The sequence below is a fragment of the Capricornis sumatraensis genome, chromosome 8, assembly GCF_032405125.1.
Source record: "Capricornis sumatraensis isolate serow.1 chromosome 8, serow.2, whole genome shotgun sequence".
NCBI lineage: Eukaryota > Metazoa > Chordata > Mammalia > Artiodactyla > Bovidae > Capricornis > Capricornis sumatraensis.
The window spans coordinates 78,184,768-78,255,497 of NC_091076.1; the positions used below are offsets into that span (position 1 = coordinate 78,184,768).

Below are 70,730 nucleotides of genomic sequence, written 5' to 3' on the forward strand. Positions count from 1 at the left end.
AGGACTTCTGAGAAAAGAGGGGGAAGGCTTTGGAGAAAGATGGCAGGAGAACAAGGGATGTCTTCTGGGGTGGGAGGAGTTAGGGGGCACAACTGACCTAGAGAATCTTTTGAGGTACAGTTTGGGTCTTCCTGCTTACCAGCTGGATGGCCTTAGGCAAGTTACTTAACATCTCAGAGCTTTCTTTGTAAAATGGGAATGATAATTATGTATTGCGTAAGCCTGAGTGAAAGTGTTTTATTTTCTCTAGGTGCTCAATTGGTCTCCTTGTGCCCTTGCCTATCCTGTTCCCACGGCACCCTTATCCTGGTAACCTCCAAATCACTCTTCAACTTGAGCTTCATCTCTCCTGATCCTTGAAGCTTTTTAGCCACTTCCATCCTGCTTTGTTCCTCAAGTAAATGAGAAACCTTTGTTTCTGATTTGATTTGGCTTAGAGGGTAAAGCGTCCGCCTGCAATGCGGGAGACCCGGGTTCAATCCCTGAGTAGGGAAGATCCCCTGGAGAAGGCTCCAGTACTCTTGCCTGGAAAATCCCATGGACAGAGGAGCCTGGGAGGCTGAAGTCCATGGGGTCACAAAGAGTCAGACACGACTGAGCGACTTCACTTTCACTTTATTTCAGCAATTGTTTACTCTGACTCCTCCACTACAATGGGAGTTCTTGAACACTCCCAGGGCTGGGGAGCTGAATCTGAGTCTTTTCTCACCAGTTTACTGCTAACTCACAGATTTTGAGACCTGGGTTCGATCCCTGGGTCGGGAATATCCCCTGGAGAAGGAAATGGCAACCCACTCCAGTATTCTTGCCCGGAGAATCCCATGGACGGAGGAGCCTGGTGGGCTACAGTCCACGGGGTCGCAAAGAGTCGGACACGACTGAGCGACTTCACTTTCACCTTCAGGAGGTGTGGAGCAGATAATGGGGCTTCTCGATAGAGGCTCTGAAATGGTCCCCTGAAAATGTCCAAGGAATGCTCCACAAATGCCTCCACCTGCTGGCTAGGGTTATCACCTGAAAAACTGGATTCGTCTCAGTGAGTGTCGAGTCAAAAGACACGACCAAGCCAAAGAGTGAGAGAAGGAAGACTTTAAGTAAGGAGAACACTGGCAATTTTCCCCAAAGCTGTGTTTCCCGAACAGCAAAATTAGGAAAGTTTTAAGCTAAAGGTATGTGCATATTCATGAAGCGGTTTGGCTGGGGTTTGCTTATACATGACAGGGCTTGAGCAGAAGAGAATCCAGCACAGAATAGGGGCAAAAGTCCAAGCTTTCATTGATTGAAATCACAAACGACAGAAGAAAGTTAACATCTTCATTCCTTAGGTTCCCACCCATCTGCAGGTTTTAGCTAGAAGTTACCATTCCCCACCTGTGTGTGGGACCTTTGTTTCCCTAGAGCAACTCAAAGATAGGATTGTTATGTATATCCCTTGAGGAGGACCTCAGTTTAGTTCAGTTCAGTAGCTCAGCTCAGTCGTGTCCAACTCTTTTCGACCCCATGGACTGCAGCACACCAGGCTTCCCTGTCCATCACCAACTCCCAGAGATAGCTTAAACTCATGTCCATCGAGTCAGTGATGCCATCCAACCATCTCATCCTCTGTTGTCCCCTTTTCCTCCTGCCTTCCATCTTTCCCAGCATCAGGGTCTTTTCCAATGAGTCAGTTCTTTGCATCAGGTGGCCAAAGTATTGGAGCTTCAGCTTCAGCATCAGTCCTTCCAATGAATATTCAGGACTGATTTCCTTTGGAATTGACTTGTTTGACCTCCTTGTGGTCCAAGGGGCTCTCAAAAGTCTTTTCCAACACCACAGTTCAATCGAGGATGACCCAGGACTCTTGTTTTGTCATTTGTTCTTGCATTCTTTTGTTCCTCTAAGATTTTAATTACTGAGATCTGTTCTAGGGTAAACATTGTAGCCAGGCTTGGATCACAAAATGGCTTCTCTTGTCAAGAAAGCCATGTGGGGTTCTCTCTCTCCAGGACCCCTACCCTATCTGCTGGTAGGATGAGAGCTCATCATTGTTTTAATTTTTGAGTTTATGCCAGTGGTTCTCAAAGTACAGTCCTTGGAACAACAGCAGCAGCACCTGGGGGCTTCATGTGTGTGTGTGATGTCGTGTCCAACTCTTTGTGACCCCATGGACTATATGTAGCCCACCAGGCTCCTCTGTCCATGGGATTCTCCAGGCAAGAATACTGGAGTGGGTTGCCATTTCCTCCTCTAGGGAATCTTTCTGGCCCTGGAATGGAACCCACATGTCCTGTGTTTCCTTCATGTGGATTCTTTACCCCTGAGCCACAAGGGAAACCCCAGGGGACTTCATAGCAATGCAGATTCTCTAGTCCCACACTAGATCTCTGGTGCTGAAGATGGGGCCTGATGAGACGCTTAACAAACCCACTAAGATATTTTGATATGTGCTAAAGTTTTAGAACTACTGGCTGAAGCCTTTCATTTGTAATATCCAGACATCCTACAGATAGAAAACTTTTAAAGTATTATTATGTTTAAAACAATCTTAATTTTTAGAACAGTTTTAGATTTATAGAAAAATTATAAAGACACTATGAGAGTTCCCACATCCAATTTCCTTTTCAGTTCAGTTCAGTCACTCAGTCACATCCGACTTTTTGTGACCCCATGGACTGCAGCACATCAGGCCCCCCCCACACCCACCCCCATCCATCACCAACTCCCTGAATTTACTCAAACTCATGTCCATCGAGTCGGTGGTGCCAACCAACCATCTCATCCACTGTTGTCCCCTTCTCCTCCTGCCTTCAATCTTTCCCAGCATCAGGCTCTTTTCAAATGAGTCAGTTCTTCACATCAGGTAGCCAAAGTATTGGAGTTTCAACTTTAGCATCAGTCCTTCCCATGAATATTCAGGACTGATTTCCTTTAGGATGGATTGGTTGGATCTCCTTGCTGTCCAAGGGACTCTCAAGAGTCTTCTCCAGCACCCCAGTTCAAAAGCATCAGCTCTTTGGCGCTCAGCTTTCTTCACAGTCCAACTCTCACATCCATACATGACTACTGGAAAAACCATTTCCTTCATTATTAATATCTTACATTAATATTGATGGGGATAGAATAAGATAGTTACACAGGTAGTTGTAGACGTCCCAGTAGGAAACTATAGATAGAGAAGGGAACATAGAAAACTTTGGGAGACCACGGTAGGTTGATGATCACTCAAGAAAGTTATTGGAACATTGTTCAGTGAAGCAGGCTTATGGTTTATAAAACCATAAACAAAACCACAAGGCCATTAGATGGGAGAAAAATGTCACTACCCTTTTGGTAAATGCAGTAATCCTAGTTTGACCTCAGAGGGTCAGACACTTTCCTGCCTAATATGAAGGAGGAGCTAGTGATGCATATCTGCACCTATGTCTTCTTGAAGAAGGTGGTCTTTTCCTCTCCCCCTTTTTCATTATAAAATTGTAGCCCATTCAGTCCCTGGGGCAGAGTTTCCCAGCTGCCCAGAAGCATCTCTTACAATAAATCTACTTGCCTATCACTTTGCTTCTCCCTGAATTTCCTCTGCACTGAGACACAAAGAACCTGAACCTCAGTGAGTCCAGACATCAGGTGAGTGATTCTAATTAAAAGATTGTGGGTTCAAGTCCCAGACTTGGTTTTGGCTGGGTCTGAGTCCCAATCTGAGGTAAACGGTTTCAATATGATATATTGATATTGTTACAATTAATGAACAAATACTAATGCATTATTGACATCCATACTTTTCCAGATTTCTTTCATTTTTCTATGAAGTTTTTTTTTGCTCTTTCAGGATCCCATCCAGCATTTGCATTCACTTGTGGTTTCTCCTCAGGCTCCTCTTGGCTATCATGGTTTCTCCAACTCTCCTTGTTTTTGATGACCTGGGCAGTTTTGAGAAGTACCGGCTAGGTATTTTGTGGAATGTCCTTCTATTGTTTTTCTTCTTTTTTTTTTTTTCTTTTATCATGACTGGAGTGAGGTTGTGGGTTTTGGGGAGGCAGACCACACAGGCAACTGTCATTCATCACATTATGTCAAAGGTGCTACCACATACATACTGTCTGTCAAAATGACATTACTGTTGATATTGACCTTGATCACCAGTCTGTCAGGTTTCTCTGTAGAAAATTTATTTGAATTTTTTCCTCCTTTCCACAGTGCATTCTTTGGAAGGAAATCCCTACGTACAGCCTACATTTAAGGAATGGAGAGTTAGACTCCACTTCCTTGAGGGAGAAAAATCTATATAAGTTATTTGGAATTCCACATGGGAGATTTGTTTGCCCCATTTATTTATTTATTCAACCATTTATTTCTATCTATGGAAACATGGATATTTATTTTATACTTTGAGTTATAATCCAATATACTTTATTTTGTTGTTTATAATGTTCTAACTCTGGCCTTTGAGAACTCTTTTACTAGATTTCTATGTTTTCTTTATTTGTTTGGCCACACTGCCCAGCTTGTGGGATGTTAGTTTCCTGACGAGGGATTGGCCTGAGCCCTCAGCAGTGGGAGTGATAGAGTCCTATCCATTGGATTGCCAGGGCGTTCCCGATTTCTATGTTTTCTTGACATATCCTCATCAAATCTTTTTTTAATCAAATTATTTGTTTTGTGAGCTGGATTCGACTTTTGAGATCTTTCCCAGACCAGGGATCAAACCCTGGCCACAGCAGTGGAGGCACAGAGTCCTAACCACTGGACGGTCAGGGAAGTCCCTAACCGTCCAGTGGTTAAGACTTCACCTTCCAATGCAGAGGGTGCTGCATTGATTCCTGGTTGGAGAACTAAGATCCCAGATGCCTAACAGCCAAAAACATACAACAGAAACAATACTGTAACAAATTCAAACAAGGCTTTAAAAAATTCTTTTAAAAATTTTGTTTCTTTACTTTTTGCCAATATAAGAAGCTCCAGGCTCATTTTGTGTATTTTCTGCCCTAGTCCTAGTGTCAGCTATTTCTCCAAGGAGCCCTAGTTTGTTTTATTGAAGAATAGTATTAGAAACTGAAATCTGAGTACTGGCTGTGCCTGATGCCATTACAGTGCCATTACTTCTAGACTCTCTCAGCAGGAGTGCATGTATTAACTTGTTCTGTAAGTTTTAAGGGTTTTGACAAATGCATTATATCAATAGCATTATACAAAATATTCTCATCACCACCCCCCTCAACCCCCGCCAAAGAAAATCCTCTGTATTTCACCTGTTCAACCATCCCTGGCAACTACTGGTCTGCCTATTGTCTCTGTATTTCTGCCTTTTCCAGAATATTATATAGTTGGAATCATAAAGGAATGTAGCCTCTTCAGACTGGCTTCTTTGACTTAACAATATTCATTTAAGTTTCATCAATATCTTTTTAATCCTTGATAACATTTGATTATTGAATAATATTCCATTTTATGAATGTACCACAGTTTGTTGTTTATCCTTTCATGTGTTGAAGGACATCTTGGTTGCTTCCAGTTTTTGGTGATGATGAATAAAGTTGCTATAATTGTTTGTGTGCATTTTTTTTAAAATATATAGACATTTGTTTTCAAATCAGTTAATACCTAGGACTACGATTGCTGAATTGATTGGTAAGACTGTTTAGCTTTGTAAGAAATTGCCAAGCTCTTTTTTCCCCATGTAGGTTATTGCAGAATATTGACTAGAGTTCCCTGTGTTATACAGTCACTCTTGTTGATAACCTATGTTATATACAGTATTGTTAATTATAGTTGACATTTTGTATATTTGATCCCCAAAACTTATTCATCTTATAGTTGGCAATTTAAACCCTTGTATATATTATATTCTTTAGTGAGGTGTCTATTCAGATCTTTTCCCCATTTTTAATTGGATTGGTTAGCTTTCCGGTTGTTGAGTTTAAGTTATTTGTATATTTTGGATAACAGTCATTTATCAGATATGTTTTTTGACTATTTACTCCCAGTCTATGACTTGTCTTTTCATTCTCTTAATAGTATCTTTTAAAAATTAAAAAAAATAAAATAAAAAAGAATTGTTAACTAATAAAAAAAATAGTATCTTTTATAGAGCAGAAGGTTTTAATTATAATAAAGTCTAACATTAATTTTTTTCTTTCATGGATCATGTTTTTGGTGTTGTAACTAAAAATTTATTGCCAAACCTAAGGTTGCCTAGAGTATCTCCTACATTTTTTTTCAGAAATTCTGTAGTTTAGGTCTATGATTTACACTCAGGTCTATGATCTCTTTTGAGTGTGAATGATGTAAGGTCTGTGTCATTTTTACATATGGATATCAGTTGTTTCAACAACTTTTGTTAAAAACAGTAGCCTATCTCCATTGAATTAACTGTCTTTGCTTCTGTTGTCAAAAATCAGTTGAGGGCTTCTCTGGTGGCTCAGTGGTAAAGAATTCTCCTGCTGATGCAGGAGACATGAGTTCAATTCCAGATCCAGGAAGATCCCACATGCTGCAGAGCAACTGAGCCCATGCAGCACCACTATTGCACCTGAGCTCTAGAGCCTGGAAACCACAACTACTGAGCCCATATGCCGCCACAACTACTAAAATCTGCACACCCGAGTTCCGCAACTCAAGAAGCCACTGCAATGAGAAGTCCACACATGGCAACTAGACAGTAGCCCCTGCTCCCTGCAACTAGAGAAAAGCCCAAGTAGCAAAGAAGGCTCAGCACAGCCAAAAATAAAAAGTAAATTATTTAAAAAATCAGTTAACTCAGGGAAAAAGCCAATATTTTATAACTATAAATGAAATATAACCTATAAAAATTTTTGAATCACTATGTTGTATACCCAAAACTAATATGGTAAATCAACTATACCTCAATTTTTCAGTTCAGTTCAGTCTCACAGTGTCTGACTCTTTTCGACCTCATGGACTACTGCACGCCTGGCTTCCCTGTCCATCACCAACTTCTGGAGCTTGCTCAGACTCATGTCCATTGAGTTGGTGATGCCATCCCACCAACTCATCCTCTGTTGTCCCCTTCTCTTCCTGCCTTCAATCCTTCCTAGCATCAGGGTCTTTTCCAATGAATCAGTTCAAAACACCTCAATTTTTAAAAAGTTTAAAAAAAAATCAGTCAATATTTGTGTGAGCCCATTCCCGCTGATCTGTGTGTGTTTTTTCACCAGTACCACACTGTGTTGATTATCGTAGACTTTTTTTTTTTTTTTTCCTGAGTGTGAATGTCCTGAGACAAATGTGAGAGGAGTGGAGGAGGGGAAGCACAAAGATGGCCCCAGGTCTGAGAGAAAGGGTGAAACCACAGCGAGAGGAGGGTAGACGGTACAGAGGCCTGGAGGAGACCGGGTTGTGCCTTTTCTGCACCTCTGCCTGGGGGTGGCCTAGATATCAACGGATTCATACCGGCTGCCAGGCCCCACACCTGAAGTGCTCAGACTCCACCTGGTGGCAGGTAAACAGAATCCTCCATCCTCGCCTAGAAGAGAACATGTAAGGATTTCTGGAGCAGGCCAATGGCCCACCACAGGCAGGCTACCTACCCCTACTGGCCTTCTAGACAGAAAAGAAGGCCCAGGTGTTTTGTACTCCATGAAGGATTCCACTGGAGTTCAAGGTCCTGGCCCTACCAGGAGCTAGTGGAACTCAACACTTCTTTAATCATGAAAGCTCCTCTCCCACTGGAAGGGATTTTTTTTTAAAGCCACACTGTATGGTATGCAGAATGTCTCCAACCAGGGATCAAACATGGTCCCCTGCATTGAAAGTAGGAACCTTAACCACTGGACAACCAGGAAAGTCCTGGAAAGGACTTTTTTACATAAAGTAAGCTTCGGCCCTGCTTGTGTCACGTGCTCATGCCTGAACAAGTCTCGGTAGCCAGGGGAGAGGAAACGTGCCAACTGGCTGCTTCTGGTTCATGCACTTCCCCAGAATGTACCGTGTGAACCTAGAATGATGGACGGGTGGGTCCCTAAAAGGAAACTTGGTGCTAGTGCCAGAAGAGGGGGGAATGGGTGGGGAACTGGTTAAAACTCTTGCTGTCCACTCCTCCACCTGATCAGAAGCCTCAGTGCCTGTTCAGCCCTGTCTGGTTGCCTGCAGTGTGGCCTCTATGTGTTCCTCCTGCCCCACACCCCTTTTTCCATATCAGCTAAGATTCCCTTTCATAGTTCTCCAAATAGGCCTACTTCCCTCTTCACTGTGCCTGTACTTCCGCCATCTCCCCAAATGGTCACTCATGCCTTGCAAGATCCCCTGCAGGAGGGTGTGGCAACCCACTACAGTATTCTTGCCTAGAGAATCCCTATGGACAGAGGAGCTTAGCGGGCTACAGTCCATAGCGTTGCAAAGAGTCAGACACAACTGTAGCGATTTAGCATACATATGCCTTGCCTCTTAGCCTGGCCAAATTCTACCTGATTTTTAAGGAATAGTCTAAGTGCCTCTCCTCCATGAACCCTTTCCTAACAGCCAGGTGAGTGACATAAGGAGGACTGAAGGAGGGTCAAGGCCATCTGATGTGGAGCTTTAATAAAGGAGTGAAAGAGAAAGATCTAAGGATTCCTCTAGCCTTCCAGAAAAGGATCTTTGGGCAAAATCAACACCAATCACATTGAAGTTTCTTATTTTTTAATTTCCATTTATTTTTTGGTCTCGCTGCATGGCTTGCACAACCCGGGGATTGAACCCCGGCCACGGCAGTGAAAGCCTGGAATGCCAACCACTAGGCCACCTGGGGACATTCCTTAATCATTTTTAGATTGAAAGTATTTTTGTTTTTCACAAAGATGTTTACTGCAGCATTCATTGTAATGGCAAAAACTGGAAGCTGTCCAAACGCCCTGCACTCAAGAATAAATTGAAGCATTTAAGATTCTTTCAGCAGTAAGTGACAGAAACCCAGCTCAAACTAGCTTAAGCACAAAAGAGAATTCAGTGGTTCCGGAAACTGGGCAGTGCAAGGGGCTTAAGCGATGTTGGCAGGCCCTCTCCATCTCTTGCTTCTGTCTGCTTCTCTCCTGTGTGAGGTTCATTTTCTTCCACTATTGACCAGGAGAAGGGAGGCCAAGATACAGATGGCTCCTGACTTATTTTATTCCTGCTTTGTGACCTTGAAAGAAAGAGAAAGCTGTTCTTTCCCAGAGACCCAAGGCAGGAGGCTGTCCCAGCATGGGTGAGGAGATCATTCCTGGGCCAGTCTCTGTGGTCCGAGGAATGGCATCCTGTAATTGATTGAATCCGACTCCAGTGGCCAGGAGGAGGTTGCTGGTGTTGGCTGTCCCACTGGAACCACATGGAGTGGGGTGGGGGAATGAAGATTTTCCCAGGAGACTTTACTGTCGTTACCAGGATGGCAAAATCTAGTTGGTGCAACATTACATTCCAGGAAAAAGTACAGTTACACAGACTGTGTAATAACATGGCAAATAGTTATGAAGCAATGCTAGAAGAAGGCAGAAAACAGTATTGAAACTATGCTGGCACCTTTGGAAGATGGAAAAATAGAACATTTTTGCTTGTTGTGGAAGAATGTATCATCATATTTAAAACCTTCGGTGCCTTTGCAAAAACATTTGTACAATACATAAAATGTATTTGGGCAAAAATAATGTGGCACACATGACAAGGTATGATTTTTCAGAACTCAATTTCTTTTTGGAATGAGATGGGGGCATAACGAGGGTTTCCCTGGTGGCTCAGAAGGTAAAGAATCTACCTGCAATGCAGGAAACCCAGGTTTGATTCCTGGGTCAGGAAGATCCCCTAGAGAAGGGAATGGCTACCCACTCCAGGATTCTTGTCTAGAGAATTCCATGGACACAGGAGCCTGGAAAGAGTCAGACATGACTAAGCGACTAACACTTTAACTTTTGGGGCATAAGTCATATTTTTCATCTTTGTGGTTGCTTTGAGCAGGGGACCCAATGGAACCTGTTTGTCATGAGTGCTACATCCTCACTGTAGGTCCAGGGAACTTGAGTTTCCCAAAACACACTGGCTTGCCTTCAGGAGTAGGGGAACTCTCTCCTCAACAGGCGGGCAGGTGAAAAGCCTCCAGGTAGGTCTCTGATAAGGATAGAGAGAGGACAAGGAAATAAGCTCAGGCAAGCCAGGAAGACCAGGTAAAAGTCCACAGATAACCCAGCCCACCTAATTCCTCTTTTCCTGCTTACATCCCCACACAGACCTGTGGCAATTCAGGTAACCAAGTCCCAACACGTTTGTAGCTAACAAGCAGCGCTTTGGGGTTAGTTGTCTATTTTTCTTTTGCCCTCTCTATGTGGCTTCAGTTCAGTTCAGTCGCTCAGTCATGTCCAACTCTTTGCGACCCCATGAATCGCAGCACGCCAGGCCTCCCTGTCCATCATCAACTCCCGGAGTTTACCCAAATTCATGTCCATCGAGTCGGTGATGCCATCTAGCCATCTCCTCCTCTGTCATCCCCTTCTCCTCCTGCCCACAATTCCTCCCAGCATCAGGGTCTTTTCCAATGAGTTAACTCTCTGCATGAGGTGGCCAAAATATTGGAGTTTCAGCTTTAGCATCAGTCCTTTCAATGAACACCCAGGACTGATCTCCTTTAGGAAGGACTGGTTGGATCTCCTTGCAGTCCAAGGGACTCTCGAGAATCTTCTCTAACACCACAGTTCAAAAGCATCAATTCTTCGGCGCTCAGCTTTCTTCACTGTCCAACTCTCACATCCATACATGACCACTGGAAAAACCATAGCCTTGACTAGACGGACCTTTGTTGGCAAAGTAATGTCTCTACTTTTTAATATGCTATCTAGGTTGGTCATAACTTTCCATCTAAGGAGTAAGCGTCTTTTAATTTCATGGCTGCAATCACCATCTGCAGTGATTTTGGAGCCCCCCAAAATAAAGTCTGACACTGTTTCTACTGTTTCCCCATCTATTTCCCATGAAGTGATGGGACCGGATGCCATGATCTTCATTTTCTGAATGTTGAGCTTTAAGCCAGCGTTTTCATTCTCCTCTTTCACTTTCATCAAGAGGCTTTTGAGTTCCTCTTCACTTTCTGCCATAAGGGTGGTGTCATCTGCATATCTGAGGTTATTGATATTTCTCCCGGCAATCTTGATTCCAGCTTGTGCTTCCTCCAGCCCAGCATTTCTCATGATGTACTCTGCATATAAGTTAAATAAGCAGGGTGACAATATATAGCCTTGACGTACTCCTTTTCCTATTTGGAACCAGTTTGTTGCTCCATGTCCAGTTCTAACTGTTGCTTCCTGACCTGCATACAGGTTTCTCAAGAGGCAGGTCAGGTGGTCTGGTAGTCCCATCTCTTTCAGAATTTTCCACAGCTTATTGTGATCCGCACAGTCAAAGGCTTTGGCATAGTCAATAAAGCAGAAATAGATGTTTTTCTGGAACTCTATTGCTTTTTTGATGATCCAGCAGATGTTGGCAATTTGATCTCTGGTTCCTCTGCCTTTTCTAAAACCTGCTTGAATATCAGGAATTTCACGGTTCACATATTGCTGAAGCCTGGCTTGGAGAATTTTGAGCATTACTTTACTAGCATGTGAGATGAGTGCAATTGTGCAGTAGTTTGAGCATTCTTTGGTATTGCCTTTCTTTGGAATTGGAATGAAAACTGACCTTTTCCAGTCCTGTGGCCACTGCTGAGTTTTCCAAATTTGCTGGCATATTGAGTGCAGCACTTTCACAGCATCATCTTTCAGTATTTGAAATAGCTCAACTGGAATCACCTCCACTAGCTTTGTTCATAATGATGCTTTCTAAGGCCCACTTGACTTCACATTCCAGGATGTCTGGCTCTAGATGAGTGACCTCACCATCATGATTATCTGGGTTGTGAAGATCTTTTTTTGTACAGTTCTTCTGTGTATTCTTGCCACCTCTTCTTAATATCTTCTGTTTCTGTTAGGGGCCTACCATTTCTGTCCTTTATCGAGCCCATCTTTGCATGAAATGTTCCCTTGGTGTCTCTGATTTTCTTGAAGAGATCTCTAGTCTTTCCCATTCTGTTCTTTTCCTCTATTTCTTTGCATTGATCACTGAAGAAGACTTTCTTATCTCTTCTTGCTATTCTTTGGAACTCTGCATTCAGACACTTATATCTTTCTTTTTCTCCTTTGTTTTTCACTTCTCTTCTTTTCACAGCTATTTGTAAGTCCTCCTCAGACAGCCATTTTGCTTTTTTGCATTTCTTTTCCATGGGGATGGTCTTGATTCCTGTCTCCTGTACAATGTCAAGAACCTCCATCCATAGTTCATCAGGCATTCTGTCTATCAGATCTAGTCCCTTAAATCTATTTCTCACTTCCACTGTAAAGGATTTGATTTAGGTCATACCTGAATGGTCTAGTGGTTTTCCCTACTTTCTTCAATTTAAGTCTGAAGTTGGCAATAAGGAGCTCATGATCTGAGCCACAGTCAGCTCCTGGTCTTGTTTTTGCTGACTCTGTAGAGCTTCTCCATCTTTGGCTGCAAAGAATATAATCAATCTGATTTTGGTTTTGACCATCTGGTGATGTCCATGTGTAGAGTCTTCTCTTGTGTTGTTGGAAGAGGGTGTTTGCTATGACCAGTGCGTTCTCTTGGCAAAACTCTATTAGCCTGTGCCCTGCTTCATTCCGTATTCCAAGGCCAAATTTGCTTGTTACTCCAGGTGATGGAATTCCAGTTGAGCTGTTTCAAATCCTGAAAGATGATGCTGTGAAAGTGCTGCACTCAATATGCCAACAAGTTTGGAAAGCTCAGCAGTGGCCACAGGACTGGAAAAGGTCAGTTTTCATTCCAATTCCAAAGAAAGGCAATGCCAAAGAATGCTCAAACTATCGCACGATTGCACTCATCTCACGTGCTAGTAAAGTAATGCTCAAAATTCTCCAAGCCAGGCTTCAGCAATACATGAACTGTGAACTCCCTGATATTCAAGCTGGTTTTAGAAAAGGCAGAGGAACCAGAGATCAAATTGCCAACATCCACTGGATCATCGAAAAAGCAAGAGAGTTCCAGAAAAACATCTATTTCTGCTTTATTGACTATGCCAAAGCCTTTGACTGTGTGGATCACAATCAACTGTGGAAAATTCTGAAAGAGACCACCTACCTGCCTCTTGAGAAATCTGTATGCAGGTCAGGAAGCAACAGTTAGAACTGGACATGGAACAACAAACTGGTTCCAAATAGGAAAAGGAGTACGTCAAGGCTATATATTGTCACCCTGCTTATTTAACTTATATGCAGAGAACATCATGAGAAACACTGGGCTGGAAGAAACACAAGCTGGAATCAAGATTGCCAGGAGAAATATCAATAACCTCAGATATGCAGATGACACCACCCTTATGGCAGAAAGTGAAGAGGAGCTAAAAAGCCTCTTGATGAAAGTGAAAGAGGAGAGTGAAAAAGTTGGCTTAAAGCTCAACATTCAGAAAATGAAGATCATGGCATCCGGTCCCATCACTTCATGGGAAATAGATGGGGAAACAGTAGAAACAGTGTCAGACTTTATTTTGGGGGGCTCCAAAATCACTGCAGATGGTGATTGCAGCCATGAAATTAAAAGACGCTTACTCCTTGAAAGAAAAGTTATGACCAACCTAGATAGTATATTCAAAAGCAGAGACATTACTTTGCCGACTAAGGTCCGCCTGGTCAAGGCTATGGTTTTTCCTGTGGTCATGTATGGATGTGAGAGTTGGACTGTGAAGAAGGCTGAGCGTCGAAGAATTGATGCAGTTTTAACTGTGGTGTTGGAGAGTCCCTTGGACTGCAAGGAGATCCAACCAGTCCATTCTGAAGGAGATCAACCCTGGGATTTCTTTGGAAGGAATGATGCTAAAGCTGAAACTCCAGTACTTTGGCCACCTCATTCGAAGAGTTGACTCATTGGAAAAGACTCTGATGCTGGGAGGGATTGGGGGCAGGAGGAGAAGGGGATGACCCAGGATGAGATGGCTGGATGGCATCACGGACTCGATGGACATGAGTCTGAGTGAACTCCGGGAGTTGGTGATGTACAGGGAGGCCTGGTGTGCTGTGATTCATGGGGTCGCAAAGAGTTGGACACAACTGAGTGACTGAACTGAACTGAACCAGGTGTTTCTTGACTTCCTACTTTTGCATTCCAGTCTCCTATAATGAAAAGGACATCTTTTTTGGGTGTTAGTTCTAAAAGGTCTTGTAGGTCTTCATAGAACCGTTCAACTTCAGCTTCTTCAGCATTACTGGTTGGGGCATAGGCTCGGATTACCATGATATTGAATGGTTCACCTTGGAAATGAACAGAGATCATTTTGTCGTTTTTGAGATTGCATCCAAGTACTGCATTTTGGACTCTTTTGTTGACCATGATGGCTACTCCATTTCTTCTAAGGGATTCCTGCCCACAGGTGGCTTATGGGAACTTAATTCCCCAACCGGGGATTGAAACTGCATCTTCGACAGTGAAAGCACAGAGCCCCAACCACTGGACCACTGTTAGGCACTGGACAGCCAGGGATTTCTCACTTGTTATTATTTTTTGGCCATGCCATACACCTTGCAGTCTCTTAGTTCCCCAACCAGGGATTGAACCCAGGCCCCAGCACTGAAAGCACAGAGTGCTAACCAGTGGACTACCAAGGAATCCACACCTCCGCTGCCATTCAGTTATCTTTAAATTTTGAAGTTGCAAACCTAATAACGACATTCCTATTTTAGTGAAAACCAAAAGCAGGATTTGTTTGGCTGCACATGTGCATTTAGCTTTCTCGATAGGGTCTCTGAGGCACTCTTATAGAGGTTTCCTCTTCCTGGAACCCGGCAAGCATCTAGAGGTGAGGGCTGGGAGACTGGATGTCTGGTGCATGTGTGTGTGTGTGTGTGTGTGTATGTGTTGGGAGGTTGAATGTCTGGCCCTGGGTTTGTGTGTGTGTGTGTGGCAAAAGCAGGCACCTGGGTGTGGGCAAAGACTGCCAGAGTTCCTCACTGCCCCCCCTGCCTCTTCCTCCCACTCCCCGTCTTCCCAGGATGGGATGTGGCTCATTCCACCCTCTCTGCTGTTCTTATGACACACACAGAGCCCTGGGAACTCTTTAATCACAAAGCAAATTACAGGTGAGAGGGGATCTCCTCCACCCCCGCCCACCCTCCCAGGGGTACTGACTCCCAGCCAATCAACATCAAAACCTCCCAATGGGACCTGGAGAGTCATGGGGCTGGGATCTTGAGAGACAGGGACTGAGAATGGGGAGCAGGAAGGGGGCTCAGCCAAGGGCATACCCACCTGGGGAGTACCAAGACCTCCCCACTAATTCCCACATCTGCATGTGCCACCTTCTTCCTCCTTTACACACACACACACTCTTCCAACACAATGGCTGGGTGGGGCTGAGGAACTGGCTTCCTTTGCAGAGATCTGAATCTGGGCCCACAGTTCCCGCCCCAGAAACACAGGAACAGAAACACTCAGAGACCCGGCCTCACATTCCTTGTTCCAAGGGGCAGGCGGGACAGGCTGAAAATAGAAACTGCTTCCAAAGAGATAAAGGTAAATTCAGGGAGCGCTACCGCAGAGTTAGGGAGGGGGCAACTGGGGTAGGGATGGGGTTCTGTGGTATGAAATGATGGGCTGGCTCACACCGAGGAGACAGGCTGGATACTGAAGGGATGGGCCGTCTCGTAAGGTGTGGGAGAGATGGTCAGACATGCTGTCAAGGGACACACACACCACATCACAGCAACCCAGGGGTGTCTGGAGCCCATGCTCTACCTCAAGCCCAGCCAGGGCCACGGTCACCCCATCCTGACCCCACCCCTGTCCAGCCTGGGCCCCCACGAATCCCCTGTCCATGCAGCAATGTGGACCCAGAACAGAACATGTGCGTACACAACAGTCCACTCTCCATGCCTGAGGTTCATCCTTTCCGCAGACTCTGTTATCCTTGGAAACCTGGCATTCGGGGTCCCTCACATCTTCCAGAGCCCCAGTGTGCGCATGTGGAGTGTGGTGTGGTTGGGGGGGGTGTCCGGTTGGGAGGAGGATCCGATTCCTGTTTCCTGCTCCTACTCACTCAGCCCCGGGAGGTGACCGAGAGTGGAGAGGACTTGAGGGTGAGTGCTTGGGCCGAGTACCTGGGTCCCTGAGAGAGGCCTGAGTAGGGGGTGGGGGAAGGAAGTAAGGGCAGATACCTGAGGGGGGCAGGGATCCCGGAGGGGGCAAGGCTGGGGAGGAGCTGGCCAGCTGGCGAGGCTACTGCCTGGGTCACCTAAGGAGCTTCCTGCCAGAACACAGAGGCCATTGAGCCGCGAGACTCACAGTCTACAGCCCGCAGCCCCCACCCCGCATCATTTCTCAGAAACCTCTCTGGGGCTTAGAGGGACCTGATTCTCCTGCTGACTCCACAAGAGAATTTGGGGGCGCAGGTCTTCCCGCTCTGACCCTTTAGCCTTCTCAGGCTTACAGGAGGAAGCGAGCCCATGCCCCAGCATCTTGCCCAACTGGTCCTCACCTTCAGTCTGATCTGATCTCCTTCCTCATCACACTCTAGGCATCCTGGCAGGATCCAGGCTTCTACCCACTGGGGCCTCTCTCCTGGACCAGGTGGGGAGCAAGGAGGCAGACAGGGATGAGGATGGGGCACGAGAGACTATGCCTGGGGCCTCCTGGTCTCCTGGGGTCAGAGGCTCCAGGAATCTTCATGGCAGGAAAAGGAGACTAAAAATAATCCGGAAAGGGAGAGTCCGGAGAGAGGAACTGGGAAATGGGGGGCGGAGGGCCCGCAGGAGCAGGGAAGCTGTGATGCGGCCCAGGCACACACAGAACATACGCTCCACAGAGAAAGAACAGAACACGTACCCAACACCCCCATCTCACTCACCGCATACATTGTGTACCCTGCACTCCCAGTTTGTACCGCATACGATAGATACAGTTTTTTTTTTCCCCCCAAATATTTATTTGGGCCAGATCAAGCTCCTAAGTTGTGACACACAAACTCTTAGCTGAGGCATGCAGGATCTAATTTCCTGATCAGGTATCGAATAGGGGCCCCCTGTACTGGGAGTGTGGAGTGTTAGACACCGGATGGTCAGGGAAGTCCCAATAGATACGATCCTGAAACACAGCATCCAACACCTGGTTCATATATTAATAGCAGCAGCAGCAGCGCATACAAGCCATGTCCATGCGTGGACACACACACACAAACGTTCACGACACATACTACCGACACGGAACACAATTCCTCAGGTAGACACTTGGCTGCATGCCTTATTTCCCTTGCTGATCCAGTCCTCTTGTGCTCCTCTCCCAACTTGGGTCTCGATCCAGGTGCCCCCTCTCTGGCTTCTGTCTCCTCTGGCCTGACTGTGACAGCAGAGGTCAAAAGATGGAGCGAGATGGAGGCTGGGGGGTGAGGGGGTGGGGTTTCAGAGTTCTCAGGAAATGGAATAAGAATTGAGAGGTAACAAGAGAAGACAGTGGAAATAGGGAGGGAAGAGAGGAAGTGCCCCCACCTCTACTCCTGAGCCTAAAATCTCGGCTCATTTGCCTGCAGACATTTCTGCTCAAAGGTCTCTGTCTACTCGCAGGAGCGTGGGGGGCGCAAAGGGCACTAAGGGTCTCTCTTTCTGCCCCCTCTTCCTCAGGGGATGACTCCAGCAGTGTACCCCACTCCTTGGAAGAGCTCAGAGGAAGATGTCAGCCCAGTCTCTTCCGGAAGCAACACCCCCCACCCAGAAACCCCCTCGGATCATCCGCCCCCGCCCCCCTTCTCGCGCCCGGGCTACCCAGTCCCCAGGGCCCCACCACAACGGCTCCTCTTCACAAGAATCTCCCCTCACTGCCAATGAGGCACCAACCCCCATGTGCACCCCCATGTTCTGGGAGCCCCCGGCCCCATCTCTCAAGCCCCCCGCCCTTCTGCCCCCATCAGCTTCTAAAGCCAGCCTCGACTCCCAGACTTTTCCAGACTCGTCTTCCAACACCCCCAGCCCAGTGTCCCGGCGCTCCATCTCTCCAGAGCCTGCTCCCCGGTCTCCAGTCCCCCCACCCAAACCCTCTGGGTCACCCCGCATGGCTCTGCCCCTGCTCCCCACGACCCAGGTCCCCGACCAGGATGGCTCTGCCTCGGCCCCAGGCACTGTGCGTAGACTGGCTGGCAAGTTCGAATGGGGGACTGAAGGCAGAGTCCAGGCTGCGGACACCCTGGAGCCAAGTCCCCCAGGGGGAGTGGATGTGAATGGGGAGAGAGAGACTCCCCAGGGCAACCTCACTGGGAGCGGGTCTCAGGAGAACGGCACTCCAGGTAAGCTGGGCTGGGTTCAATCCAGCTCCTCTTTTTCGTTCTCAGGGCTTTATGATTTTTTTTGGAGGGGTGGGGTTACACCCCGGGGGTGTAACCAGGGATCGAACCCATGCCTCCTGCATTGGAAGTGCAGAGTCCTAACACTAAACTGCCAGGCAAGTCCCTTAGATTGGGTACTTTAAGACGTTTCTTTTTAAAAATGGATTCCATACTTCGAAAATCTGGTTTTAATACTTCTGGGGCTTTGAAGAGAGCCTGGAGGTGAGAGATGCCTAGCACTGACCTCCAGTTCCTGCTGCCATGCAGGTTAAGGGGAGGGAGGAGGCCTGGGGAGGGGGGCTGTCCTAAGGAGGCCCCTGTCTCCCACAGGTGCTGGGCTGGCCTGCCCTCCCTGCTGCCCCTGTGTCTGCCATGTGGGCCGGCCTGGCCTGGAGCTCCGATGGGTGCCTGTGGGGGGCTATGAGGATGGCCCCAGGGTCCCGTGCCGGGCCTCCCCACTGCGGGCCTCCCGCTCCCGCCCCAGCCCTTCAAGCCTCAGCCACCCCCCAGTCGTCCTCACATCCTACCGCTCCACTGCTGAGCGCAAACTCCTGCCACCCCTCAAACCCCCTAAACCAACTCGGGTCAGACAGGACATCACCGTCTCTGGGGAGCCCCCACAGCCTGATCTTGATTCGCCCTCTGAAGATGGAATCCAAAGAGGTACAGGACCGGAGGGATGGGCCTCAGGGCTGGGAAGAGACTGGGTGGAGGTGTACCGATCTAAACACCAACTCACTACAACCCCCGACAAGCCCTGGGCTTCTTGTTCCTCCACCAGCTGCTGCTCCGGGGCTGACAGTTGTAGTTTCTATAGTAACAGTCTTTGCTGGGCTGGGGTCGGGAGTCCTGGGCTGGTGATTCTTCACTCTGGGTTCTCTCTTAGGGGACAGTCCTGATGGTGCTCCTCAGAATGATTCTCCAGCCACCATGGAGGGCAGGTACTGAACACCTAGATACTCCTTCCTGAAAACAGACTAAACTCTGTGTGTGTGTGTGTGTGTGTGTGTGTGTGTGTGTGTGTGTGTGTGTGTGCTAAGTCACTTTGGTCATGTCTGACTACTGTAACCCAGAAGCCTGTCAGGCTCCTCTCTCCATGGGAGTCTCCAGGCAAGAATACTGGAGTGGGTTGCCACGCCCTCCTCCAGGGGATTTTCCCACCCCAGGGATGGAACCCAAGTCTCTTTAAGTCTCCTGCACTGGCACGCAGTTCTTTACCACTAGTGCCACCTGGGAAGCCCAGACTAAACTTTGGGTCCACCTAAATCCCACCCCAAGCATGGAGTGAAGAAGGGCTGGGCCTCTAGGGACAAGCAGCCCCAGTTTCTAACCCCAGCTTTGTCCCTTATCAGCTACGTGACCTCAAACATTCACTTAACCTTTCTGGGACTCAGCTTCCTCACCTGTGAAATTGGGGTAAACATACCAAATACTTAATAAGTTGCTGGGGTCTGATACTGGTGAAGTCAGGCCCATACTAAGTCATGTAAGTTGCCCCACTTTGAGCCCCTATTGAAATTATTGTCCACAAATCCATGTGGCAAGCAGGAAGATTTCTCCTGTGTTACCTGGGCCCATCAGTTCTTTTACCACCATCATCAGAGTTAATCTGAGACCATCCATTTATTCAGCATTTACTGGAGTTTAGTCTCCTGGGTTTTCACTGTGGGTGAATGGGTGTGCGGTGGTGCTGATGACCAGAATAGAGTCGGGGAAGGTGTGACAGCTGGAGCTGAGTTGCACTGAGGCACATACAGGACATTCCAGACAGTGGTCCTTCCATGAAAGCCCTGGAGATGGAGGCTAGAAGTGTAGAGTGCCCAAAGGTTGAGATAACAGGAATGCACAGGGCCCACTTAGGGCCTCACATACCACAGGCACATAAAACGAGCTGGGGTTTGGCTAGGGTCCCTACATACGACCTGGACGTCGTTTGTGTACCCCTGCACAGCATCATGTGAATAGTTGTGTTTTGAGGAACTCCATCCCTTTCTCTTTCCGCAGGGAGGAAGAGGAGCTGGAGGAGCTGAAGGAGCAGAACTGGGAGCTGCCCCTGCAGGATGGTGAGGGCTGCTGGACCCCGGGGTGCCTGCTGGGACCGGCTAGGCGGGGCACGGGACTTCCCTGACGTGCCGCGTCTGCTCTCCAGAACCGCTTTACCAGACCTACCGCGCAGCGGTGCTGTCAGAGGAGCTGTGGGGGGTCGGTGAGGACGGGGGTCCCGCTTCAGCAAATGCTGGGGAAGCTCCCACCTTCGCCCGCCCCCCGGGCCCTCGAAACACGCTGTGGCAGGAGCTTCCGGCTGTGCGAGCCAGCGGCCTCCTGGACACCCTGAGTGCCCAGGAGCGACGGATGCAGGAGGTGGGCGTCCCTGGGCTCGGGTGCGGGGCACGGAGGGGAGGAGCTTGGGCCCCAGGCCCAGGCTGGGAGCTGGGCTTTCCATTCTCGGCCTGCGCATCCTCCTTAGAGCCTGTTCGAGGTGGTGACGTCGGAGGCCTCATACCTGCGCTCCCTGCGGCTGCTGACCGACACCTTCGTGCTGAGCCAGGCGCTCCGGGACACACTCACCCCCCGGGATCACCACACCCTCTTCTCCAACGTGCAGCGAGTCCAGGGAGTCAGTGAGCGGTCAGTGGGGTCCCCATCTTTCTGCTGGGCAAGCCTGGTGTCGGGGGAAAGCACGGCTTCTCAGCTCTGTCTCCGAGGCCTCCCCTCCCGGGCCCAGCTCTTCCCTCCAGAAGTGGTGGGGGGGGGGGAGGGGGGAGGCGGCACCCCAGGCTCTCTGCCCCGCCTCCAGTGCGTGTTCCCCACTCCCGCAGTTTTCTGGGGAAGTTACTGTCCCGGGTGCGCGCTTCCCCCCACATCCGTGACCTGTGCGACGTGGTGCACGCGCATGCCGTGGGCCCTTTCTCCGTGTACGTGGACTACGTGCGGAACCAGCAGTATCAGGAGGAGACCTACAGCCGCCTGATGTGAGTGTAGTAGAGGAAGGGTCACCCTGCGGGAGGAAGCCGGGGTACAGGGGCAGGGTCCAATCCAGTCCTGGGCAGGTCGCGGGTGATTAGGGCCTCCAGCCAGACGCCAGCCTGCGCCTGCCTCCGTAGGGACACAAACGTTCGCTTCTCCGCGGAGCTGCGGCGGCTGCAGAGCCTTCCCAAGTGCCAGCGCCTCCCGCTGCCCTCCTTCCTGCTCCTGCCCTTTCAGCGCATCACGCGGCTCCGCATGCTGCTGCAGGTACCGCGTCCTGGCCTGGGCCCTTTTCGGCCCCACCAGCCCTGATGGGGAACTCTCCTCAGGGGCCTCCTGCTCCGCCATCGCCATTTCCCGCCCCACCAGGAACACAGCAAACCCCTAAGTTAGGACTCAAAATCGGGGGCCCTCCATCTAGGACACCCCCACCCCCAAGCCCTACCTGGAGTTACCCAAACGTTTCAAGAAGCGGTCTGGTGCAGAAGAGACTCTGGCTAGAGACCTGAGTTCTGGTCTTAGGTCTGCTGCTAACTGGCTGAGCCACTCTGGGCAAGCCCCCTTTTCTCTCTCCAGGTCTCAGGGTGAATGTGGTGAGTGGTTTTTGAGGTCTTCTCGGGCCATATCTTTGACTGTATGCCTTCCCAGTGGAGATGATATCATCTCCAAGGAGGCAGAAACTCCTCCTTTGAGGGGTAAAAACATCTTAAATATTCCACTGGTTGTGGTACTCCAGAAGGCCAGAGTACCTAAATAGATATACAGTGTATCAATGGTATTAACATTTCATGGTGGGGGGGCAATGTCTAAATAGGCTCCTTAGAGGGGTGATACTGAAAAAAGTGGTGAGAAACACTCTTCTACTGTAGAGAAGAAAATTCTCCCTGAACCAAGTCACCCAGTGTGAGGATCTCAAGGTGAAGAGTCCTCAATTATGTTTCCAGTGTCTTAATGTCTTATTCAGCTTTATATAGGAGCTGCCCTGCTGGCTCAGTGGTAAGCAATCCCCCTGCCAATGCAGGAGACATGGGTTTAATCCCTGGGTCAGGAAGATCCCCTGGAGGAGGAAATGGCAACCCACTCCAGTATTCTTGCTAGGATAATCCCATGGACAGAGGAGCCTGGTGGGCCACAGTCCATGGGGTTGCAAAGAGTCGGACATGACTGAGCTCACACGCACCACCTTATATATCCCCAGTGTAGACAACAACAGCATAATTATGATCAAGAGGATGGCTCTAATCATAATAGCTAAGCAACTCTTGAGTGTCTTTTCTAGATGTTCTAAGTGCTACACACCCATTTAACCTTACTAATGATTGTGTGAGGATAGGAACTATTATTGATCCCACTTTACAGATAGGAAACTGAGACTCAAAGAGGTTAAATAACTTGCCACAGGTCATACAGATAATATTCAATAATTGACGGAGACAAACTTCAAATCCAGGTACTCTTAACTCCATGCTATGTTGCTTCTACTAATTATTTTTTTGTCGCTCAGTTGTGTCCAACTCTGGGACACAGGCCCGAATACTGGAGTGGGAAGCCTTTCCCTTCTTCAGGGGATCTTCCCAACCCAGGGATCAAACCCAGGTCTCCCATATTGCAATCAGATTCTTTACCAACTGAGCTATCAGGAAGCCCTTTAATATAATAATAGTTGTGATTAATAATTATTAAAATAATAGCAACCTTCTTTTCAGCATTTACTATGTCCCAAAGACTATGCTAAGTACTTTATATAGATTTCCTTATTGAATTCTCACAATGCTATTGATTTGGTCGGTAGAAATTATTCCCGTTTTACAGATGGGGAAACTAAGAGAGGAGAGGTAATGTGAGTTGCTCAGGGTTATGCAGACAGTGAGTGGCGAGGCTAGTGTCCCAGCCCTGTGAACCCCAAAATACCAAGCCAAGTGGGGTCCTCTGAGTTGCAACCCCTCTGAATCCCAGGGCTGCAGAGCAGGGGTTCAATTACCCTTCCTCTTTGTTCCCAACAGAGGATAAGATGGTTGGATGGCATCGCTGACTCAATGGACATGGGTTTGGGTGGACCCCAGGAGTTGGTATGGACAGGGAGGCCTGGCATGCTGTGGTTCATGGGGTCGCAAAGAGTTGGACATGACTGAGCGACTGAACTGAACTGAACTTTGTCCCCAGAATATCCTGCGCCAGACAGAGGAGGGGTCCAGCCGCCAGGAGAATGCCCAGAAGGCCCTGGGTGCTGTCAGTAAGGTGGGAGGGGGATGCTGGGGCTAGGGGAGGTGAGGAGGTGGGAGGGAGGGATGGGTGGATGGGGTGGGGAGGGATGGGTGGATGGGGTGGGAAGGGTGGGTGATTTGGCTTCCCTTACCTAGATCATTGAGCGGTGCAGTGCCGAGGTTGGACGCATGAAACAGACAGAGGAGCTGATCCGGCTCACGCAGAGGCTGCGCTTCCACAAAGTCAAGGTTAGCCCCTGCCCAGGCTCTGGGCTTCCCTTTCCCCATGGTGCTGTGAGGTCAGAATCTCCTCCCTGCTTCCTCACAGGCCCTGCCCCTGGTCTCCTGGTCCAGGCGCCTGGAGTTGCAGGGGGAACTGACAGAGTTGGGGTGCAGGAGGGGAGGCGTGCTCTTTGCCTCACGCCCCCGCTTCACCCCCCTCTGCCTGCTGCTCTTCAGTGACCTGCTGCTCATCACTCAGCCCAAGAGGTGGGTCCCAGGGAGGGAGGGAGCCCAGGCAGGGGTGGGGAGGAGGAGTCCAGCTGGACCTCTGCTCTCCCTCTGAACCTCCTCTTTCCTGGGCAGTGGGCAGCGGCTACAGGTTCTGGATTATGCCCATCGCTCCCTGGTCCAGGCCCAGCAGGTCCCAGACCCATCTGGCCCCCCTACGTTCCGCCTCTCTCTTCTCAGCAACCACCAGGGCCGCCCCACACACCGGCTGCTCCAAGCTTCATCCCTGTGAGTTGTGTCTCCTTCAGAAAACACCCTGGGCAGTGTGTGTGTGTGTGTGTGTATGTTTCCCTGGTGGTCCAGTGGTTGAAACTCCATGCTTCCACTTCAGGGGGCACAGGTTCAATCTCTGGTCAGGGAACTAAGATCCAGCAGGTGCCACCGAAAAAGAAAACACCCTGGGGGACCCACTCCTGACCCTTACCTGACTTCTCAGAGTCCACCACCCTCCCCGCAAAGTCTTTCCTCCAAAGCCCCTGCCTAACCCCCAGGAGGATGAACTTTGTCCCCAGAATATCCTGCGCCAGACAGAGGAGCGGTCCAGCCGCCAGGACCCTTCCCTATGTTCCCCAAAGGTGACCTCTTCCCTTCCCTATGTTCCCACCAGATCAGACATGCAGCGCTGGCTGGGCGCCTTCCCTACCCCAGGTCCCCTTCCCTGCTCTGCAGACACCGTCTATGAGGACTGTGGTGAGTGTCCCCCAGAGGGGAGGAGGGAAGGAGAAGGGAGTCTTCGAGGATTATGGGGGAGAAGCTAAAAAGAGCCTGGATCTCACTGTGATATCACCTACCCCAACCAGACTGTTCCCAGGAACTCTGTTCGGAGCCTTCCACACCCACCAAGACAGAGGGACGAAATGTGGAATTCAGGGCTCCCCCCAAGCACCTACACAAGAACCCTGAAGGTGAGAGATTCTTTTATTCATTAATTCAATAAATATTTATTCAGCATTTATGAGATACCACTCACTGTTCTCAGCACTGTGTACAAGACATGCAGATATTCTTGCCCTGCTATGCTATACGTTCAAGTAGAGGTAAAACAATAAAGAACAAACAAGATAAATAAGGTGATAAGTGCTGTGGAAAATCAAAGGTGAAGCAGAGTCAAAGAGGTTAGGAGCTTCCAGGTTGGGTAGGGTTACACGTTTAAACAGGGAGGTCAAGGGACTTCCCTGGTAGACTGGTGGTTAAGATGCCACACTCCCAATGCAGGGGGCCTGGGTTCAATCCCTGGTCAGGGAACTGGATCCCCTATGCTGGAACTAAGAGTTCTCGTGCTGCAACTAAGACCCCCTGCAGCCAAATAAATAAACAAGCAAACAATAAGTAGAGAGGGTGAGGCAGATCTCACAGGCACCCTGTGGATAGTGACTTGGTGGAAGAATTTAGGCACGTGGTGTCTGGTGTGAAAGTGTCCCAAGAGGCAGGAGTAAGAAAGCCAGTGTGACAAGAGGGAGTGAGGAAAGAAGAGAAGCAGATGAGGTCATAGGGGTAACTGGGATCAGGTGACGAGGGTCCTCATAGGTTCCTGTAAAAACTCTGGCTGTCACTCTGAGTGAGATGAGCAGTCAACGCAGGGCTTCATGGGAGGGACCCCACCTCTCTCTGATGCTGCTGTCACGTCCACCTCTAATGGCCTTTTTACCAATGTTCCAAGGCTTTTCCACTAATTCCCACGCCTGCCATGGCCCTCAGGCGTTAGACCCCACTAGGCCTCCCTTCCCCCGCCCCCCCCTCCCCCTGATCTGCCCTCTACCCTGACCCCACTTAGGCCCTTGTGTCTTCTTTTTCAGGCTGGCTGAAGGGGCTTCCTGGAGCCTTCCCTGCCCAGTTGGTGTGTGAAGTCACAGGGGAACATGAAAGGAGGAAGCACCTTCGTCAGCACCAGAGACTCCTGGAGGCTGTTGGGCCATCTTCAGGCACCCCCGATGCCCCGCCACCCTAATGCATGGTGGTGTGGAGGGGGGAGCAGCACAAGTCAGGACAGCTGGCAGCCTGGCACAGAGAGAACAAAGCCCATCCATGCACTGGATTCGCTGTCAGTGGAAACGCTACCTCAGTGGCAACCAATAGGGGCCAAGCTTCAAGACTGGGCAGCCAATGAAAACAGGGCCGTCTGAGCCCACGCAGGAGGGAGAATGAAGATGGCTTGAGTGGGTTGCCAGTGGAGGCAGAGGCTTAGTGCAGAGCGGACAGTAGGTGGTGAGCCTCTGGCTAGTGAGTATCCCTGCTATGCTCACAGCCAAAGAAGAGGATTCTAGGTCAGTGCAGTTAAAAGAGGGCTGCATTTGAGATAAAGTCCTAGGATCAAATAGCCAATAGCAGGGATAAGTCCAGATGGTGATCTGGGCCCAAGAGACCAGTAGGAACCCTGCTTGGTGCTATAACAATCACTGTCCTGTCTTTTGAGTCTGGGAAGTATTAGACTCCATTCCTGGGGTGCCTCCTGTATCCTCTTGAGCCACTTCCTCTCTTCTAGAAGAATCCAGAGTATGTCTCAGAGAATATGTGTATGTGCATATGTCTGCATATGTATTTAGGAGGGTGATTTTTTGGCACTTGGTGTGTATGGTTTTGCCTTCTTGCCAGATAATTGAGTGCTCTATTTCTTCCCTCACCCCTCATTTTTCCCATTAGTCTCCTCAAAAAGACAGTAGGTCTGAGCTCCAGAGGCACATGTGCTGGGTGTGGCTTGGCAGCCAGAGGCCAGAGCTGGGGATAAGAGAGGCCTGGGTTCTGGGTCTCTTGGAGGCCGGAGACACCAAGTAGCCTTGCAGAGGAGTCTGAAGGACTGAAGATGGCCAGTAGCTGGGGTCTGAGGCCTCCTGAAGTTTGTAGGCCCTTTTCCTTGCCTAGAGCTTGGCCCTCATAATCCCTACCTGCAGATCATCCAGCCTGAACCATAAGCAGCCATCCAGCCTCAGCTTCAGGCTTCAGACTGGCTCTGGGCCCCAGGTCTGAGTGAGCTTCAGCTGTGGTTCTCAAGCCAACTAAGAAAGCCTCTAGGGCTTTCTTGCCTTCATCATGATCCTTTCACAGAAACACTGGGCCAAGCAGTGGGAGAGAACAGAGACCAGTGTTGCTGCCCAACCCCACCCAGAGCATCTGCTTAGAGATGAGAAACTGGCATGATGCCAGAGGAGGTGAGGGACACACAGAGCAGAGCAGACAATTGTGGGCAAGTGGCATCACGCCTTCCCTTCAGCTCACGCAGGCAACTTGCCTGGGACAGAAACTGCCATGCTCTTCACAAGGGAGCACAAGGACTCTGAGGGATCCAGAGGGAGAAAGGTACTGGCATTTGGCTTGTCCATGACTTTGGAGATTGACCCAGCACAGTGCCTGGCATATGAGATGCCAAGCCATGCTTAGCCACTTAGTCGTGTCTGACTTTTTGCAACTCACTGTAGACTGCCAGGCTGCTCTGTCCATGGGATTTTCCAGGCAAGAATACTGGAGTGGGTTGTCATTTTCTTCTCCAGGGGATCTTCCCAACCCAGGGGTTGAACTTGTGTCTCCTATGTCTCCTGCATTGCAGATGGATTCTTTACCCATTGAGTCATCACCACCAATAAATGTTGGTGGAACTGTGTTGAGGCTTTTTGGGGGACCACGTTTTTAAAGGAGGAGTGGTTTTTAAATGCAACTCTATTAGGGAAGCAGAGCTGCTGAAAAGGTATCTTTCGAGGGCAGGGGTCAGCTCTGCTGGGAACTGGGGCTTGGAGCACAGGTGCAAGGCCTGAATGTGTTGATGCTTGTAGCTTCCGAGGGATCTTGGGCAGTATGGTGGTGGGAGAGTTTCAGGTGTTAGAGCAGGAAGCTGCAGGTTGGGAAAAGGACAGGTAGAGCCAGATATAGCTGGGACTTGGGCAAGTGAAGAACACAAAGGGCAATCAGTCAGCAATAAATGTCCTTTACTGAGCAGCCACGCATCTCTGTGTTTAATTCATTTCTACATCTGTTCATTGAGTGCCTTCTATGAGCTAGGCACTCTTCTAGGATCTGAGGATACAGAGATGAAAAAGACAAGGACCTTGCCCTTAAGGAGCTTACATTTTGGGGAATTTGCTAAGTAAACAAGTTAATAACTAAGTTAAGATCAGATAGAAGTGATTACTTTGAAGAAAATGCAAAAAAGATTATGATACAGAGGGGTGTGTGTGTGTGTGCGTGTGTGTGCATGTGTGTGTGTGTGTTTGTGTGTGTATGTGTGTGTGTGGCTTTGGGGAAGAGCCTGGAGGAGATGACGGTAAGCTGAAACCCAAATAACAAGAAGGAAGCATCTGGGAAGATCTGAGCAAAGAACACTCTAGGGGTGGCAACAAAGGGACTGAAGTGCAGGAAGAGAAGGCAGTGGTCATGGGGAGGGAGCTGGCCTACATGCTCACAAGTTTCTTGGGGGCTGGTGGGGTGTCACTCCACAGAAACTCCCCTCTTCCTCTGATATACTCAGAGACACACAGACACATCCAGAGGCAGACAAAGCTGCACATATATGTTCCCTCCCAAATCCTCAGTCCCTTCCCGAGTCCTGCCATTTAAGGAAACCTCCAGGCTCCAAGCCAGAGGTTCTGATATTGGGACAATGGAAAGATGGAGACCAGTTAAGAGTTGTTTGGGGAATTGCATTATGGCTAAGACCTGGAGCTCCCAATGCAAGGGGCTTTGGGTTCGATCTCTGATCAGGGAACTAGATCCTACATGCCACAACTAGAGATCCCAGCGTGCTGTGTGCTCAGTCACTCAGTCCTGTCCGACTCTTTGTGGCTCTTTGGACTTTAGCCTGCTAGGCTCCTCTGTCCATGGGATTTCGTAAACAAGATTACTGGAAAGGGTTACCGTTTCCTCCTCCAAATGCCATAACTAAGACCTGGCACAGCCAAATGAATAAATTGGGGGACATGAAAGCATGAATATATAACCACATGTTCCAAAGAGACTGAAAAGACAGGATGGGAGGGAACTGTCCTGTTCCTGTTATCTCAGGGGTCCCTTTCCATTTTGGGGTGACCTGAGTGTGTGTGTGTGTATGCACAATCCTGGAGAGGTCTGCATTTTGCATCTGTTGGAGGAGACCAAGAGGCAGAAAGCACAGCAATACAGCAAAGAAGCAGATGTGAGAGAATGAGGACTTCATGGGAGAAGGAATGGGGCCCAGGCAACAAAGACAGAGGAGATGGAATAGTGTAGTGGGTAGAGGTGGTCCAGGTGGTAGTAAGTGACTTGGCTCTTGTACATTCTCTCCCTCCCTCTCCTGAGCACCTTCTGCCAGGTGTCCACCTCTCTGCCTTAGCTACCTACAGCCTTCTTCTGGTGTCCATCACCCTCTCTGTTCTGTGCTGTCCCCCCTCCCCCACTTTTTGCCCCTCTGGATTGCCTTCTGCAGTTTCCTGTAGGAAGGCCCATGGGAGAAGTCTATTTCAGTGCTGCCCTGACTGGCATTCCAGGCATGGTGGTGGGGGTCATATCTACAAACACCCAGGTGGTAGAGAGGCTTACTGCCTGGCTAGGAGCATCCTGGAGCTGCCATTACCCCATTCCTTCATATTCTATCATCTGGGGAAGTAGAAGAAACAAACATTTTCACAGGCTTAGGAAAAGCCTTCCTACTTGTTGGGAGGACTGATGCTGAAGCTGAAACTCCAGTATTTTGGTCATCTGATGTGAACAGCTGACTCATGGGAAAGTCTCTGATTCTGGGAAAGATTGAGGGCGGAGGAAAAGAGGGAGTCAGAAAATGAGATAGCTGGATGGCATCACCGAAGCAACAGATATGCACTTGGGCAAACTTCGGGAGATGGTGAGGGACAGGGAGGCCTGGCATGCTGCAGTCCATGGGGTCGCAAAAAGTCGGACATGACTGGGTGAGCAAACAACAAGGAAAAGTGCACGTATATCTCAGACCTGGAAGAAGTGACTGAGGGGACAGATTGGGGAAGCCGGGCCTCTGTTGGGGGTAGTCAAAATGTGTTCTCTCTACTCACAGCTCTGCTCCTCATATTTGTGGCACCCATATTTGGGGAGTCAATGACAATACAGGTAAGACTGAGCACTGACCTCCCTCTGTGCTGGCCTTTCTATGGGCTCTGGGTCAACATCGTCGTGGCCACTGTTTCATCATTGCAGGTGAGCTGCAATCATGACCTTGAGCAGCAAGTGAGTGAGAGGAGCCCGCTTTTCCCCACAGCCATTCCACAGGCTGAGCTGAGGTTCTAGTAGTCACAGTTTCCAGTAGTCACCAGGGACACTTGGTGAAGGCAACATGCTGTACATTGGACGATGCCTGATAAAATCCTTTAAAAATGTGCTGAGTCTATGAGGTTGATGGGGCGCTAGGTTTTTATTTATTTATTTATGGCTGTGCTGGGTCTTTGCTGCTGTGCGGGCTCTTCTCTAGGTGTGGAGAGCTGGAGCTACTCTCTAGGGTGTACTCAGTAGCTGTGGCACATGGGCTTAGTTGCTCCATGGCATGTGGGGGTCTTCATGGATCTTCCTGGATCAGGGATAGAACTTGTGTCTCCTGCACGGGTAGGCGGATTCTTTACCCCTGAGCCACCAGGGAAGCCCAATGGAGTGCTATTTTTAAAATGTAATTCTTTTCACTTGAAAAAAAAATGGTGTAATTCACATGCAGCAATATCCACCCTCTTTCCTGGTAGCTCAGCTGGTAAAGAATCCGCCTGCAAGGCAGGAGACTCTGGTTCAATTCCTGGATCAGGAAAATTCCCTGGGGAAGGGATAGGCTACCCACTCCAGTATTCTTGGGTTTCCATGGTGGCTCAGGCAGTAAAGAATCCACCTGCAATGAAGGAGACCTGGTTTCAATCCCTAGTTTGGGAAGAGCCTCTGGAGGAGGCCATGGCAACCCACTCCCCTGTTCTTGCCTTGAAAATCCCCATGGATAGAAGAGGCTGATGGGCTCTACAGTCCATGGGGTTGCAGAGTCTTGGACATGACTAAGCACACATATAGTCATGTAATCACTACTGCAATCAAGATACAAGAGTTTCATTGCCCCCTTAAGTTCATTTTTGCCCCTTTGTGCTGAACCCCTTATCCCATCCCAGCCTCTGGCAACCCCTTGTTTGTTTTCTGTCCCTACAGTTTTGTCTTTTCTATAATGTCCTATAGATGGACTTATACAGTAGGTAGCCTTTCAAGTGTGGCTTTTCTCATTTAGCATAACGCTTTTTGTTCATGTTGTTGTGTCAACACTTTTCTTTTTATTGTTGAATAAGAGAAGGAAATGGCAACCCACTCCAGTGTTCTTGCCTGGAGAATCCCAGGGATGGGGGAGCCTGGTGGGCCACCGTCTATGGGGTCACACAGAGTCAGACACGACTGAAGTGACTTAGCAGTAGCAGCAGCAAGAGTCCATTGCATGGATGCACAGCAATTGTTTACTCATTCCCTAAAGTGAAGCTGTTTGGGTTGTTTCCAGCTTGTTTTTTTTTTGTGCCATGTAGTCTTGTGGGATCTTATTAATAGTTCTGGGAGCAGGGATTGAACCCACATCCCCGGTGTTGGAAGCATGGAGTCTTAACCATCAGGGAAGTTCCTGTTTCCAGTTTTAAATGATTACAAATAAAGTCACTGTTAAGTATTCTTGCACATTGTGTTTGTTTTTTTCTTTTATTTGTGGATACAACTGAGCGACTGAACTGACTGACTGACTGACACCATGCAGCTTGCGGGATCTCAGTTCCCTGAGGGACTTGAACCTAGGCCACAACAATGAGAGTGCCGAATCCTAACCACTAGACTGCCAGAGAACTCCTTCCCGTATAGGTTTTTGGATGCATGTAGATTTCATTTTACTTGGGTGCATACCTAGGGATGGAATTACTAGGTCATATCTCTGCCAACAAAGGTCCGTGTAGTCAAGGCTATGGTCTTCCCAGTGGCCATGTATAATTGTGAGAGCTGGACTGTAAAGAAGGCAGAATATCAAAGAATTGAAGCCTTTGAACTGAGGTGCTGGAGAAGACTCCTGAAAGTACCTTGGATAGCAAGGAGATCAACCTGGAATATTCACTGGAAAGACTAATGCTGAAGCTGAAGCTCTAGTATTTTCATCATCTGATGTGAAAAGAGGACTCATTGGAAAATTCCCTGATGCTAGGAAAGATCGAGGGCAGAAGGAGAAGAGGGCATCAGGATGAGATGACTGGACGGCATCACCAATGCAATGAGCATGAGCCTGGGCGAGCTCCAGAAGATGATGAGGGACAGGGAGGCCTGGTGTGCTGCAGCCCATGGGATCGCAAAGAGTCGGACACGCCTGGGGGACTGAACAACAACAACGATAAGAATGTTAAGTGTTTAATTTAACTTTATTGGAAACCGGCCATCTGTTTTCCAAAGTGTCTGTACACTTTGCATCCCCACCAGCAAAGGATGAGTGCTATGGCTGGTATCCTGCTCTGTGTCTTGGCCACTAACTGGCATCATCAGTTTTGTTGTTTTGTTTTGTGTGACAGTCTATGAGGTATGTAGTGGTATCTTGCGGCTTTTAATCTGCCTTTCCCTAATGACTAATGATGCTGAATATCTTTTCATGTGCTTATTTGTATATCTTCTTTGGTGAAGTGTCTGTTCAAAACTTTAGGCCTTTTACAAACTGAGTAGTTTGTTTTCTTATTATTGTGTTTGGAGAGTTCTTTGTATATTCTCGATATAAGTCCTTTATCAAATATATGATTTGAAAATATTTCCCCCCAGTCTGTGGCTTGTCTTTTCATTCTTCTAAACTGCGTTCTTCCAGGAGCAGAAATTCTTTTCTTTGCAGTCACTTCACTTCTTGCTTTAAGCAGCCTTTTTTCTTCTTACTTCTGTTTAGTTGGTATATAGAAAGCAATGGAATGTCCCACAGAGGCAGAACCAAGCAAGGAGGATACCCACAAGGAAACCTGTCTGCCCATCATTTTCCCATGTGCCCAAAGCCTAGAGGTCAAAGGACATCTGGGGAGGAGAGTGGATCTAGCAACCTAGATCTTCTGGAGTCTAGTTCTTTATTCAGTGTGCTATTCTTAGAAAGGCAGCATGGGCACCACCCCGGGGCTCGTCCAAAGTGTGGGATCTGCATTTTAATGAGATGCCCAGACCAGGAGTACACACATTAGAGTTTGAGGAACATCACCTTCGACAGGCCCACATGAAGGAAGAATGCATATTTCATAGAGACGAAAGGGAGGGACCTTGCAGCACGTGGATTCTGGCCACAGAGATATCCTAGCAAGGCCAGGGGTCTGGGAGCTCATCAAGGAGGAGATTCATGCTAGAGTTTCTATTGGGGTGAGCTGTCCTGGGACGGGACTGTTTCTGAGTGTCACATAGGCAGCAAAGCACATCCACGTGGACAGTCAAGGAGTGACCAATAAGCTTGTGTTCTTGAGTCCATGTTCTAAGCCCAAGTCCATATTCTCCAGGGGCTACTGTCCTAGAAGCATGGGTAAGCACCTGCCCTTACTAATGCAACAGTGGGACTCCTTCCTTTTCAGAAATCTCCCAGTCTCACACTCCATTCCAGCTGCCACTCTGTACTTGTGTGAGCACATGATCATTACTAGTCGACTGCTCAGCTTCTTTCTTTTGGGGAAGTGATCCCTTCTCACACCCATGTAGTTCATGGGCTGTCAATCAAGGCATCCGAGCCAGTCAGATGCTTGGGATTTGGAATCCTACCTAGAAATAGAGAAGGATGGAGGTTCAGGAGGATCTGGGGGACAATGGTGGGTAGAGAGACCAGTTCTTTTTTATTTTTAAAGAAACTTTAATTTTTATTTATTTATTTTGTGTCCTTGGTCATGCACAGATATGGGATCTTGGCTCCCCAATCAAGGATCAAATCTGTGCCTCCTGCTTTGGGAGTGTGGAGTCTTAACCACTGGACCACCAGGCAAGTCCTGAGACACCAGCTCTTGGTAATGATTTGTCCATGCTCCCCTGGTCTCTGTTTAGTTCTAGGCCTGGATTTTCTGCTTTCTTTTTGAGTCTGTGCGTTCTCATTATCACCCAATATATTCCTTTTTGCCTAGCTTAGTCAGTCTGGGTTTGTGCTTGTAACTGAAGAACTCACACTGATACAAAATCTTACGAGATAATCGGTCAGTGCTGCTGCTAGCCCACAAGGGCCCTTTGTGCCTTCAACCTTGTGGTTAACAGGCGGCCCTTCTGAACAGATGTAGGGTTAGTTGGCTTGGCAGGGAGCAGCACTTTTATGTAGATGTAGAACTAAGTGCATCTTCCTCCAGGCCACTGGGGACCCCTTGGTGGGGTGTGGACGATTGAGCAGAATGAAGACTAGAGTTCAGTTCTTCCCCTCTTTGCCATGCGTTCTTGTGCAGTGCCCACCCTGCAACCGTACATGGAGACTCTCTTGTCAGACCCCTCACCCTTCCCTTCGGCTCTTTCTCTTCCTTCTGTCTTTCAGTTTACCTCTTCTAGGCTTTTATTCTGGCAACATCAAGGCTGATAACAGCTATGTTTACTTTCATAGCTGTGGTTGAGTCTTCCGTGCTTTGTCCATCTGTTGATTCTAAAATTGAAACTCAATAAACAGTGTTTACCTTATATATTGTGACTGTATTAATATCTTTCATTGCAGAGCTAGTAATCACTAAGATTACATTTCCTTTCTTGAGGAAATTGTGTTGGACTATTTTTAATTACCTTTTGAAAAACTGTGTTTGATACCTTCACAAGTTTCTATGAAATATACATTCACAGTTATTTGTTGTTATTAAGTCGTGTCTGACTGTACGACCTCATGGACTGCAGCATGTCGGCTTCCCTGTCCCTCACTAACTCCCAGAGTGTGCTCAAATTCATGTCCATTGAATCGGTGATGCCATCCAATCATCTCATCCTCTGTCATCCCCTTCTTCTCCTGCCTTCAATCTTTCTCAGCATCAGAGTCTTTTCCAATGAGTTGGCTCTTCACACCAGGTGGCCAAAGTGTTGGAGCTTCAGCTTTAGCATCAATCCTTCCAGTGAATATTCAAGGTTGATTTCTTTTAGGATTGACTGATTTGATCTCCTTACAGTGCAAGGGACTCTCAAGAGTCTTCTCTAACACCACGGTTCGAAAGCATCAGTTCTTTGGCACTTGGTCAAATGATTCTAATGTAATGAATCACCCAACTCAGGAACCAATAGCCTATTGCCTACTGATGTACATACCAGTGTAACCCTCTCTGTCCCATTTCCCTGCCCCCCCTGAGAAATAGCCACTATTCTACATTTTGTGTTTATCATTCCACTGCTTTTTAAAACATGCCATGCAATCATAATAGAATGTATATTTCAACAATGTTTTGCTTAGTTGTGCTTATTTATAATCTCTATAAAAATGGTATCATATCTGTGGCATAGTTTTCTGGGAGCTATATTTCTCAGGAAACATTGTATTGTTTAGATTCTTCCATATTGTATTGTGCTGCATATGATTTCTCATTCCTAGTAGGGCCAGCCCCTTCCCACAACACTGGTCCCTCCTGGCATAGAACACACTTCACAGTTATTCCTGCCTGTAACTGAGGAAGTTAGGGAATTTGCCCACCAACTCCCTATCTGTCATTAGTTTGCAGGTCAGCCTTCAGACTTGGGTGATACTGACCGTGGTTACTGGTTGGGGTATAGGCTTGGATTACTGTGATATTGAATGGTTTGCCTTGGAAACAAACAGAGATCATTCTGTCGTTTTGAAATTGCATCCAAGTACTGCATTTCGGACTCTCTTGTTGACCATGATGGCTACTCCATTTGTTCTAAGGGATTCCTGTCCACAGTAGTAGATATAATGGTCATCTGAGTTAAATTCACCCATTCCAGTTCATTTTAGTTCACTGATTCCTAGAATGTCGACGTTCACTCTTGTCATCTCCTGTTTGACCACTTCCAATTTGCCTTGATTCATGGACCTGACATGCCAGGTTCCTATGCAATATTGCTCTTTACAGCATCGGACCTTGCTTCTATCACCACAACTGGGTATTGTTTTTGCTTTGGCTCCATCCCTTCATTCTTTCTGGAGTTATTTCTCCACTGATCTCCAGTAGCATATTGGGCACCAACCGACCTGGGGAGTTCCTCTTTCAGTATCCTATCATTTTGCCTTTTCATACTGTTCATAGGGTTCTCAAGGCAAGAATACTGAAGTGGTTTGCCATTCCCTTCTCCAGTGGACCACATTCTGTCAGACCTCTCCACCATGACCCGCCCGTTTTGGGTGGCCCCACGGGCATGGCTTAGTTTCACTGAGTTAGACAAGGCTGTGGTCCTAGTGTGATTAGGTTGACTAGTTTTCTGTGATTATGGTTTCAGTGTGTCTGCCCTCTGATGCCCTCTCGCAACACCTACCATCTTACTTGGGTTTCTCTTACCTTGGACGTAGGGTATCTCTTCACGGCTGCTCCAGCAAAGTACAGCCGCTGCTCCTTACCTTGGACAATATCACAGTAATCCAAGCCTATGCCCCAACCAGTAATGCTGAAGAAGCTGAAGTTGAACGGTTCTATGAAGATCTACAAGACCTTGTAGAACTAACACCCAAAAAAGATGTCCTTTTCATTATAAGGGACTGGAATGAAAAAGTAGAAAGTCAAGAAACACCTGGAGTAAATTTGGCCTTGGAGTACGGAATGAAGCAGGGCACAGGCTAATAGAGTTTTGCCAAGAGAACGCACTGGTCATAGCAAACACCCTCTTCCAACAACACAAGAGAAGACTCTACACATGGACATCACCAGATGGTCAACACCAAAATCAGATTGATTGTATTCTTTATGGCCAAAGATGGAGAAGCTCTACAGAGTCAGCAAAAACAAGACTGGGAGCTGACTGTGGCTCAGATCATGAACTCCTTATTGCCAACTTCAGACTTAAATTGAAGAAAGTAGGGAAAACCACTAGACCATTCAGGTATGACCTAAATCAAATCCCTTATGATTATATAGTGGAAGTGAGAAACAGATTTAAGGGACTAGATCTGATAGATAGAGTGCCTGATGAACTATGGATGGTGGTTCGTGACATTGTACAGGAGACAGGGATCAAGACCATCCCCATGGAAAAGAAATGCAAAACAGCAAAATGGCTGTTTGAGGAGGACTTACAAATAGATGTGAAAAGAACAGAAGCAAAAAGAAAAGGAGAAAAGGAAAGATATAAGCATCTGAATGCAGAGTTCCAAAGAATAGCAAGAAGAGATAAGAAAGCCTTCCTCAGCAATCAATGCAAAGAAATAGAGGAAAACAACAGAATGGGAAAGACTAGAGATCTCTTCAAGAAAATTAGAGACACCAAGGGAACATTTCATGCAAAGATGGGCTCGATAAAGGACAGAAATGGTAGGGCCCTAACAGAAACAGAAGATATTAAGAAGAGGTGGCAAGAATACACAGAAGAATTGTACAAAAAAGATCTTCATGACCCAGATAATCATGATGGTGTAATCACTCACCTAGAGCCAGACATCCTGGAATGTGAAGTCAAGTGGGCCTTAGAAAGCATCACTACGAACAAAGCTAGTGGAGGTGATGGAATTCCAGTTGAGCTATTTCAAATCCTGAAAGATGATGCTGTGAGAGTGCTGCACTCAATATGCCAGCAAATTTGGAAAACTCAGCAGTGGCCACAGGACTGTAAAAGGTCAGTTTTCATTCCAATCCCAAAGAAAGACAATACCAAAGAATGCTCAAAATACCACACAATTGGACTCATCTCACGTGCTAGTAAAGTAATGCTCAAAATTCTCCAAGCCAAGCTTCAGCATATGTGAACTGTGAACTTCCAGATGTTCAAGCTGGTTTTAGAAAAGGCAGAGGAACCAGAGATTAAATTGCCAACATCTGCTGGATCATCAAAAAAGCAATAGAGTTCCAGAAAAACATCTATTTCTGCTTTATTGACTATGCCAAGCTTTTGACTGTGTGGATCACAATAAACTGTGGAAAATTCTGAAAGAGATGGGACTACCAGACCACCTGACCTGCCTCTTGAACAATCTGTATGCAGGTCAGGAGGCAGCAGTTAGAACTGGACATGGAACAACAGACTGGTTCCAAATAGGAAAAGGAGTACGTCAAGGCTATTTATTGTCACCCTGCTTATTTAACTTATATGCAGAGTACATCATGAGAAATGCTGGGCTGGAAGAAGCACAAGCTGGAATCAAGATTCCTGGGAGATATATAAATAACCTCAGATATGCAGATGACACCACCCTTATGGCAGAACGTGAAGAGGAGCTAAAAAGCCTCTTGATGAAAGTGAAAGAGGAGAGTGAGAAAGTTGGCTTAAAGCTCAACATTCAGAAAATGAAGATCGTGGCATCTGGTCCCATCACTTCATGGGAAATAGATGGGGAAACAGCAGAAACAGTGGCAGACTTTATTTTTTTGGGCTCCAAAATCACTGCAGATGGTGACTGCAGCCATGAAATTAAAAGATGGTTACTCCTTGGAAGGAAAGTTATGACCATCTTAGACAGCATATTCAAAAGCAGAGACATTACTTTGCCAACAAAGGTCCGCCTGGTCAAGGCTATGGTTTTTCCAGTGGTCATGTATGGATGTGAGATTTGGACTGTGAAGAAAGCTGAGTGCTGAAGAATTGATGCTTTTGAACTGTGGTGCTGGAGAAGACTCTTGAGAGTCCCTTGGACTGCAAGGAGTTCCAACCAGTCCATCCTAAAGAAGATCGTTCCTGGGTGTTCATTGGAAGGACTGATGCTAAAGCTGAACTCCAATACTTTGGCCACCTCATGTGAAGAGTGGACTCATTGGAAAAGACCCTGATGCTGGGAGTGATTGGGGACAGGAGGAGAAGGGGACAACAGAAGATGAGATGGCTATATGGCATCACTGACTCGATGGATGTGAGTCTGAGTGAACTCCGGGATTTGGTGATGGACAGGGAGGCCTGTCATGCTGCGATTCATGGAGTCGCAAAGAGTCGAACATGACTAAGCGACTGAACTGAACTGAACTGAACTGACCATGATTAATGGGATGGCACTCATCCTTGGCAGGGCCAGAGAATATCTGGGATTGGAATGGAGTGATCTTTGCTCTGGTGGCTAAAGGTGTAAGATGGACTGTGCAGGGTGTAAGGGCCATGTTTCTTACCATGTGGATGAGAGAAAAGGAGGAGGGTGGTTTCCAGAGAAAGAAAAAGATACTCAGGGAGGGACTTCCCTGGTGGCAGAGTGGATAAGAATCCGCCTGCCAGTAGAGGGGACACAGGTTTGATCCCTGGTTCAGGAAGATTCCATGTACTGCAGAGGAGCTAAGCCCATGTGCCACAACTGCTGATGCATCTGTGTGTCTGGAGCCTGTGGTCTGCACAGCAAGACGAGCCACTGCAACAACTGCTCGCCACAACTAGAGAAAGCCCTGGAGCAGCAGTAAAGACCCAGCACAACCAAAAGGAATAAATGCATTAATAAAATAAATGAATACATTTTTTTAAAAAAGATGCTCAAGGAGGAGCAAGACCAGAGTCCAAATTCTGTGATCTGAATATTTGAGTTCCCCAAATTTCTATGTTGGGAAAGTAACCCACAAAGTGAAGGTTTGAGGAGGTGGGAGGCTCCACTTTCATGAATAGGATTAACGTCCTTATAAAAGAGACCCCACACAGGGATCCCTAGCTTCACCTGAGGACACAGCAAGAAGTCTGTGACCTGGAATTGGGCTATCACCCAAATATGCCAATTATGGTTGTATGGCACCATGATCTTGGACTTCCAGCCTCCAAAACTATGAGAAATAAGTTTCTGTTGTTTATAAATTCTACAGTCTATGAAGCCTGGTGTGCTGCAGTCCACAGGGTTGCAAAGAGTCGGACACGACTAAGCGACTAAACAACTCTATGGTATGTTGTTATAGCAGACCGAGTGGATTAAGACACAGAGGAAGAGTCCTCACAGGATTTGAATTCGTGATTCCAATTATTCTGAGTTCCAGCTGTGCACATGATCTCATGATCTATAATTAACTACCCTTTGGCTTAAATTCAGTTCCATTCCATCATTTGCAGTCACCCGTCAGCAAGGATGCCTGCTAAACACCTCTGTGTTTTTGCTCTTTATTCTTAGATTGCTGGTGAGAGTGCAAAACAATGAAAACAATATCAATAATGACGCTGCTTGGGCCTTCCCTGGTGATCCAGAGGCTAAGACTCTGTGCTCCCAATGCAGGGGGCCAGGGTTCAGTCCCTGGTCAGGGAACTTGATCCCACATGCTGCAGCTAAGGCCAGGAACAGCCAAATAAATACATACAATAAATAAATATTTAAAAATAATATCTCCATTTTCTGGGAATTTACTAGGAACAAAAGATTGCTTTTTGTTCATTATCTCATTCAATACTCAAACCAAATCTAGACAAGTATTGTCCCATGTTACAGATGAGTAAACTAAGACACAAAGAAGCTATATGAATCTTCCAGGTTCATAAGGCCATTAAGAGGAAGACCCCTAATTCATCTCTTGTGTTGCTGGATTGAAAGCCTTTGTTCTTAACCATGTGTATCACTCTCTTCACAAAGTGAATCAACTCTGGTGGGATTCAGACTCACAGCCTGAAGTTAAAAGGCTTGTTCCTCACAAGAATTCCAGGGGCTAACTGAGGTCTGGAAGCCACAGTGATCAGGCTGCCTCGGGTGACTCAGATTTATTTTCCTATAGATCAAAAGGCAGCTTAGGAAAATCTCAGACTGTATGACACTCTCATGTCCCCTCTTGGTCCTGTGTCTTTCCCCTCTGGTGCTGAGGAAAAAAAAAAATAAAAGGGAAAAAGTAAAAAGAGGGGAAGGGGTGGGAACTGGACCAGAAGTAAGTAGAGGTGGGGGAAGTAGGGAGAAGGTTGGTGACACCTGTGGGAGGCATATCCAACCATCTCCCTGGGGATAAGCTCCTCCCCTTCTCCTGTTCCATCCGTGAGTACTTGGGGGTGGGGTTAGGGCAGAGGATGTGGGAAAAGCAAAGGAGACCCTCAGCAACCAGGGCTCTTAGAGGAAGGAGGCATCACACGCACAGTCCTGAGTTGAGGCCCCAGAGGAGCAAGGTTTCCAGAAAGAGTTTGAGCTGAAGATGTGAGCCCCTTCTGCCAGTTGATGCCCCCCCTCCCTCCACAAAGGAATATTCCATGGCAGTTAGGGGCCCTCTCCTGCTGAATGGGCTGTTCTTTTCCAGATGCCAGGTGCTGTGGTGGCCACTGCTCTGCCTGATGAAAATATTTAAATGATGAAGGACAACTGACACTGGCAAGGGAAGGGGGAGATGGGGTGGAAGATAGAAGCGGAGTCAGGGAGTACTCAACATGGTGACAGGGAACATTAGGGATGAATTCCCTGAGTCAAGAGAAGAAAGTGATGAACATCAGAAGCCTGGAAAGGGCTGAGAGGGCTGGAAAGCAGGATGGGGTGGCAGTGAGCCCGGGACAAGAGAAAGGGGTGCAGAACTGTGTCTCCACCCATGACAGTAACTGGTCAGTGATTAAGGGCCACGGCGTGAAGCTCCACAGGGTTTCTCCGCTGCTCCTGCAGGACAGGATTACACACAGCTCCCGCTGGATAATGCAGGTGTTGGCCTCAGAGCTCAGCCTGCTCGCCTTCATCCTGCTGGTGGTCATGGTCTTCTCCAAGAAATGGCTGTGCTTCGAGAGGATCCGTTTCTACCAGCACTGGCCCATGAACATCACCACCAAAATCTACACATCAGTTCACATAATGTCCCTGGGGCTCCTGCATATCTACAAATCCAAGAGCTGTTCCAACTCAGAATGGGAAAGGTGAGACCCTTACTCTCTCATCCCACCCCAAGGACTCCAGCTTGCCTTGGCCTTGACTTCTGTACCCCAGTATTCTTGGCCCTTCCCTCTAGTCAGCCCCACTTTTTTTTGACCAGTAAGATGGTTCTATTGGCCCTGAGACCCCCCAGGGATCATTGTTCCTCCTCAGTTGGGCAAACCACTTCTCCTGCCCCAATGGGACGGCTCACAGCCAAGTCTGTCTTTACAGAAATGTTGTGAGGGACTTGGATTCTGGGGGTTTGTGAATCACTCATTAATGACACAGTTCACTATTATCCTGGGAGAAGAGCCCTAGGGGGTTGGGAATTTCCTTCCTCAAGGCTTTTGGACCCAGAGCTTGAGGAGTCCTCAGAATGCTCTCCTGCAGGCCCACGTTCCCACCACTATTCTTCCCCGGCCACAGGCTTTTGCTCTTCTGGGCCAGCTCTGTGTTTCCATCTCTGGTTACCTTGCTCCTTCCTCCTTCCCAGAGTTCTTGCAGCTACTCCATTTCCTATTCTTGTTAATTTCACCTCTGCTGTTCCCTCACCTCCCAGGTTTGGGTCTCCTTTCTCAACATTTGTGGAAAACCAGAACTTTTTTTGAACCCCTGAATTTCACTTCTTGACCTTATTGACTTTTTTTTTTTTAAGTTACACTGCCATAGACAACTTCCCTGGGAGACAGTGCAGGGGTGCAAGTTCCATCCCTGGTCAATGGGAGCTAAGATCCCATATGCCTGGCAGCCAAAAAAACAAAACAGAAAACTGAAGCAATACTGTAACAAATTCAATAAAAGCTTAAAAAAGAAAAAAAAAAAAAAAAAGCTCCACATTAAGAAAAAAAGTTCAGTTCAGTTCAGTTTAGTTCAGTCGCTCAGTCATGTCCGACTCTTTGCAACCCCATGAATCGCAGCACGCCAGGCCTCCCTGTCTATCACCAACTCCCGGAGTTCACTCAGACTCACGTCCATAGAGTCAGTGATGCCATCCAGCCATCTCATCCTCTGTCGTCCGCTTCTCCTCCTGCCTCCAATCCCTCTCAGCATCAGAGTCTTTTCCAATGAGTCAAAAGTTACACAGCCATTATTTACTTTCATTATGAAAGTGGTGGTGCTTTAGTTGCTAAGTTTTGATTAACTCTTGAGACCCCCATGAACTGTAACCCTCCAGGCTTCTCAGTCCAAGGGATTTTCCAGGCAAGAATACTGGGTGGGGTGGGGGGCAGGGGCTGCCATTTCTGTCTCTAGGGGATCTTCCCAGCCTAGGGATTCCCAGACCTGTGTCTCCTTCATTGCAAGCAGTCTCCTGCATTAGCAGGCAGGTTCTTTACCACTGAATCACCAGGGAAGCCCCACCATGAAAGTAAAACATCCTTATTCCAATAAATATGGGGCAACAAAAGCTATCATTATTTGCAACGTTATTCTATTTGCTTAAGTTAATCCCCTATCAACTCTAAGAGCTAGGGAAATTATCCTCATATTACAGATGAGGAAAATGAGACTCAGGTCACCTTGCTCAAGATCATAAACCTATTAGGCTGAACCACAAGACGGGCCAATTTTTGACCTCTTTTCACCTGATCAGATTCATACATAACAACCTAATAATGGCAGGTTTACAATTATAACTCAGATGTGTCTGGCTCAAAAACGTAATCAACTACATGAGTTTTTGCTCTATAGGTTACTCAAAGACAGTCACTACTGGATGTTTATTCAGCACTCAATTTTTTTCCAGGCTTCTTTTTTAAAAAAATTGAACACGTTTTGAATAATTTTTACATAGTTATATTCATTCTTCATAAACTATTTTATATATTTTAGATTATTTTTATTACTTATTTTGTATTATTTAAAAATTTATGAGATATAATAAACACCCCATATTAAGACTATTCAACTTAATAGATTTATTAATTGTGACTTGACTATCTTATTTATCTATTCTTGGCAAATTTATTTCCAATTTCATACTTAAGAAAAAAAGACCAACAAAGCTTACTAATCATGAAGTTTTTCCTGTGTTTAGTATCTCTGGAATAAATTTCCTAAAGTGGGTTTAATGGATCAAAGAGTATAACCATCATAAGGCTTTTAAAAAAAATTTTCCATGTTGCTTTCAAAAAGTGTGAAAACAATTTATGCTTCCACTAACAATGTACGAAGAGGCTGTTTCATTGTAACTTTCTCAGCAATGACTGTTTATTATTTTTTTTAATTTTATTTTATCAAAGTATAATTGATTTAAAATGTTGTGTTAATTTCTGCTCTATAGCAAAGTGATTCAGTTATACACATACATATTTTTTCATATTCTTTTTAAAGTTATGACTGTTAACTTTAAATACATGAATAAAAGTTGCACAATTATTGTTAGAATGCAGAAAGTTTAAGAAAGAAAATAAAAATCACCTAAAATTTCTTCACACAATTACCGTTGACATTGTAATGGATTTACTTCTAGTCTTTTGTGTATCTATATAAAATAAATACAAATAAATATATATATAGCTTTATTTTTGTTTTAACAAATATATATTTTAATTTTTCAAAGTTGTAATCATTTTACATGCTCAGTGTTGTAAACTCCACTTTTCAGTGGTAAGCATATTATTTGTATCATAAAATAATTGTTCTATAAATATCTATGTTAAAAATTGATTACATAATATACGGACACAGTGAAAATTCAAAAAACACAACAGATTAAAGTGAGCCTTCCACCTTCCAAGTTCCCTCCTTAGATTCTATCTGGAGACAATGATCTATCATATCCTGGTTTTTAATGAAAACATAATAATGTAATGTGCAGGTACCTTATAACTTAACAGCTCTCTTGTTAGACATATAAATAATTTTGGAAAGAAGATCTCTGTACATAAATTTTGATGCATATCTTGGATTGTTTCTTTAACATAAATTCCAAGAGGATCTATTGCTGGGGCAAAGGGTCTTAAAAATTTAGATTTTGGTAGCATCTCTGATCACACATCAGAGATCCTGCCTGTGAAAGCACCTGTTTTCTCTAAATCCTTTCTTACACTAGATATGATCAATTTTGTTTTGATATTTGCTAATTTGATAGACCAAAAAAAATCACATTTAATTTGCAGTTTTTATTGTTGAGTTTCATGTTTTTATTGGACATTAGTATTTTTTTTTTGAGAACTGCAGTTCAAGTTGCCTGTCCAGCTTCTCCTCTGAGGCATTTGTTTTCATATGGTTGGAGTTATCACACAATCTCCATATCAAGAATCTTTGCCTATTTAATAAGTGAAAATGATGTTTTATTATTGTCATCTCAAATGTGCATTTGTCTGGTTGTTTCCTTGTATTTGCTCATTCAATTATATTTTGTCTTTTGTGAATCTTTAGTTCATCCTGTTTTCTCATTTTCCCTAGACAGTTTTAAGCTGTGGACAAATCACCCAGCTTTTGGGGTGGCCAAGATTACCTTCTGCCTGGCCTTGGGGCTGGGCATCATCCTCACCATCTGGTTGCACCTGCCATATATACCTGGTCTTCAGAAATTGTCCTATTTCAGCTGGATTGGGACTGTCATGAGCTTCTGTGAAGGTGCCCTCTAGCTCTGGAAAAGGTCCTTAGTTTCTCCTAACCCACATCTTCCTGGCACTTCTTCCTCTTCCTTTTCTGGGGAGTGGGGTTTGGGTTTGTGGGTGGTGGGAGAACAGAACTAGTAGTTGTTGACTGAGAACTGAGTTCCATCGATTCCTGGTCACTGGCAGGGTGGAGGTGGAGAGGTCAATTCCCGTGAACCTCTGGGACCGCGTGCTCTGTGTGTGCTGATGGGGGTTGTGGTTTGTGACTGTAGTTCAGCAGATGAGGAAGAATGCTTTTGGAATTCTCGAGTGAAAATAAGACCCCCTTGCTCCCCTTTGTCTCCTAGCTTTCTTCATTTTCTTCACCCTCATACTGTTCCCTGTTAACGTCTGGCTCTTCGAGTTGAGAAAGAATTTATCAATCCCCCTCTGCTGGAGCTACTTCACTGGTTGGCTGGTGTTTATCCTGTATGTAATCTGTGGTGAGTGACCCAGAGGACCCTGGGAAGCAGGGAACACAGGTGGGTCGGGGCAGAGAAAGTGTGGAGGGAGAGGGCTGTCAATCCCCAGGGATAGGTTCTTAGGGACTTTTCTTCCCCTTGGCCTCACTTTGCTTGCCACTTGTTCCTCCCAATCTCTGACTTTCCTCTCCCCTTTCTCCTTGTCCTTTCCCAGCAGTCCTCTGCTACTTCAACCATGGAAATTTCTGGTGTCTGGTTCTGAGCCATCCCGCCAGCAGCAGTAGCAGTTCCAGCTCCGAACATGAATCTGAATGTGAGCCGGTTACTTCCAGCACAACTGTCACCCAGGAGGAACTCCTGGACCCTGAGCAAAAGAAGGCATCTCTGGCTCCAAGTCCTGTTTATTCCTCTAACGCTGCCTCCTCATCCTTCCCCTCTCCAAACACTGAAGTAGGTTGGTCTTCATCACTGCAAGGAATTAGAGAGGGAGGACTTTAGGCCAGCTCTGCACACCTCGTCCTTGTTCCTGCCTTGCCTACAGCTTAGATGATGTAGAATAAATTGTCTCTTATTTTTCATGTCCAGCAGTTGTTGAGACAAGACAAGAGCTTGAAGAAGGAGAGGAAGGGAAGATGAACAAGTGTGTTTCCCAGTTCTTTCTGCCGAGGGGCCTTTCGGCACACTTTGGTCCTCAAGCCTGCCCATCTCTCCCCCGAGCAAGCACACTTGTATACAGGCAAACACCTCTGGGAGCTAAACTTCTTTCAACTTTGTTACCTCTGCCCTAACATTTGTTATTAGTAGCTGGAGAGTCATCAGGGGAGAGATATCACTATGGAACTTGATGGTTTACTCACAGTGAAGGGTTCAAAAGCAGAATGACCCAAGGGTAAAGAAACAGGTTAAACAAGGAGAGCACAATAGAGGGTATGGTTGTGCCCCCAGCAGCAATCCCACCTGTAGTGTCCAGCTCAGATGACTGAGAACTCAAAAAGCCCTGTGTCTCGGTACCACCAGCATCAACTCAAACTGTACCACCACCACCTTCACCAGCTTCTCCACCACCACCTCCACCACCTGAAACTCCTCCATCACCACCCCTAACTTCGCCCCCCTGACTCTCTGGCTGTTACAGCTTTCTACTCCATCTCCCATGCCCACCACTCTGTAAGAACAGGACTGACACAGAGCAAGAAAGGAAAACAGTAGGATCAGGCCCTGTGGTCAAAAGACAAGTTACACATGCGTGCTATAAACCCAGGCTCACAAAGACACGTGGCCTCTGGTTTAGGTAGTGCTGGCCGAGACTATTGGGATTTGGATATCTTGCACTTTGCTGGCCTTGTATGACTGATCCATATCACGTTATATCCCTCCAGCTAGAGCCCTGATGCCAGTAAGCTGGAGGAGTTCAGGGACAAATTGTGAGTGGATTGGGTATGTTAAAAATATGTATGTGTTTATTATTGAACCATATCATATCCCTGTTTCAGCAGTTAAATATCGACAATTTCATATGATTCAACCTAATATATATGCAATTTTATACGATTCAATCTAATATATATGCCTGATATCCTATTTTATTTGAGCGCTTTTTTTTTTAAAGATTCCTATCTTTACCCTACCTGACTAGCAGCTGTGGAATTTCTAACCTAGCTTCAAGCAAACATTCTGAACAAAGAACCTAACAATTGGGCAGAACAGACATTCCACAAACCCCTACTCAGGGTCCTCCTTATGCTCCTCCCAGGGGTAGCTAGCAAGGGTTTGTGGGAGGATTTATTGAATCAGTCATCCTGGGGAAGGGAAGGGACACAAAACGTAGGTGTGTCATGACCACTGCCTTAGAAATAGATAAAATCTAATTAGAGAAAGTGATTCTGTAATTCTGTAGGAGTCATTCACTCAAGTGCCTACAGAGGCTAGGCAGGTAACCTAAATAAATATGGGGGCCACTATTCCAGTCTATATAATTTTCCTCTTTTGATAAAGACCTGGTATATTATTTATTGCTGGATAACAAATTACCCCCAAATTTAGCCACTTAAAATAATTAATATTTATTATCTCGCATGGTTTGTGGGGTCAAGAATCTGGGAGCAACTTAGCTGAATTGTTCTTGCTCAGGTTCTCTCATGATGTGACAGTCAGGATGTCAGATGAGTCATCTGAAGTCTGCTGATGTCATCTGAAGGCTTGACTGAGGCTGGAGGATCCACTTCTAATATGGTTCACTGGTAGGGCTGCTGGCAGGAAGCCTCAGTTCCTTCCCACAAGGGCTGCTTCAGGGCTAGCTACCCCCACAGAGAGCCACTGAAGAGAGCAACGAGGAGGAAGCTCCAGTGCCTTTTATGACCTAGTGTTGGGAGAAATCCTCCATCACTTCCATCATAGTTCTATTGGTTGGAAGCAAGTCACTAGCTTCACCCCACACTCAAGGGGAGGGGAGTTAAGATCTACCTATTGAGGGAAAGAGTATCAAGAATTTGTGGGGCAACTTCCTTGGTGGTCCAGTAGTTAAGACTCCATGCTTCCCCTGCAGGTGGCACGGGTTAGATCCCTGGTTGGGGAACAAAGATCCCATATGCCACACAGTGTGTCCAGATTAAAAAAAGAGAGAATTTGTGGGTATATTTTAAAGTCACCAGAGTCTGCCTTCAGGTCGTACATTATTTGCATTCCCCCCACAAGCAAAACATGCTCACCTATCCCAAGGCCCCTCAAAGTCTCATCCCATTCCAATATCAATCAGCTGAAACTTTAGAATCTTGCTGTGTTATAAATGATGGAGTTAGGTCCCCCCTGTGAGGTCTTTAAGACCTGTTCCAACTTGGCTGTGGCAATGCCACTTGAGAGGCAAAAGAAATTAGATGCCCCTATGGAACATCCTCTGGTGGTCTAGTGGCTAAGACTCTATGCTCCCAATGCAGGGGGCCTGGGTTCATTCCTTGGGTCAGGGAACTAGATCTCACATGCTGCAACTAAGACCCAGTGCAGCAAAAAAAAGAAAAAAAAAAAACCCAAATATTAAAAAAAAAAGAAAGAAATTAGAGGTCCTAGAAGAGGGGGACATGGCATGACACATGGGAAGAACACCCTGGGAACAGGCTCAAGTGAGCAGATGGACAGCTGAGAGAGAGAGAGTGTGAGGACCTGGGGGAAAATGTCATTATTGGGGTCAGGGTGGAGTCCACGAGCAAAAGGCATGAGGGGATTTACTGGTGCATTTGAGTGTCACTAGGTCACAGAGATGGGGAGGCCCGGAAGAGGAACTTGCGGCAGGAACTAAACCAACCAGACCCCACTGGTACACCTGGTTACCTGGTCACCTGGTGAGGCATCAGGAAAAACAGGAATGTTCAGAATTTTGCAATACATTTGCCTGTTGTTATGGACTGAGTTTTGTTTCCCCCCAAATTCATGTGTTAAAGCCTTAATTCTCAGTACCTCAGAAAGTGACTATGCTTGGAGACAGGGTCTTTAAAGAGGTGATTAAATTAAAATGAGGTTATAGGGTGGGCCCTACACAAACTGACTGGTATCCTTATAAGAAGAGACTAGGAATAGAGACATCAGGGTTGTGTATGCATAGAAGAAAGACCACATGAAGACACAGAGAAGGTGACCACCAGCAAACCAAGTAGGAAGATCTCAGAAGAAACCAAACCTGTGTATACCTTGATCTTAGCTCTAGTCTCCAGAAGTGTGAGAAAATAAATTTCTGTTGTTTAAACCACCCAGTATTTGGTCCTTTGTTATGGCAGTCCTCGAAACCAACACGCCACCTAAATCAACTCCAAGAGTAGATGAGGCTCTTTGGATGTTATTCCCTAAGTACATCTCCTGGACACCTGTGAGCTAAAGAGACAAGTGATTATCCCCTGCACACCCAGGATACAAGGGTGGGACAGTCAAAGGATAACAATGGTACACATTACCGTTTAAAAAGGAGGGACATAAGGGACTTCCCTGGTGGTCCACTGGCTAAGACTCCTTGCTCCCACTGCAGGGGGCAAGGGTTCGATCCCTGGTAGGGGAACTAAGATCCCACATGCTGCAATGTGCAGCTGAAAAGAATAAATAAATAAATAATTTAAAAAGGAGGGATATGAGAGGCACACAGGAGTCACTGGTTCATAGCAGTTCTGAAATCCAGCTGGGAAAATGTTGAAATCTCCTTGATTAGGACTCAGCCTATCTCTGCCCAGGAGTGAGTCTCCATGAGTCTCTTTTTATTATTTTTTTAAAGATAAAATCCATATACCATAAAATTTACCAGTTAAAAGTATACACGTTGGTAGTTTTAGTATATTTATGTTGTGCAACCATCACCACTATTCAATTCCAGAACATTTTTACCACTCAAATCACTCTGCATTCCCCGCCCAGTCCCTGGCAACTACTAATCTACTTCCTATGGATTGCCCTATTCTGGGCAATTCAGTTAAATGGAATCATACAATATGTGACCGTCTGTGTCTGGCTTCTTCTATTTAGCATAATGCTGTCAAGGTTTGTTCATATTATAAAGTATGTCACTACTTCATTCTGGTTTATGGCTGAATAATATTTCACTGCATGGATATGATATATTTTATTTATCTATTTGTAAGCTGATGGACATTTGGGACTTTGGGCTCTCATGCATAATTTTGCTATAAATATGAATATGTAAATTTTCATACATAATGTTTTCAGTTTTCTAGGGAATGTAAATAGTGGAATTTCTGGGTCACATGGTAATTTCCACAGTATCAAATGTTGGCAGTGGTGTGGAGTAACAGGAACTCTCCTTCATTGTTGGTGGGAATGCAGAATGGTGCAACCACTTCGGAAGACAGTTTGAAAATTTCTTAGCAAACTAGATGTACTGTTACCATATGATCCTGCAGTTATACGCCTAGGTATTTACCCAAATGAACTGAAAACTTATGCCCACACACAAACTTGCATTTAATTATAGCAACTTTATTTATAATTGCCCAAAATTGGAAGCAACCTAAATGTCCATCAGTGGGTGAATGGAGGGAATTCCCTGGCGGTCCAGTGGTTAGGACTTGGTGCTTTCACTGTCAGGGTCCTGGGTTCAATCCCTGGTCAGGGAACTAAGATCCCACACACAAGTCAAACAAACAAACAAAAAAAGACTGTTTGCATGGAATCCTGCTTCTGTAAGACCAAGAGTTACTGCCCTGTATCCTCATGTTCATAGGTCCCCAGGCCTAGGGACTGGTCACAAGAAGGCAAAGTTGTCCCCCCTCTTAGTAGGACTCTGACAAAAAATTGGTGGGTGGGGGAGACGTAATTTCAAATTTACAGAAAAGTTGCAAGAACAGTACAAAAGTTGCAAGGACAGTACAAAGAATTCCTTTATATTCTTCACCCAGATTTCCCCAAATGTTAATATTACTACATCTGCTTTGTATCTCTTCTTTCTTCGCTCCCTACCTCTCTCCCTCATTCCCTCTCTCCCCCTCCACACCCTTTTTTTCCTCTACTGTTTGAGATTAAGTTGCAGACATGATGCCCCTTTACCTCCAAATACTTCAGTGTCTAGTCTTAAAAACAAGGTGCGTAACCACACCTTGTTTTCCGTAACCACAGTGTAAGTCTCAAGATCAGGAAATTCACACTGATATCATAATATAAGCTTCAAATAATATTCAGATTTTGCCAATTATCCCCGTGATATCCACTATAAAAGAAAATCCTGGATCATGCATCATATTCAGTCGCCACGTCTCTTTCACCCACTTTAACTGGAAGAGTTTCTCAGTCTTTCAATGCCTTCCTAACATTGAGCAGCTATTTTGTAGGATGCCCCTCCATCTGGGTTAGTCCCATGTGTCTTCATAATTACATTCAGGTGATACATTTTTGGTAGAAATGTCACAGAAATGTTGCTGTGTTCTCAGTGCATCATATCAAGAGGCACCGGCACCAGTACCAGTACCAACATTGGGATGTTTATTTGATCACCACCTTAAGGTAGTGTCTGCCAGGTTTTTCTACTGAGGAGCTGACCAAGTCTACTTCCCCTGCTAGAAGTCCTCTGATGCAACTGAGGCAGAATGGAGACTATTCACAGTTGAACTGCAAACAATCCATCAAAATTCAGCTGAAGTGACTTTTGTGTGGATCCCTCACCGAGCTTCCTTTTACAGAATTGTAAGTCTTTCCTGGGACTTTGATGGTGGTCCAATGGTTAAGACTCCACACTTCCACTGCAGGGAGGCAGGTTTGCTTTCTGGTTGGGGAGCTAAGATCCTGCATGCCACCTGGTACGATCAAAATATAAAATTAACTGGCTTCCCCCATGGCTCAGTGCTAAAGAATCTGCCTGCCAACACAGGAGACACGGGTCTGATCCCTGATCCAAGATGCCCAATGCTCTGCAACAAGAGAAGACACAGCAATGAGAAGCCTGCATACTGCAACTAAAGAGTGGCCTTCTCTCGCTACAAACAGAGGAAAGCCTGTGCAGCAACAAAGACCCAGCACAGCCAAAAGTAAATAAACAAAATTATTGGAAAAGACCTGGATGGTGGAAAAGATTAAAGGCAAAAGGAGAAGGGGACAGTAGAAGATGAGATGGTTAGACAGCATCACCAACAATGGACATGGGTTTGAGCAAACTCAGGGAAATAGTGAAGGATAGGGAAGCCTGTGTGCTACATTCCATGGGGCTGCAAAGAGTCAGATACAACTTAGCAACTGAACAACAATAATATATTAAAAAAAAAAACCTTTGCTTTGTGCCCTATTTCAGCATTTAGCACTCTCTACCATGACTGCTGACTTGAAGGTAATCTAGCACACTGCCTTGCACATAATTGGTGTTTATAAGTGTATAATGAATGAATGAAAGTGACAGGCTAGAGAAGTGGGTGGGTGAGGAGAGAATAAAGAGGGAAACCAAGATTGATCAGTTTCCAGGAGGTTCTCTTCCTGATACAGGGAGTACCTGCGTCTGGAAAGGAGGAAGGGTGGCTGCTTCCAGGCATCAGGACTGGCTCCCTCCACTCCACTCAAGCAGAGGCAGTGTTTCAGGACTGGGAGGCTGGTGGGTTATTACTGGTGATCTGGGTTAAGTGTTGAGGCAAGATCTTAGTGGCCCCTGCATTCAAGGCAGCCATTTCCAGGATTCCTGTCACTGCACCAGGAGAAAGGCCTAGGGAGTGTGTGACATCCTCTAAAGAACCGTATATGCAGTGCTGAGAGGGCATGGGGGGGGGGGAGGGGAGAGAGGCAAACATCTGGTCACTAGATGACCTGGCTGTGCAAAACCCAAGGAGGAAAGCTAATAAGACCTCATCTGCTAGTCGTGACGAGGGAAGTGTCTAAAAGTGAAAAGAAATCCTAGACCAAAGTTCCAGGTGTGGAGAAGTTATTCTGAGCAAGGAGCTCCTCGACAGAAACGATGCAGAAGCTCAAATTGAACAGGAAGATTCTACAAAGGAGCCTTGGGGAAGCAGAAGGCAAAATATCGGGACCCAATTTCAAAAGGGAAAAGAGAGAAAACAGAATTAGATCCAACCTATATACTTATGTGTGTGTGTGTGTGTGTGTGTGTGTGTGTGTGTGTGTGTATATATATACACAACATATATACATAGTTAATAATGAATAAGAAAATTAGACATAAGATGTACACACTTGTAAAAGGCAAAGCCTCATATTAAAGCGGGAAGCCAACTGGCTCAGGAAGTTCATATTTCCTGCTCACTTTGTTTGCTTGGAAAACACAGCAGAGCAGACCATCTGGGGTAATTAATTCTGGGGTAAAAATGTCAGAACTTGGGTAAACAAAGAGTAGTGCCAAGATAACAGCAATCAAGTGGAACCAGGAACTGAAAACAGAAACCAGGTTTCACTAATTCAAAGGAACAGAGCTCTGAACAAAATTCAGAAGAAGATTCTGGGGGCAAACCTATTCTGCATTGGCCAATTTTTGAACAACAGAGGGTTCTTACTTTTACATTTCAAGGTAGCTCAGGTTTCAAATCAATTTCTGTAAACATTCTACAAAGAAAAGATGTGTAAATCACATATTCAAAAACAGCTCCTCTCCCCATAAAACCTTTCTCCTCAAAATTCCACAACCCAAAGCCACCAAATCTGGAAAGGTTGAAATAACTGTGCAGAGGTAACTGGCCTACACAGTGCTGAAGCTCACCTTGGTGAACACGCTTTAGTTATCAGTGGCACACATGTCCAGAAAGCCTGCAGAATAAATTGGAAGCAACAGTTTAAAGCTGAGCTTCTCAGACACCTCCCCCTTCCGGTCTCAGTGCCAACTAATGACATTCCAATGTGTAGCCTCAAAAACTACTGGGAATAGCAGCTCAGAAATAACAAAAGAAAATGTTTCTTCTTCCCCTAGAGCTAAAAAAAAAAGCAGATTCTATTCCACAATATAAGGCTGCTGCTGCTGCTGCTAAGTCGCTTCAGTCGTGTCCAACTCTATGCGACCCCATAGACGGCAGCCCACCAGGCTCCCCCGTCCCTGGGATTCTCCAGGCAAGAACACTGGAGTGGGTTGCCATTTCTTCTCCAATGCATGAAAGTGAAAACTGAAAGTGAAGTTGCTCAGTCGTGTCCGACTCTTAGCGACCCCATGCACTGCAGCCTTCCAGGCTCCTCCGTCCATGGGATTTTTTAGGCAAGAGTACTGGAGTAGGGTGCCATTGCCTTCTCCACAATATAAGGCTAGTCTGACAAAGTTGTAAGTAGAAAATACTCACTAAAGCATCAATCTGAGTCTCCCATCTTCTCTCAAAATATTATATTTGCAAACCATATGTCTGATAAGGGGTTAATATTCAAAATATGAACTTCCAGATGTTCAAGCTGGATTTAGAAAAGGCAGAGGAACCAGAGATCAAATTGCCAACATCTGCTGGATCATGGAAAAAGCAAGAGAGTTCCAGAAAAGCATCTACTTCTGCTTTATTGACTACACCAGAACCTTTGACTGTGTGTGATGACAACAAACTGTGGAAAATTCTTCAAAAGATGGGAATACCAGACCACTTGACCTGCCTCTTGAGAAATCTGTATGCAGGTTATGAAGCAATAGTTAGAACTGGACATGGAACAACAGACTGGTTCCAAATAGGAAAAGGAGTACGTCAAGGCTGTATATTGTCACCCTGCTTATTTAACTTCTATGCAGAGTACATCATGAGAAACACTGGGCTAGAGGAAGCACAAGCTGGAATCAAGATTGCTGGGAGAAATATCAATAACCTCAGATATGCAGATGACACCACCCTTATGGCAGAAAGTGAAGAGGAACTAAAAAGCCTCTTGATGAAAGTGAAAGAGGAGAGTGAAAAAGTTGGCTTAAAGCTCAACATTCAGAAAACGAAGGTCATGATATCTGGTCCCATCACTTCCTGGGAAATAGATGGGGAAACAGTGACAGACTTCATTTTCTTGGGCTCCAAAATCACTGCAATGGTGACTGCAGCCATGAATTAAAAGACTTTTGCTCCTTGGAAGAAAAGCTATGACCAACATAGACAGCATATTAAATAGCAGGGACGTTACTTTGCCAACAAAGGTCTGTCTAGTCAAAGCTATGGTTTTTCCAGTAGTCATGTATGGATGTGAGAGTTGGACTATAAAGAAAGCTGAGCACAGAAGAATTGATGCTTTTGAACTGTGGTGTTGGAGAAAACTCTTGAGAGTCCCCTGGACTGCAAGGAGATCCCACCAGTCCATCCTAAAGGAAATCAATCCTGAATATTCATTAGAAGGACTGATGCTGAAGCTGAAACTCCAATATTTTGGCCACCTGATGTGAAGAACTGACTCACTGGAAAAGACCCTGATGCTGGGAAAGATTGAAGGCAGGAGGAGAAGGGGATGACCGAGGATGAGATGGTTGGATGGCATCACTGACCCAATGGAGATGAGTTTGAGTAAACTCCAGGAGTTGGTGATGGACAGTGAGGCCTAGTGTACTGCAGTCCCTTAGGACTTCCCTAAGGGTCTAGTTGTTAAGAATCCGCCCTGCAAGGCAGGGGTGTGGGTTTTTTGCAATGCACAGGGTTCGGGTTAGATCTTTGGTTAGGGAACTAAGATCCCACATGCTCATCAGTTCAGTTCAGTCACTCAGTCATGTCTGACTCTTTGCAGCCCCATGAACTGCAGCATGCCAGGCCTCCCTGTCCATCACCAGCTCTTGGAGTCCACCCAGAACCATGTCCATTGAGTCGGTGATGCCATCCAATCATCTCATCCTCTGTCATCCCCTTCTCTTCCTGCCTTCAATCCCTCCCAGCATCAAGGTCTTTTCCAATGAGTCAGCTCTTCGCATCAGGTGGCCAAAGTATTGGAGTTTCAGCTTCAGCATCAGTCCTTCCAATGAACACCCAGGACTGATCTCCTTTAGGATGGACTGGTGGGATCTCCTTGCAGTCCAAGGGACTCTCAAGAGTCTTCTCCAACACCACAGTTCAAAAGCATCAATTCTTCGGTGCTCAGCTTTCTTTACAGTCCAACTCTCACATCCATACATGACCACTGGAAAAACCATAGCCTTGACTAGATGGACCTTTGTTGGCAAAGTAATGTCTCTGCTTTTGAATATGCTATCTAGGTTGGTCATAACTTTCCTTCCAAGGAGTAAGAGTCTTTTAATTTCACAGTTGCAATCACTACATGCTCATAGCATGGCAAAAAAAAAAACCCCAAAAACCCCAAAACATAAAACAGTCAAACAGAGAAGCAGAGATAGAACGGTGGTTGCCAGGGGTTAGGGGGAGGGGGAAATGGGGAGCTACTATTCAAGGAGTATAAAGTTTCAACTATGCAAGGTGATTAAATCCTAGACATCAGCTATACAACTTTCTGTCTACAGTCAACAATGCACTTCAAGTTTGTTAAGGGGTAGGATCACAGGGTAGGATAACTTAACACACTTTGTTAAGTGTTCTGACCACAGCAAAAGTGTGTTTGCAAACCAGAGTTGCTCTCTCCACTCCACTCCAGAGCCACCCTGGGAGCAGGAAGAGAACCAAGGGGTGCTCAACCTTGAAGGGCTGAGTGTATCCTGACCCAGGGCTCCAGGACCAGCCTGTGGCTTGGAATGTGGGTGGACATGTGAACAGACAGAGGGCACTGAACCTTGCATGGGCACGCAGATGGCAGAGGCCAGGAGGGAGGGCCCAGTCCAACACAGACCTGGATGGGACTTGCCCACATCGGCTGCTCTCCTGCCTCCAAATCTTTTTTTTTTGGAGGAAGGGACTTGCTTTAGTTTGACTGGTCATTCTGAGTGAAACTGAACTCTGTGAAAGTTCCCTAAACTGGAGGGAGAACAAGCCCTCCCCCATGCCCATCCTTTCACAAAGCTGATCACAATTGGATTATCATCCCAATTTACAGGTGAGCTTGGAGCTCAAGGGACTCCTTCGAGGTTACGTATCAAGTTTACATGCTTGAGTCTGTGGTGGTGCGGGGGGGATGCTACAGATCTTTACTTCACCCCCAGTAGTAGCTCAGATGGTAAAGAATCTGCCTGCAATGCAGGAGACCTGACTTCGATGCCTGGGTTAGGAAGATCCCCAGGAGAAAGAAATGGCAACCCACTCCAGTATTCTTGTGTGGAGAATCCCATGGACAGAGGGCCCTGGCAGGCTACAGTCCATGGGGTTGCAAGAGTCGGATATGACTGAGTGACTAAACCACCACCACCTTACTTCACTGTTATGTCAAATCATCTTTAGCCCATTCTTCATTTATTTTTCCTGGTAAAATTGAGTTCTGGAGGCCTCATAATGGAATTCCAGAGATTAGCCTTAAAAAATGCAAGTCTCAATAATGAACAAAAGGAGCCGTAGGAAGATATGGCAACATTCCCTTCCTCCTGTGTGCTTGGAGGGAGAGATACTGTTCTGTATTATAAGACTAAGCCAAGGGGACTTCCCTGGCAGTCTAGGGGTTAGGATTCCGTCAAAAAACAAACAAACAAACAAAAAACTTAACCCAAATAATCTAGCTGGACAAGGTATTAAATTAAGATCTTTCTCAAGAATGGATATTGAAGATTTGTAAGAATGTAACTGGTACTCATTTCTTCAATTTTCTGTTCAAGTAAAACTGCCTGTGTTATTTGAATGCGGTGGGGAGAGCAGCATTCTAAGGCTTTGGGCATTGTTGCCATACATCCTTAAAAACCACCTCCTAAAAAACTGTCATTCTGGGGCTTCCCCGGTGGTCCAGTGGTTGAGAGTCTGTGCTCCCACTGCAGGGGGCATAGGTTTGATCCCTGGTCGAAAAGAAAACCTAAGATCCCATATGTTGTGTGACCAAAAAAACCCAAGAAAACAAAAACAAACAAACAAAATCTGTCATTCTGATTGTTGTTTAGTGGCTCAGTCAGGTCTGACTCTTTTCGACCCTGTGGACTGTAGCCCGCCAGCCTCCTCTGTCCATGGGATTTCCCAGGCAAGAATACTGGAGTGGGTAGCCATTCCCTTCTCCATGGAATCTTCCCCATCCAGGGATCAAACGTGCATCTCTTAGCTGCTGCTATATGGGTTGAACTTACTGTGTCACCCCAAAGAAGCTGAAGTCCTAACCCCTCCACCCCATACCTGTGAATGTGAGCTTATTTGGAAATGGGGTCTCTGCAGATGATCAAGTTAAAGTGAGGTCACTGAGGATGGGCCCTAATCTACTATGCTAAGGGGACATTTGGACCCAGAGACAACAGACACACACAGAGGGAAGACAATGAGAAGACACAGGGGGACTCTCACCTACAAGCCAAGGAACATCTGAGGCCACCAGAAGAGATTCTCCCTCAAGCCGTCAGAGGGAATCAACCCTGATGACATCTTGATCTCAGACATGTGACCCCAGAACTGTGACATAACAAATTTCTGTGCCACCCAGTGGGTTATGACAGCCCCTGGAAATGAAAATGAGCACGACCACTACTGGACTTCCTTATCAGTCAGTTTTTTGTTAAAACAAGACAGTATCACTAGGCATTTGCCTCTTCTCCCACATGCATGGCAGGAGAAACAAAACGCTCACGTAACTTGAATCTGTTTCGTTTGAACGGACAGCCCTGATTGGATGACAAGTCTGACCTGCTTCCATTCCACCAATTGCACCAGGGTACAGCTGTTTGTTTTCCGTCCACCATTAACCTCTGCTCCTTTTCTATTGTTTGCTCTTCTCATTGTTAACTTGCAAGCGCCCCTTTAAAAATTAGGTACTGTGGACAAAGAATGTCCCCTGGCATATCAGTAAACAAAGGATGCCGTGGCCATTACGTCATCAGCCACTGCAGCCACCCACGACTGTGCACCCTGAGATTTAGAATGGAGAAAAACAGGATATTGGTTCCTAGCAAAGATGCATATCAAGAGAATAATTTCAATAAGCCCAGACTCTTGCATCTTCCTATACACAGAAAAGTGCTAAGTCCATTAATTTGAGAGATCTGTTTTTTCTCTAATTGACACTAATATTTTGATGTTCAACTACCTTTTATTTATTTATTTGTGGTTTCTTTTTTGCAAAAACTTCTTTATATCCTGGCTCCTCCCTCACCTCTTTGGAACAGTCCCTCAGAGTTTTAAGAGAGACTGTAGCCAGGGGCTTAAGACCTCAGTAAGTCTGCTCAATAAAAACATAATTCTCAACTTTTAGGTCTTTTTTTTTTTTCAGTTGACAGTACCTTATGTCTGTTTAAGGTGTTGCAAATGTTTTCTCCCAGGCTGTCATTTCAGTTCAGTTCAGTTCATTTCAGTCACTCAGTCGTGTCTGACTCTTTGCAACCCCATGAATTGCAGCACGCCAGGCCTCCCTGTCCATCACCAACTCCCGGAGTTCACTCAAACTCATGTCCATCAAGTCAGTGATGCCATCCGCCATCTCATCCTCTGTCGTGCTCTTTTCCTCCTGCCCACAATCCCTCCCAGCATCAGAGTCTTTTCCAATGAGTCAACTCTTCGAATGAGGTGGCCAAAGTACTGGAGTTTCAGCTTTAGCATCATTCCCTCCAAAGAACACCCAGGACTGATCTCCTTTAGAATAGACTGGTTGGATCTCCTTGCAGTCCAAGGGACTCTCAAGAGTCTTCTCCAACACCACAGTTCAAAAGCATCAATTTTTTGGCACTCAGCTTTCTTCACAGTCCAACTCTCACATCCATACATGACTACTGGAAAAACCATAGCCTTGACTAGATGGACCTTTGTTGGCAAAGTAATGTCTCTGCTTTTGAATATGCTATCTAGGTTGGTCATAACTTTCCCTCCAAGGAGTAAGCATCTTTTAATTTCATGGCTGCAGTCACCATTGCAGTGATTTTGGAGCCCCCAAAAATAAAGTCTGACACTGTTTCCACTGTTTCCCCATCTATTTCCCAGGAAGTGATGGGACCAGATATCATGACCTTCGTTTTCTGAATGTTGAGCTTTAAGCCAACTTTTTCACTCTCCTCTTTCACTTCCATCAAGAGGTTTTTAGTTCCTCTTCACTTTCTGCCATAAGGGTGGTATCATCTGCATATCTGAGGTTATTGATATTTCTCCTGACAATCTTGATTCCAGCTTGTGCTTCCTCTAGCCCAGTGTTTCTCATGATGTATTGTGCATAGAAGTTAAATAAGCAGAGTGACAATATACAGCCTTGACGTACTCCTTTTCCCATTTGGAATCAGTCTGTTGTTCCATGTCCGGTTCTAACTGCTGCTTCCTGACCTGCAGATAACTTTTTCTCAATTTTTAAAAGGCATTATTTTTCCTAAATATTTAAAATTTTTATGTAACCAAGTATATTAACCTTTTCTTATATGGGTTTCTCCATTTCAAGATCACAAAAATCTATTTCTTTTCCTCAATATTTTTACAGTTTTGTTTTTTATGTTTAGGGATCAGACTTTATTTTATTCGTTGGACAGCTCATAGGATCGAGCACCACTATTTTTTTTTAATTGAGGTATAATTGATCAGCACCACTAACTGAATAACACAATCTCTCCCACAGATGTGAAATGTCTTTTATCATAAATTGCTAGATACATGGGTCTGTTTCTGGCCTTTATTCACATTGACTTCATTTGCCTTTCTTTAGCAATTGACTATAGAAATGTGTATGCAAACAATCTGAACGGCCTAGACAGTGGACTAGTGTAGAAAGCAGGCCTGGAATGTCTCCTGGGGGTTACCACTTGGTCGTTGGCTGCCATGCAAAAAATGTGGGAGGTCAGATCTTCTAAATTTTCAAGAAGTGCTAGACATTTATATTTTTATGTGAAATCTGCTTTGAAAGTGATGGCAATTAACTTTTAAATTTAAAAGACATTATATGGACAAAACATATTTGCAACCTGAAAGCAACTGGTTCCACTCCAGATGCTGAAATATGATAGCACAGAGGAAGGCTGGGCTGGGTCTAGGTGTCCTCCTCCAGGTCCCTCCACTGTAAACACTAGGGAGCAGAAGAGGAAGGCTGAGGTTGCAGGTCCGGAAATCTCCGTTATTTGCAGCCACCCGCTGGGAAAGACAGTAGCATAGTGCCTCCTTTGACCTCTTACCCACAGGAGCTGATGGTGTGGTTCCTGGTTTGCTCTGCCATCAGGAGGTGGTAGGTCAGCACGGGGGGAACAGGGGGCAACATCAGTCAAGTTGGGCCTCCCAGGCCCTGCTCAGCTGAGTGATACAGGAAGGGGATGTGAGGTGCTGGTTGAGGATGAAGCCGAGATTCTGGTCCTCCAAGACAAGCTGGAGAGTGACATCACCTCCTGTCTAATAATAGCGCAGATTTCCTGGATGTCTAGCTTAACACTATTTAATCAGCAAAGGAATGGCAACAGTGATCTCCAACTCTCATGATGAGGGTAAGATCTGAAGGTAGCAAGGACAACACACATCTTAAAACTTCTTGTCTGTCAGAACCACCCTGTGAGGCAGGCATTATCAGGAGACTGCTCTTGGCCCAAGGGGAAGCCAAAGTTGGGGGCAATCAGAATTTTTTTTGGCGGTGCCAAGGCATGTGTGGGATTTTACTCCCCCGACCAGGGATCGAACCTGTGCCCCTTGTACTGGAAGCACAGAGTCTTAACCACTGGACCACCAGAGAAGTCCCCCAGAATGGTTTGAGATGGTTCAGTGATATGCAGGAAGAAAGAACTGGAGAGTCAGAAACTGCAGGCCCCTTCTCCTTCCCTGCATCCATGTCTGTAGAATCATTTATTCACTCAGCAAACCCTTATCCAACACCTCCGATGGGCTGGGTCCTCTTACAGGCCTTGAGAATACAGCCATGCACAGATCCTGGGCATTGCCCTCCCCTTTCCTCTGAACTGTGACCCAGACTGGCCTGTGCTCTATTCTTCTCTGGCTGAAGAAGTGACCTCAGGCCAACTTTTGCAATTTGCTCCAGAGTCCCTAGTTGTTTCCTGGCTATTGGTCACTTCCTGGAATGTATGACCATTCCAGGACTACACCACGTCATGCTGTGCTTGAGGCACAGAACACTGGCAGGCTCAGACCGAAAGCCCAGCCATGCCTTAATTTTGACCTATTTTTAAAATGTTTCAGGCAGGTCAATCCCTGTGGATGCCATTCTGAGAGCAGGGTGGGTACATCAGGTTTCTCTTGAAGCAGGAAACAAAGCTCAGCTGGTGGGGCAGCCAGTCTCTGGGACACATGAGATCAACCTCTTTTCCTCTCATTATTTGTCCTTCATCTACATCTTTTTCTCTGATGCCCCCATCTTTTGGGTTCTGTGCCCAAGGAGCAGGAACAGATACTCGATACATGCAGGGCAGTCCCACCAGCTCTACAGGGCTCAGACCCTATCAGTTTATGTTCTGCAAGCAAACATCCTCTTCCACTGACTGTAGTTGGTAGAACTGTGTGCATGCTCAGTCACTACGCTGTGTCAGACTTTTACAACCTTATGGACTGCAGTCTGCCATGCTCCTCTGTCCATGGGATTTCCTAGACAAGAATACTGGAGCGAGTTGCTATTTCCACCTCCAGGGGATCTTCCTGACCCAGGGATCAAATGCGAATCTCCTGCATTGGCAAGCAGGTTCATTACCCCTGAGCCAATTGCAGTACAACTGCAGTCCCCCCCACCAAAGATATGTCCAAGTCCAAACCCCGAGCAACCATGAATATGAACTTACTTAGAAACAGGGTCTTTGCAGATGAAATTAAGGTTAAGTATCCCGAGATGAGATCATTAATTAAGCTGGGCCCTAAATCCAACGACATAGACTTGGTGTCCAATGGGGTCCTTATAAGAGATAGAAAAGGAGCACACACACAGACCAAGGGGAGAAGGCCATGTGAAGACAAACAGAGGCTGAATCTGTGCTACTCTGGGCTACTGAGCCCAGGGATGCCAAGAATTGCTGACAGCCACTAGAGAAAGAAGGAGGGCCTGGAATGGATTCTCTCTTGGAGCCTCCAGAAGGAATGAACCCTGCCAACACCCTGATTTCAGACCTCTGGCCTCTAGGACTAAGAAAGTTTTTTTAATCTTTTTTTTTTTAAATTTTGGCTGTATCCTCAGCATGCAGGATCCTAGTTCCCCAACCAAGGATCAAACCTGCTCCCCCTGCATTGAGAGCTCACAGTCTCAACCATGGACTGCCAGGGAAGTCCCCAAAGTTCTGCTGTTTTAAGCCTCCAGGTTTGTGGGAATTTGTTAGGGCAGGTGAGATCAGAGACCGGAGCCGCCTCCCCCTCTGACTCAGGACTACCAAGAACAGCATTCCTGAGAGAGTGGCCTTCACTCCTTTCATCTGGAGTCTTGGTTACAGCTCTCAGGTGGCTCTACGGTACCCAGAGGCCCTAAGCGTCCACTTAGCAGATGTCTGTTCACCAGGAGAAGAGACCTGAGGCTGCCTGGGAGGTGCTGGGCTCCGAGACTTCGAGAGGTGTGGGATCAACGTCCTCGTCCATGTCAGACCGGTCTGCTCCAACCTCAGCCCTCTCTTCCTGCCTGACCCAGAGGCTGCTTTCCAGTTGTTCTTCGGCAATTTCTAGCTCCTCCTCTGTGTGTAAAACAGCCACGGTTTCCCGGGGCAAGTGTGAGGAATAGAGTCCAAATTTGGCTTTACAACCAAACATTGCCTCGTATGGACTCTGCTGCAAGGAACCATCAAAGGCCTGATTCCTCACCACCTGCATGAATCGCAGGCCTTCGGTCCAATGACGGGAGTGGTTACTCTGCATCCAGGCACTCAGCATGGTCTTGACATCACGGCTTGCTTGCTCCAGGAAGCCCTGGCCTTGGCCAGGGTGGGACTTACCAAGGACAATCTTTAGGTCTGGCCATACCTCATTGAGCTTATTAACAACCTGGTTTGTGAACTCTATGCCGCTGTCAGATTCTAACACACTGGGTGGACCAAGAATTGTGAAAATATCCAATAGGACACTGACTACCTCGTGGGCCTGCTTGGCTTTTAATGGCCGTAAAATAATGAACTTGGTTAAGTGGTCCTGGTAATACAAAATGAACTTGAACTCCCCATCAGCATTTGACTGCATATCAAGGATTTCAACTTGGCATCTGGAGTCATTGTCCTTACATGGCATGGGCTTGGGTGCAAGGCCTCTCTTGGGTACTGGGTTCTTCTGGTGGCACTGTTTACACAGAGTCAGATATAAGACAATGACTTCTTTGGTGACATTCCCATATTTGCCTTGCAGCTCCTTGAGCATGCGTGTCCGCCCACCATGGCCAATATTGAGATGTGTGTCGTGAAGGATGTCAAACAGCTCTTCCTTGTGTACGTAATACCGTATCCGATCTGGTTCTCTGTGAGCAGCCTCTATGAGTTTCTCTGTGCCTGCTACAGAAATCACATCATATTTTGCTGCACGGCGATAATCACGTGATGACTTCTTCCCCTTCTCCTTAGCTTCTTTGACTTCCTTGATTGTTTGAAAGTACTTTTCTTTGGAAAACACCTTGCTGTTGTAACTTTTGCTTTCTACCAACTTGGTCACGCTGGTGAGAAACTTTTCTCTCATGGTACTTATCTCCGTTTCTGTTTCACTTGGATTTGAAAAACCAGGGGGATCATTTCCAGCTCTCTGTGGTGTCATGGAGAATTGTAAGAAGTCTCCTAAAGAGATGGAGAAAGAAGTAAACAAAGTTGAATTTGATGATATGCCACCTGGAAGACTCTCCTGCCAAAGTTCTTCATAATTCTTTCATTGGATTTTTGAAGATATGGAAGAAAGATACTAGAGTGTTGGTATAAAGCAGTAACAGAATAAAAATACCCAGAAAGCCCACTAGGGCCATTCAAAACAAGAGCATGTCAACAGAATTTTATTTTTTAAAAATTCAACGTAATTGTTTATTTTGGCTGCACCTGGTCTTAGTTGCTGCATGCAGGATCTTTAATTGTGGCAAATAGGATGGAAACTGGACCTCCTTCAGTAGAAGCACATAGTCCTAATCACTGGACCTCCAGGGAAGTCCCGGGATTTTTTTTAATGATGACTTTTCCCTGTCAGTTGTACACACAGTTAGTAAATGAAGACTGAGTCCTTACCCTGAGGGACCGTGTTCTCGTAACTGTTCAGCATTATGCCTCTGCTGCAGTCCTTCCGAGGGGCTTCCTAATACTTCCAGTCTTTGGTCAGATCCTCAAATGTTGCTGCCTCCCAAGAAGACGTTATCTACTGGCACAGGGACTGCTGTGCCTTGGGGCCTGGGCTGAGGAGCAGCTGCAGCAGAACTGGGGAAGAGACCATGGAGGTTCTGGGAAAAAAGGCATGCTCACACGCATGACTGAATGTGAGCATGTGAATATCACACAGAAGAAAAGGTAACAGGTAGAGGAAAGGTCTCACATTCAGTAAGACGAATCCAGCTTCACAGCGAGGAAGAGGGGTTTTGTCCTCGAGGGTCTGCAGGCCTGGCCTGTCTTGATACTGCCTGAGCTGGAGCCCACATATTTTTTTTCCATAACGAAGCAGAGTATCCAACTGAACTTGAGCACTCCCAAGGTTGGAAGACACTTCCAGATACAGGTTTGGCAGTTCTGAACAGAGGCAGCAGGGCCTGTTTTCAAAAATGGACAAATTACACCTGGGGATAGAGAGCTATGTCAGGAGATTATCATGCCAAAGAGATACCCCAAATGGGGTCCACACACCACCAAGACTGGAGAATTCCTCTGGAAGAGAACTTGATACTCGGGTGTCTACACCGAGGTTCCTTAGGACAACTCCAGGATATAGGATGTGATGAGGCCAGGGGAAGCTTTCATATGACGATCGCAGGAATTCCAACAATCTTACGAAAACAAGATCCCCAAGATGCCAGCCATCAGATGAAAAGCTGAAGGCCAGGGCAGAATCCTCAGATGCAGAGAAAGACGGAAACATTTAAAACCTCTGAGCAAGAGTCTTAGTTAAGCAAAGCTTGATTCCAGGTCCTGAATGTCCTCCACTAAAAAGACTTCAGATTTCCTTGCTTGGCATCATTGGTTAACTACATGACATTCCTGATTCTAAAGACACTTCTGACATTGAAACTGCTGACTTAATGACAATTTTCACAGGGAAAACAGAGACCCTACATTAAATGAACACATTCAGATTTTTAAAATGTGAAAAATATGCATTTTAGAATCAAAGAAACAGAATGTTTGTAAAATACTCTTTAAGCCTGAGCTCCACATTCTTAATGCAAACGGACATTTTAATGGCTCTGAAAAGTCCTTCAGTTAAAAAAAAAAAAAGTTTCATTCACTAGTTCCATATAATCACTGATATGGGGCTTTGTTTCCCAAGGATTATGTATTATCATCCTACAGTCCTTAGAAGACACTTGAAACCACAAGATGGTCAATGCAAACCAGGAAGAGCTTCTAAACTACTCACTGAAACCAGCATCTCTCAGAAACTGGCTGCTCTGGCTGCTATTTGAGGCCCTCAGGGAACTACACAGGAAGGAAAAGTCTCACCTCCATCCTATAAAAGAATGAAGACAGGCTGGAAATAATTTAAAATCAAAAGATGGAAAAATCTCAGTCTTCAACATGCGAAACTGTCCTTACCCAGTCCCATGAAATTCTATAGCCGGAGAGTAACATTTGGCTAATAGACATATTTCAGTTAGCCTACCCAGCGTTTTTTTTAAATTGGATAAATTACCTATATTTATAGACTGGGGAGTTCATTAAAAAATCTCGATTTCTAGCTTTCTTGAAAAATGGGACGATCCGGTCACACCGGGAGCTGTTTGGCTTGGCAACATCTGCCTTGAGTGGAGAGGCAGTAGCTCCTTTTGGACAGTCCACACTCTCTGGCTTCCCACAGTCTCTAAGCCAGCTACTAACTTTGTCATCTTAACTACCCACCCCTGTAGTTAACTGAGCTTTCAACACCTGTTCTAAAGCAGAATGAAAGAAACAAGGCCCCAAAGAAAGGCGGCCAGCTTCCTGGTGTGATCTGTTTTGGTGGGGTAACTGACAAATGAGCTTGTTCACAGAAAACTGAGAAGATCCTCCTTCTTCACTCACCTGTGAGTCTTTGCTTTGGCTGCCCCCGACCTGGAATGCCTTCCATTGATCTTCCAAATCACACCCAGCTCAGGTCAGCATTCTTCCTGATGCACTCTGATTGCCATCTGTCTGTCCCTCCTCTGAACAGCCAGCACCACTCACTGGAGCGCTTTGCCTTTTTAGTCAACTGGTTCAGGTGTACACAACCTAGAAGACAGAGGCTGGGGCTTCTATCTCGCTGTATCCCCTCAGAGGGCCCACGAATACAGAACTGAACAAAAGATGTTCAAAGAATATGTTAAAACAGTTGGCTTATAGAATAGTAGAGAGACAGTGCAGAGGTATGGTTGAGTCTAGGCTTGGGAAGTCGATTTCTGACTCATCACTTATTGAATAAGCGAAGCAACGTTACTGAGGCTTCAGCTTCCCCAACAGAATGGCGAGAATGCTAGTCTGCATCACTACAGTTGTGACAATGCAGGTAAAGCACTTAGTACAGTGCCCCGCACCTTAAACAAAACAACCTCCCGCTTATTCCTGAAGACCTGGCTCGGGCATCAGGTCCTTTGTGCGGTCCTGAGTCCCAAGGTATCCGCAACACCTCGCCCCGTTGCCCGCGGGTTGCTCTCGGCAATCGGGACCCGCCTACTCCCCCAATTGAATGAAAGAGCCAGGTGGAGGAGACCGATCTAGGGATTTTTGCAAGAGAGAGGCCCGGAAGATGAACCAGGAGCACGGGGTCGTGAGCCGCCTCGGCCCCCGCCAGTTCCACCGGCGCCGTCCAGGACCCTCCTGCCCGCGAGCGCCGGAAACGGCTCCGCGCCGACCGGAAGCCCCGCCCCTCCCGAGGGAGCTCTCAAAGATACAGAAACGAGCCATATTGTCTGCTGAGACACGGTAAGGTTCCTGAGGTGAAATCTGGGGCTGGTCGAGGTGCGACCTTGGCTAAGGCAGACGACTCGGGTCTCCGGCGACAGCAAAATTGGTCATCTGTTTCCTTATGTTGTTGTTAAAGCTCCAAGATCAATAAATGCTCGCCTCCAGCACGGAAAGTACATTTATATGCTTAGTCTTAAGTGAGGAAGGGCGTGAGGAAGGGCGGCGGCACAAGTGTTGCCAGCAACTAATCCTGCGCTGCATCACTTCCTCCTCTCGGAGAAACTGCTTTTTAGGTGAGTACTTTGCCTCAGAAATCTTTAAGCTAAAGATTTCTTTTGGCCTGACACCCCTCACTCAACATCAGTGCAGAAAACAGGTGGTAAAGGGGGCCCTCGGGTATTTCGCTGCATCCCTGAAGTGCTGCTTCCTGCTGTTAAAAAAAAAAATTACTGTATGAGTCCAATATTATTAGATGCTCAAAGCTGGTTAAAAAGCCAGCTTTTTCCAAATGGTAATTTTCATTAGTGGAATCAAGCCACAAGATAAGGATGGTCTGCCCCTAGACAGCTAACATCACCAGGACTTCCTTGAAAACTAACTAGGCTTTGTCCCAAAACACCACACATAAAGACTTTTCATTTTAACAGTTTTTAATGAAAGCTGTAGACAAGATGACTTTATTCTTGCATCTTCTCAATTGTTTCTTCCTTATATTTGCCCTTTTCCTTTCCTACTTGGCGAGATTTGGCTTTACGTTCGAGGATCTTTTTGCGGTCTTTGTCCAGTTTTAGTCTGGTGATAACCACCTGCAGACAAATAAGAAAAAAAAAAAATCTAAGCTTTAAACAATCACCAATACAGAACACATGGGAAGGTCCAACATTCAGTCCCCCACTTGTGGGAGTGGATTGCTTAAATGCTAGAAATGATTCTTTACCCCCAAACAAACCTGACTTAAATGTTCACTAATGTTCAGCCCACAAAGGAGAAGGCAATGTGGCACTGGTGGTGGTTCTCACATCTTCTGTGATAAACATCAGCTGCTTCTACTGCAATGTATTTCAATAATTCCACTCCTCTCACCCCCGTTTTATAAGCTAACTAAGTCATACACATTTTTATTTCCACAGTATCTTTAGTCCTGTAAATTTGGAAATTAAACGCAGCTTTCACATGTTTCAACCTGCAAAACTTTTAGGAAAATCATAGAACAGACCCTATTCCAGCAGATTTGTCACTAAAGGTATCCAGATTATGACAGATTTTAGTGTTAGGAAGGAGAAGATAGCAGTGAACAAGATCTGGAGATTCAGCATAGTGACCAAAGGACAATCTCCACTACCATGGAGGGTATATTTAATGAGATGAAATGCTGGAGGAAAGGGGTTAAATTGTTATTGATGTCAGGCAGGCCCCAAGAAAAGGGCTGTACCTGAACAGAGACCTGAGGAGAAGGTAGAAGTGTTTCAAAGAGAACAGCAAACATTCAAGTCCAGAGGCAGGAGAACTTCCAAGTTTAATAGGTGTTTCTCAGATCTGCGTGTGTCTTGTTAAAATAGACCCCTTGTTCCCAAATCACATGGATGGAGGAGCCTGGTAGGCTGCAGTCCATGAGGTCGCTAAGAGTCCGACACGACTAAGCAACTTTACTTTCACACACTGGAGAAGAAAATGGCAACCCACTCCAGTATTCTTGCCTGGAGAATCCCCGGGATGGGGGAGCCTGGTGGGCTGCCGTCTATGGGGTCTCACAGAGTCGGACATGACTGAAGTGACTTAGCAGCAGACCTGGGAAGAGAATATACAATTCTGTGAAGCTGCCACGTGGATGCCGCCAACCAGCACACACAGTAGCACAGTTACAGGAACAGCAAAGAGGCCAGTAGACTAGAACATGGAGAGTGAAATCATCAAGCAGTAGCTGCTGAGTGAACTTTATATGGCCGCGCCAGGTCTTAGTTCCCTAAGCATGCGGGATCTAGTTCCCTAACCAGGAACGAACCATGCCCCCTGCACTGGAAGCGCAGTTTTAGCCACTGGACCACCAGAGAAGTCCCTGGAGATGAGCCTTGTAGGCCACTCTGATGCAGACAGGATTCTGGATATAATGTGACAGCAGTCAACAATCGATAACATGCTGGCCTAAGCAGTTGAGAAGGGCAGAGCTGTCACACACAGTGTTGGTAGCTGACTACCAAGAGCAAGAGGGTTCAAGACTAAAACAAGCCAGTAGTTTAAACATGTTGGGTTTGATATTGATTAGATATCCAAGTTGAAATGCAAAATTGTCAACTGGATATTGAGGTGTTTTTGGAATAAGAGATGAAGGTAAGTCAAAGAGGGAGATCAAAGGTGTCAAACACTACATGTGTCAAACACTACATTAAGTTCAGAAAACACTTTAAGAATTGGTCACTTATTGGTGACCTTGACAGCAGGTGATCCAGTCCTAGGGGCAAAAATAAGATTATGTAGTAGAGTGGGAAAGCCCTTGCTCTTAGGAGATGCACTCTGTCATGATGCTTGTAATC

The 70,730-nt window shown here is 46.3% G+C and overlaps 4 protein-coding genes across 5 annotated transcripts in view; 2 read left to right on the forward strand and 2 right to left on the reverse strand.

The window, feature by feature from the left end:
* The first annotated feature begins 15,425 nt into the window (after positions 1-15,425).
* ARHGEF15 (Rho guanine nucleotide exchange factor 15) lies at positions 15,426-28,033 on the forward strand. Of its 2 annotated transcripts, none has more exons than XM_068976572.1 (16): positions 15,426-15,507; positions 17,607-18,265; positions 18,635-18,967; positions 19,191-19,245; positions 20,309-20,367; positions 20,454-20,665; positions 20,772-20,932; positions 21,124-21,276; positions 21,409-21,538; positions 23,435-23,509; positions 23,632-23,724; positions 23,804-23,964; positions 24,061-24,213; positions 24,593-24,675; positions 24,786-24,890; positions 25,782-28,033. In XM_068976572.1, exons 2-16 carry the CDS (start codon positions 17,656-17,658, stop codon positions 25,931-25,933), a joined length of 2,535 nt encoding a protein of 844 aa, XP_068832673.1. In that variant the 5' UTR covers positions 15,426-15,507; positions 17,607-17,655; the 3' UTR covers positions 25,934-28,033. The 2 variants fall into 2 exon arrangements, with proteins under 2 accessions (XP_068832673.1, XP_068832674.1); XM_068976573.1 differs by lacking the exon at positions 15,426-15,507 and adding an exon at positions 16,058-16,070.
* Positions 28,034-41,335: 13,302 nt separating this feature from the next.
* ODF4 (outer dense fiber of sperm tails 4) lies at positions 41,336-47,200 on the forward strand. Its single transcript, XM_068977451.1, has 5 exons — positions 41,336-41,784; positions 45,195-45,364; positions 45,696-45,830; positions 46,024-46,259; positions 47,189-47,200. The coding sequence occupies exons 1-5, from the start codon at positions 41,336-41,338 to the stop codon at positions 47,198-47,200; spliced, it is 1,002 nt and encodes a 333-aa protein (XP_068833552.1).
* A 16,470-nt stretch (positions 47,201-63,670) lies between these two features.
* Positions 63,671-65,563, reverse strand: KRBA2 (KRAB-A domain containing 2). The gene is given in 2 exon segments (XM_068979040.1): positions 63,671-64,926; positions 65,362-65,563. Coding segments are annotated over 2 exon segments (1,458 nt in total).
* A 3,279-nt stretch (positions 65,564-68,842) lies between these two features.
* Positions 68,843-70,730, reverse strand: part of RPL26 (ribosomal protein L26) — a 5,275-nt gene continuing 3,387 nt past the window's right edge. The window contains exon 4 of the mRNA XM_068977711.1: positions 68,843-69,005. Coding sequence (XP_068833812.1) covers positions 68,877-69,005 — 129 coding nt within the window. The 3' untranslated portion in view covers positions 68,843-68,876. The remainder of the gene's footprint in view (positions 69,006-70,730) is intronic.

Coding starts and splice junctions, on each gene's coding strand:
- ARHGEF15 (XM_068976572.1), top strand. CDS start 17,656: ATGTCAGCCCAGTCTCTTCCGGAAGCAACACCCCCCACCCAGAAACCC. Junction 19,246..20,308: donor CCAGCCACCATGGAGGGCAG/GTACTGAACACC, acceptor CTCTTTCCGCAG/GGAGGAAGAGGAGCTGGAGG. Junction 24,676..24,785: donor CACCGTCTATGAGGACTGTG/GTGAGTGTCCCC, acceptor TACCCCAACCAG/ACTGTTCCCAGGAACTCTGT.
- ODF4 (XM_068977451.1), top strand. CDS start 41,336: ATGAATTCCCTGAGTCAAGAGAAGAAAGTGATGAACATCAGAAGCCTG. Junction 41,785..45,194: donor TCCAACTCAGAATGGGAAAG/GTGAGACCCTTA, acceptor TTCCCTAGACAG/TTTTAAGCTGTGGACAAATC. Junction 45,365..45,695: donor TGTCATGAGCTTCTGTGAAG/GTGCCCTCTAGC, acceptor TTTGTCTCCTAG/CTTTCTTCATTTTCTTCACC.